Source organism: Macaca fascicularis, chromosome 5 (assembly GCF_037993035.2).
Source record: "Macaca fascicularis isolate 582-1 chromosome 5, T2T-MFA8v1.1".
NCBI lineage: Eukaryota > Metazoa > Chordata > Mammalia > Primates > Cercopithecidae > Macaca > Macaca fascicularis.
In genome coordinates, this window is record NC_088379.1 from 1,398,265 (window position 1) to 1,462,856 (window position 64,592).

Below are 64,592 nucleotides of genomic sequence, written 5' to 3' on the forward strand. Positions count from 1 at the left end.
TGTATTAATCAACTGCTTGTGTTATTGATAAGGCTTCCAGGTATTAATCAATCAACTTTTTTTTTTTTTGAGACGGAGTCTGGCTCTGTCCCCCAGGCTGGAGTGCAGTGGCCGGATCTCAGCTCACTGCAAGCTCCGCCTCCCGAGTTGACGCCATTCTCCTGCCTCAGCCTCCCGAGTAGCTGGGACTACAGGCGCCCGCCTCCTCGCCCGGCTAGTTTTTTGTATTTTTTAGTAGAGACGGGGTTTCACCGTGTAGGCCAGGATGGTCTCGATCTCCTGACCTCGTGATCCGCCCGTCTCGGCCTCCCAAAGTACTGGGATTACAGGCTTGAGCCACCGCGCCCGGCCATCAATCGTTTATGTTATCGATAAGGCTTCCAGTCAACAGTAGGCTATTTGTAGTTAGGTTCTGGGGAGTCAAGTGTCACATGTGGATTTTCCACGGTGAGGGGGTCAGCAACCCTAACTCCCAAGTTGTTCAAGGGTCAGTTGTGTGTTCTTTTGTGAAACATCTGTTCATCTTTTTTTTTTTTTTTTTTGAGATAGGGTCTCACTCTGTTGCCCAGCCTGGAGTGCAGTGGTGTAACTATGGCTCACTGCAGCCTCAACCTTCTGGGCTCAAGTGATCCTCCCGCCTCAGCCTTCCAAGTAGCTGGGATCACAGGTATGCACCTTCATTCTCAGATTTTTTTGTTTGTTTGTTTGTAGAGACAGGGTCTTGCTATATATTTACACTCATATAATTTTGTTCTGCCTTTTAATTTTTTCTTACCTTTTAATTTCCAACTTTATTATTTTTGTTTCCACAGGCTTTTCTTCTTGCTGTCGTCCCTTTAAATTTTCTGAATAGCATGTATAGGTCATTCTTTCTTTCTTCTTTTTGTAATTACTACAGCACTTAAAAACTATGAACTTTTCCGTGAGCACGGCAGTAACATTAGCCCATTAGTTCTGATATACGTAGTTTGATTATTACTGATTTCTAGAAATTCTGCAAGCTCCATTTCTTAGCATCTCTTTGACACCAGAAAGAGGGATTTTCCATTTCTGGGTGGAAAATCTCTATTTTATTATAGTGATCTAGAATTTCACCTGTAGTGTTTCCACTGTTTGCAATGTATTGACGCTTTCTTTTTTTTTTTTTTTTTTTGAGACGGAGTCTCACTGTGTCTCCCAGGCTGGAGTGCAGTGGCATGATCTCGGCTCACTGCAAGCTCCGCCTCCCGGGTTCACGCCATTCTCCCGCCTCAGCCTCCCAAGTAGCTGAGACTACAGGCGCCCGCCACCACGCCCGGCTAGTTTTTTGTATTTTTTAGTAGACACGGGGTTTCACCATGTTAGCCAGGATAGTCTCGATCTCCTGACCTCGTGATCCACCCGCCTCGGCCTCCCAAAGTGCTGGGATTACAGGCTTGAGCCACCGCGCCCGACCGTATTGACGCTTTCATTGTGACCTACTACGTGGACAATTTTAGTGACTTTTGTGGGCACCCTCTTTATTTGCTGAGGTTCATTGCTTAGAATCAGGAAAATAGTGGATTAATTCCACTAATACGACCCCCAAATAAGAAGACAACTTTTGTTTTTTGAGACAGGGTGTCCCTCTGCAGCGTCAGCTGGGGAGCCATGGCGCGATCATGGCTCACTGCAGCCTCAACCTCCTGGGCTTCAGCAAGCCTGCTGCCTTGGCTCCCGAGTAGCTGGGACGCCACCATGCCCAGCCTTGCAGAAAACCTTTTTCAATGACTCAGCGGCCTCGTGTCAGACAGTCTAGCTCTCGCAATTGTCCCTGTCTCTCCTCCCCAGGAAATCCACACTGGCGATATTGAGGGACGGGGTTCCGTATGCAAATCCCCGCACCGGAGCCGAGGTGTCCTTGCAGGTGGGCGTCACCTGACAAGAGGGTGGGAAGGGGCCTCACGCGTGCACACACTTACACATGCACACGTTCCTGATTTCTTCAGCCATGGTCACAGAAACCCACGGAGCAGGCGGGCGGCACCTCTCACTCCAGCTCCTCTTGCCCCCCGCCCCCGCCCCATCAGGCATCTACAGGAAGACAGGTCCTTCTTCTCCAAGGCACTTAACTCTGTCCCGTCCCAGGTAAAGGTTTTCAAGTGTAATTTTAGGGCTCATACCACCTTTTGGAAGGAACTTCTACAATCTTGGCCCAACAGAAGCCACCTCAAGCACTCCCCCTGGCTGGGCCCCACCCGGGAGCAGGGAGGCCACCGTCCAGCACCGGCAGTGTCCGGCCGCCTCCTCCAGGGAACCAAGAGGCCTTTACTGGAGACATTTACAAACAGATGTTGTGAAGATAACAATTGTGTGGCTTGAGTCGATCCCACCCCTACGGCTAACCATAGGAACTAATTGTAGTTTGTATTACTAAATAATTTTAAGGGAAAATCAAATGCTATTTTCTTACCAACAAAACAGTCAGCGCTCGGGCCCAGGAGTTTGAGACCAGCCTGGGCAACGTGGCGAAACCCTGTCTCTACAAAAAACTTTAAAAATTATCTAGGCATGGTGGCATATGCCTGTAGTCCCAGCTACTCGGGAGGCTGAAGTGAGAGGATTGGTTGAGCCCAAGAGGTGGAGGCTACAGTGAGCTGTGATCGTGCCACTGCACTACAGCCTGGGAGACAGGGCAAGACTCTGTCTCAAAAAAAAAACAAACAAAACAAAACGCAACACAAAAACCCAATAAAACAGTGAATTGCGTAAAATCTTCTCACCTGATGTGAGGTACACGTTTCATTCATTTAAGAATTAAGTTTTTCAGCAGGAGTTAACCACCTCCTAAGAGATGTGTGGATCAAAATAATGACAAGGGCAACTCCACCTCAGAAAACTGATCTGGCCGGGAGAGAGGAAGTGCTGTGTCGTGCAGCTTGGGGCAGAGTCACCCCCTTGACCTTGAGGGGGTTACCTTTAAGTAGCAGAGCCCTGCAGTCCATCAGTGGAGATAAGAAGGGCCCCAGGATGTGGACCCCTGCAGCATGTGGTGTGAGTTGGCTATGACAGTGTGTCCCTGAGCCAGAGGTCAGGTCCTCCCACATGGCGGCCATGCAGGAGGCGCCCAGCACCATTTCTCTCTGGGCTGCTCTTCTCTGGGCGCTCCTGGCCCACCCACACAAGGGAACCACGTGTACCCCACAGCTCACCCCTGGTATAGCTGATTAGTCCGGATGGACAGCCAACCCACACTGGGCAAGACTTTGGAGCCTAAGATTTTGGAAGTTTGAACCAAGAGACACATAACATGTTAGCTGTTGAATGCGATACTACAACAGAAAGTATATTTGGTCCTGGTCCCTGGTTCCGGTCACTGAGTGTCTACAACCCTTATGATTTCCTGAGTGTGGAAGCGTCTTTTTTCTTCATAAGGAGCCCCTTCCCACCACACCTGAGTTTATGTTAATGAGGTGACTCTGGGTGGGGCCTCCAGATATCACTAGAAAGACCCAGAGATTAGTTGGCAGGAATTCTCAGCCCCTCTCCCACTCGACCTCCACCTCTGGGGATAAGGGGGGCTGGAGACTGAGATATGAAAATGTGTGAATAATGAAATTCAGGAGAGCCTCCTGGCTGGTGGATGCCCTGAAGTGCTGAGCGGTTGACACGCAGAGAGGGCTCGGGAGCTCCTCGCCCCACCATGCCCGATGCACTCCTGTTAGCTGTTCCTGAGCTGTGTCCTTCATAATAAGGTGGGAAGCGTGAAGTGTTTCCTGAGCTCTGTGAGTCACTCTAGCAAATTACTGAACCTGAGGAAGGGTTTGTGTGAGCCCCAAATGTGTCATTTGCCTTGTGGGTGGCCTGGGTACCCCATGTGCAGCCATCACCTGGAGTGGGGACAGCCCTGTGGAACGGAGTCCTTGGCCTGTGGGGTCTGTGCTGACTCTTCGAGTGAGTGTGAAAGGGGTTGGACCGTAGCATACCCAGTTGGTGTCGGAGTCTGACAATGGGACAATTTCAAGTGATGTAAACCAAAAATAAAATTCTAAGCTCCCCCAACTGACTGAATGGAACCCCCCACCCCCACCCTCAGCCAAGGGGGTTTCAAAGAAACCTGAAAAATTAGTTCAGGCCACCATGGTGACGCAGGACTTTTCTTGGTCACTTGTTAGCCAGAGACCACCGGCCAGTGACACCCTTGCCCAGGCCTTGCTCAGGCCCAGGTTTGCCATGGGAGATGCCCCATTCCCTTGGTCTGTCAGGTCATGCCAGGCCTGTGCTCCGGCATGGGTCCTGCAGCTGCTGCGACTGCACACTCAGCCACCAGCGGCAGGGGGTGTGTGAGTGAGTGAGCGTGCGGTCCAGCCAATGGTTCCAAGTGTCAGTACAGAAGCAGGCTCCATGCAGGGCTTGTGGCTGGACCAGGCATGTTGCAAGCCACTCCCATGGTGGACTCTGGCATCCAGATGAGGGGAACACAGTGGCACCCAGGTAGGGGTGCCGTGATCCTGAAGCCCTAGAGGGGGTGTTACAGAGTGCTAATGAGCTCTTTTAGTTTGCATCCTGATGGACCACGGTGTGTCAACAGCTCTGTCAGCCCCTTGCCCTGCATTGGCCCACAGCTCCAGGGCTGGCTCAGCCCCGCTGCTGCTTCTGTCACATGGGGTGGCTGCCCTCCACTGGCGAAGGGCAAAGGGTCACAGTGTTACAGCCTTCTCTGTACTTATGTTTGGTGCATCCTGAGCTCTTGTCCCATGTCCAAGAAGGATGATGATATATTGACAATTGAAGGGTGAGGAGGATGGAGAAGAATTTTATTGAGTGACAAAGCAGCTCTCAGTGGAGCAGGGATGTGATGGTGGTCCACCACCTAAAGTTGGGTGGTTTCTCTCTCCATGTGGCTGGGTTTGGGGTTTTTATGGGCTCAGAATGGGGAGCGCACACTGACTGATTTGTGAGTATGCAAAAATGGCTAAAACAAAGACATCATTCAAAGGTGGGGACAACAATGTAAAAAACCAATTGGGGCCAGGCACGGTGGCTCACGCCTGTAATCCCAGCACTTTGGGAGGCTGAGGTGGGCGGATCACAAGTTCAGGAGATTAAGACCATCCTGGCTAACACGGTGAAACCCCGTCTCTACTAAAAATACAAAAAAAATTGGCCAGGCATGGTGGCAGGCACCTGTAGTCCCAGCTACTAGGGAGGCTGAGGCAGGAGAATGGCGTGAACCTGGGAGGCAGAGCTTGCAGTGAGCCAAGATCATACCACTGCACTTCAGCCTGGGTGACAGAGCAAGACTCCGTCTAAAAGAAACAAAAACCAAACAAACAAAAAACCCATTAGGGAAGGGTAGGTATATGTAAAATAGGTGGTGGGTGGGGACCAATCAGAGGAAAGAATGCCAAGCAGGAAGACAGGTTCCCAATCCAGTCCATGGATTTACCTGGGACTTGTAGGTAGGCTTTAAACTGTCTTCAGCTTGAAGGTTGCATTTCACTGGGTAACTGCTCTGCCTTCTGCCGCTATTAATGGGAAGGGAGGGTCGGACGTGCCTCAGTCTCCCCTCCTCCCTTTGGAGTTCAGGCACAAAACTTACCAGCATCAACATTAAAACAGAGATCTTTTTTTTTTTTTTTTTTTTTTTTTTGTGAGACAGAGTCTCGCACTTTCGCCCAGGTTGGAGTGCAGTGGTGCAATCTCGGCTCACTGCAAGCTCTGCCTCCTGGGTTCACGACATTCTCCTGCCTCAGCCTCCTGAGTAGCTGGGACTACAGGTGCCCACCACCATGCCTGGCTAACTTTTTGTATTTTTAGTAGAGACGGGGTTTCACCGTGTTAGCCAGGACAGTCTTGATCTCCTGACCTCATGATCCACCTGCCTCAGCCTCCCAAAGTGCTGGGATTACAGGTGTGAACCACAGTGCCCAGCCAAGTCTAGCAGCTTTTAAAGATCTAGACAGGAAACATTTGCCATCTATCGCCTCTAATGGTGGCCACCTATGAGACTTCATCTACGTAATAAGAACCTTGGTCTTCACAACCCCTTTCAATCCAGATGCTCCTTTCTCTTGATTCCAGATCTTTAGATAAGAACTCTTTCAACCAATGGCCAATCAGAAAATCTTTGAATCCACCTGTGACATGGAAGACCCTGCCCTGTTTTGAGTTGTCCTGCCTTTTGAGACCAAACCAACGTAAATGTCACATGTATTGATTGATGCCTATATCTCCCTAAAACATATACAATCAAGCTGTAACTCAACCGCCTTGGACATGTGTTCTGAGGACCTCTTGAGGCTGTGTCTCCGGTCATGATCCTTAACCTTGGCAAAATAAACTTCTAAACTGATTGAGATCTGTCTCAGACACGTTTTGGTTTACAAAAGGACCCACTAATTCAAATACAGTTTTATCTTCCTATATAAGAAAACCTAGAATGAATGACCCAAAGGTTGTAGAGGGTCAAACAACCTCTCCAATGTGCAAACCTCTGCCTTATCATTCCTAAGTATTTCTGATTGTAGATGGTACTAGGATGGGATTGTTTTACCATGGAAATGAAACCTGTGTCCTTTACTTTGGGTTAATCTTGAATCCCTGGTGAAGTGAACGCAAAGTCTCTAAAGAGGACGGCAGTCCATCCAACTGCTGCAGTGCTCCCGTGTGTTACTGGGACCATCCCAGAGAGTGGCAGACACCATGTGAACTGTGAAGAGATGCAAAGAGTACAGACTGCATGCTTCCATCTACAAGGTCAGGAATGCTGTTATGGGGAGCAGGGTTAGAATGATGGGGATATAGCCTGAGAAGGGGCAGGGGAGCTTTCTGTGCCATGGGAAATGTTCTAAATCTCAACCAGGACATGGTTAGATAAAAGTGCAAATAAGGGTGAAAATTCATTAAAGTTGTATAGTCAAGATTTGTGCACTTCACTGTAAAACTTACTTCAAATATCTAAAAGACTGGAGTCTGCAGCCACACACTTAAGGAATAACACTTTCCTTAGTCCCAACTCCTGTTTAAGTAAGACAGAGGAAGACTCCACAGTGCCGGTCGGATGTCTTGCATTCCGGCTGTAACACGTAGCAGCCTCCAAGTGGAGGTTCTCGCTTCATCGCTGTCACCTTAGATGTTTTTCCTTTGTTTAAACAGCAAGTATTTTAAAAATTGTTTAGAAATGAGTTACGTGAAACACAAGGTGGCTTAATTGGGACGTCATTTCCTAAGTAATAAAACCTAATTTCAGTTTTATTTTGGAAAGGAGGGAGGCGGGTGGTGTTTGAAACGCTGAGAATGTGAAATGGCTGAAATGAAGGCAGGGCACGACCCGGATGCCAGCGCTGCCCACCCTGCAAGGAGAGGGCGGAGAGACCACAAGCTTCTCATGCTTCAGGAGTTTCTGTCCATAAGTCAGTTTTAGGTATTGGGCCTTTCCTCTTCCAATGGGAAGTCGGAGGTTCCACATCAGGATTCCAGCAGCTGTAAATCGGTGAAAATAGGGCCAAAGAAATATAGTTGGCTACAGGCGTATGTGGCCAAGCGTTTTGTCGGCGTTGGCCCTGGTACCGCAGGCACGAGGGACCCACAGGGGACCACCCCGCGATAGCTCCGAGTAACTGGACGGACGCTAAGTCCCCCAGCCCGCTCAGCCGCAGCTCCACCCGCCCGGGCCGCTCTCCGTACCCCACCGGCCCGCCCCAAGCCCAGGAGCACCCCCAGCCCCGGGATCTGCGGCCTGAACCTGGCAGCGAATTCAAGGAGGAAACCGCCAGCCGGGGCTATCGTTGATTGGCTGAGCGGGAGGAAACCCGGCAGTGATTGGTTCGCGCCTTCTTCCGCCTCCGGCCGACTGTGCGGATACGATTGGTGCAGGCGCATCGGCCCGCCCCCGCCCCGCTCCGGCCGGCGCGCGCGGCGTCATTTCCCGGCGTGCAGCGCGCTCGCGCGTCCCCCGCCCGGTAATGTTTTGGCCGCTTCAAGATGGCGGTGCAGGAGTCGGCGGCTCAGTTGTCCATGACCCTGAAGGTCCAGGAGTACCCGACCCTCAAGGTGGGCGCCTGCGCCGCGCAGGCCGAGGGCAGCGATGGCGCCTCCAGCCAGTGCCCGTGGGCCGCGAGGGGCCGCCCCGGGAGGGCCAGCGGCGAGGGCGGCGGGAGCTGGGCGCGGCCTGACGGGGCCGTGTGGGCTCCTCGGGGGCGCCCGGTCCGCGCCGGGCAGGTGTGACGGGGGCGGCGGCTTTGGCCCTGCCCAGCGCCCGACTGTGGCCCCTTTGCTTGAAGAGCTGCGTGAGCCGAGCCAGCGACGATTCTGGCAGCGCGAAGGCTGGGGAATTTGGGGCTGGGGTGGAAGCCGGAGTTTGCGGGGCGTGGGATCTCTGGCGCCCAGGCAGACGGAATGCGCGGCGTGCCCGGCCGGTGCCCGGCCGCCCTCCCGGGAGCCCAGGGCTGGGAGATGCCGGGTGCGCCGGTCGCTAGGTAGGAGCTGTAGGGAGAAACCTCACGGCCTGATGGCACCCAGCGACCTTTTTGATGGGCGTCACCAAACCTGAAATACAGCTCTTGCCGTCCGGCTGCCGGTTGCGTGACCTTGGGTGGTCACCTAGCCACGTCGCACTTCTTAGAATGAAATTTGTGCTCCTAGTAGAAGGAGCCGATACTTGCTCTTTACCTAGTTAGTAGAGGATTTCATATGAAGCACCTGGGAAGGAATTCCTTAAAAGATCAAGGTCATAGCTTTCTCAGAGCTGCGGCTGAGCTTTGTGGTTCTGTGTTGCCTTCCTGGGGAGCTGCGTAGCTTTTCTCTCCTCCCAGGGCGCCCTGGTGTTCCCGTCCGTCTCAGGACAGACGGTGTGGCGACAGGTGTGGAGGATGCAATATGGCCAGGTTGCTGTGCGTTCCCCCAGCCCCAGGGCCATTCAGCAAAGGGCTGAAGAACACAGGCTGTGAGCCATCCTGCTGGGGTGTGAATCGGGCTCCTCTGTGTTCATCTTTACTGGGAGACATCAGGGCCCACTTAGTGATTGTTTATTCTTGTCAGATTTAAGCAGTGGTAGCCCCTGTGTCACCTCAGGGTGAAATGAGTGACCACTTATTGTTCCAAGCAGTGCTTGGCATTCATTAAAAGGTCCCTGCTACAGTTAACGCTGCTGAAGCCAGGCTGTACCCTGGTGTAGCTGGTCTTCATAGGAAAGCAGAGGCAAGCTTCTCCTCCTCTTCATTATCTAGCGGTTTATTTCATATTTTAAAAAAGAAACGGGGTTTCACTGTTGCCTAGGGTGGTTTTGAATTCCAGGGCTCAATCGATCCTCCTGCCTTGGGCTGACAGGTGTGAGCCACGCGCCCGACCCACTAGTGGTTTCGCAGTGTCCCACTAGTGGTTTCGGTGCTTGCGATGCGTGTCCAGCACTTCATTTGATCCAGGAGGGGAGGGCAATGTTGTTGACATTACCAAAGGTCTAGCCTCTTGCTAGATCTCTCCAAGGCGTAGGTGGTTGGTTTTTAACACTCAGCGACATTGGTGGATCTCTGTTGGTTTAGAGATGGAGACCCTGCAGCTGAGAGAGGTATATACCAGGACATTGTGCTGCTGTTAGTAGGGAGCCTTAACCACTGACCACTTTGTCTCACGCAGTGCACCTCAAGGCCCATCAATTCAGCTAACACACAAGAAGGCTTGAAGATCAGAACCGCAGTGGTTTGTCACTTTTGGTACTGGCTGGTGAATATGGGAAACACCAGATAGGAAAGGTTTCCAGAAATCCTTTCATTGTGTATTGAAGGAACTAGGAAGGGAGATGGAAGGTCTCCAGAAAGGATTCTTCTTCAGGTCTTCTGCTGTTTTGTAATCCTGAATGTAATTTGCATTCCAGAGTGATTGCATAGCTTCTGATTAAAATAGTCATGCAGATAGTCATACAGGTGAAGAAATCTAGTGTCGTAATTCCTCTGTTGACACTTGTGTCACTACTGAGTTAAAACTTTTTCTCGTAGAAGTTTTCAGGAGTGATTCCTAGTGGATAATGGAGGTGTTTTGCCGGGGAACTAGGGATCCTTGATTTAGAAGCATTTATTAGTATAGAATTAAACAGAACATGCTGAGCTCACAGCTCAAGGGCTGCACTCTTCAGTCTCCAGGAGGGGCCAGTGCGGATGTCAGAGAAGGGACTGAGGGCTGCGGGACTGGGGTTGTGGAAGGTGTGGGGTGGATGTCGTGCTTCTCCAGTTTGAGAGCGCATCCTCTTGCAGGGTGGTAGGAGCTGGCATGCTCTGGACTGGATCTTCACCTGGTAAGAATTAAACTGCTTTCCTGCCAAGTGAGCCCTCCACAGACTCACAGAGGATTCCTTCCTCTTCAGAGGGCTTGGTAGCCCTAGGTGGGTTTCAGCAGTATCACCTGGGATGTCTGCTTCCTCACAGCGTCAGGGCAGCTGGGGCTGGTGGGGCTCCTGGGTGCCTGGCAGGTACTTATTTTTCTGTTTTCCTGGTGAAGTGGGAAGAGAATGGAACAGATGTGAATTGCTGCAGTCAACACGCACTGACCTTGGGAATCTCTTTCGTCACCAGCTTCTGTTTCCACCAAAGGGGTGGACCGGCCTGTGAACATTTGGGCTGGATGAGCCTTTGTTGGGGGGGGGCTGCGGCACTGGAGACTGTGCAGTATAGAATGTTTAGCAGCATCCCTAGTGTCTGCCTGCCAGATGCCAAGAGCATGCCCCCAAAATGTCTTCAGACATTTCTAGATGTGCCCTGGGGGCATACTTACACCCACGAGAATTGCTGGGCTGGATCTTGCTTTAAGGGACTTATTTCTTCCTCTTACCAAACGGAGTTGTGGCTGAGGAGGACTCACCCTTGCATCCTGGCTGTGGCTGTGTCTTTTTTGCTGTCAAATGCTGTGGACGCCGTCTGGTGTAGGGTGGTGGGTAATGCCTTGTAGGGGAGGGGAAAGATGCATAACTCACCATCTTTTTTTTTTTTTTCTTTTTTGAGATGGAGTCTCGCTCTGTCGCCCAGGCTGGAGCGCAGTGGTGCAATCTCGGCTCACCGCAACCTCTGCCTCCCAGATTCAAGCAGTTCTCCTTCCTCAGCCTCCCGAGTAGCTGGGATTACAGGCACCTGCCACCTGTAATTTTTTTGTATTTTTTAGTAGAGACGCGGTTTCGCCATGTTGTCCAGCTGGTCTTGAACTCCTGACCTCAGGAATTCACCATCTTTCAATTCAACATGCATAGGTCACCATTTTGAATTGGAAGCCCTTGTTTTCATTCTTTTGTAAAAGATTTTTTTTTTCCCCCTGATTATAAAAGTAATTTGATGAGTTGGGTACGGTGGTGTGCGCCTGTAGTCCCAGCTAATTGGGAGGCTGAGGCGAGAGGACCGCTTGAGCCAGGAGATCCAGGCTGTGGTGACCTGAGATTGCACCTCTGCCCTCCAGCCTGGGCGACAGAGTGAGACCCTGTCTCAAATAATAAATAAAAGTAATTTGTTTTTTCTTCAAGTTACCCTGCTGCACAGAGATAACTTCATTAACATTTTGGTGTATTTACTCCTACTGTTTTCCTTCAGATAGCTGAAGAAAAATAATAATTTAGAGAATTTCACATGGGTGTCTGCACGGCCCAGGGCAGGAAGCGGCGTTCGTTACCTGGAGACACTGGTCTGGACCTGGCTTCTCTCTGCGAGCCCCACCAGGGCCCGCCGTTCCTCTCCTGGAGCCCCAGCAGGGGTTCACAGCTCCAGTGAGTCCTCTCACACCCCAGGTGGTGATGCTGTCCTCTCCCCAGAGGACAGGCTGAGAAACACCGGGCCTGTGGGTGTATTCTCAGGTGTCTGAATTCTCTACAGGAAGGTTCGCATGTTCTGTCTTTGGTTTGATGACAGTCTGGTTGCCCAGGCACTGCCCTGATGCCTCACAGTCAGGGTTTGTGCCTGTGGTAGGGAGTTTAGGTGCCAGCTGTGTGCCTGAAGTTGTAACTTCTCCTGTACCTTTTGCAGTTTTCTTAACTCCATCTTGGCTGGATTTGGAAGGATCATGTGTTCTCAAGTGTGAGAAACACAGGCAAGCACGAAGTGTTTGACTCAAGAGACATACACATTGGGTTAGACCCTGGTGATGCTGTGTCTGAGGAGTCTTAGGCCAGGTCTCCACCTCTTCTGTGGCCGGCTTTTTTATGTACTTTATCTGTAGCAAAGTCACATAACCCTCCAGAATTCTCCCAGTCTCTATAGCACAGTGGAAATTCCTTCTGCCCAGAAGAGCCGTGACCTGTCCTTTGTGGCTCCCGGCTACACTCCCCTCGCCTCTCCCACCGTTCACTGGTGGTTTGGCCCTGGGCCGGCTTCCGCGGCCTCCGCGCTGGCACAGGTCTTACCTCCCGGGCCTGGGCCTTTCCAGCTAGATGGGCAAGGCTGAGATGAGGATGTAGACTTGAATTCACTGCTAGCTGGGGGGTGGTTTTGGTTTTGTTTTTTTAAATATTATTTTTTAAACACGTTTCAAGTCAAGAAAGGGCTTTTTAATGCCTGATTCACCGTAATGGCTGGGCTAGGTTGGAGGCAGTACTGATGTGAGGCCTGGAGCAACCCTGGGACCTGAGCAAGGCACCGCCGCCGGGCTGCAGAGCAGGGCTGCCGGTGCACTAGCTTCTCGCATGCCCTCCTCCGCAGCATCGATCTGAGAGCCTCCATCGGCCAGGGACGGTCAGGCCCGGTATGGTCAGGCCCTGCACGGTCAGGCCCTGGGCTACCATGACGGGGAGACAAGTAAGTTCCCTGTCTACACTGGTGGGAGGGAGGCGTCAGCACAAGTACACACAGACATTTCAGATCCTTTCAAGACACTGATGAGATTGAGGTGAATGTTGGACAGTGGCAGGAGGTGGGGGCAGGGGTGCGAGGGTGAGCCTCCTCCGGTGAATACGATATTGTGAGCTGGTTGGCAGAGCTAAGTTTTGGGGTGAGGCTCTGTGGACCGTGTTGAAGTCCTGACTCTCACCCCAGTAAGCACACAGCACCATTGGGGTGTTGTGGCTGGGGGTGTCCCAGAGCCGTGCAGAGAGGGTCTCACAGCGAGACTGAGTGCTGGGCAGTGACTCGGTCTGTGGGTGCAGGGGTCGGCAGAATGGGAGGCAAGCCCAAGGAGACACACTGGCACCAGAATGAAGAGAGGGCCGGCCGGCGCCTGTAGCATGTGACTGCCCCGTCTGCAGAGAGGCTGTGCGGCGAGCCCCACCCTCCGGCGGCTTCAGGCAGAGTGGGGATGTCTGGGTGCTGACCTAGGCATCGCAAAGCACACTTCCTGCCGGGGTAACTGCTGATGATTTTTAGGTCTGTTATTTCAGAATCGTTATAGCTAGGGGCCATTATTTTGAAAACCTGAACAAAAGAATTATTCACTGTGTTAATACCACATGTAGTGACTGTGGAGCTGAATGTGGCTGAAGGAAGTGCCTGCTGTGCTGATGGCTGTGGACCTGGGTCCGGGACCCTGAGTGCTGCCCCACTCGAGGGAGGGTCCCAGAGCAGTCTCCTTCCCTCCTCCCAGGCCAGCCTTTCATACCCGACCCTCAGACTTGCCTCCTACTTTATGCTCACCGATGCCTGTCATGCAGACCCTGCCTGACCTGTACCTGCTTTCACACCCGTGGTGGATGAGCCCCCTCAACCGCGCCTGTACCCCCCTCACCCGTGCCTGTACCCCCCTCACCCGCGCCTGTACCCCCCTCACCCGCGCCTGTACCCCCCTCACCCGCGCCTGTACCCCCCTCACCTGCGCCTGTACCCCCCTCACCTGCGCCTGTACCCCCCTCACCTGCGCCTGTACCCCCCTCACCTGCGCCTGTACTCCCCTCACCGCTCCTGTACCCCCCCACCCGCTCCTATACCCCCTTCATCCGCACCTGTACCCCCCTCACCTGCTCCTGTACTGCCTTCACCCACGTGTGTACCCTGGTACCTGCGCCGGTACCCCCATCACCCGCACCTGTACCCCTCTCACCCGCGCGTGTACCCCTCACCCGCGCCTGTGCCCCCCCACCTGTGCCTGTACCGCCCCCACCCGCGCCTGTGTACCCCCCACCCGTGCCTGTGCCCCCTCACCCGCGCCTGTGCCCCTCTCACCCGCTTGTGTGCCCGCCTCACACACGCCTTTGCCCGATCACTTGTGTCTGCACTGCCCTCACCTGCGCTGCCTTCACCTGCACCTTTGCCCCCCTGACCTGCATCTGCACCGCCCTCACCTGCACTGCTTTCACCTGCATCCCCTCACCAGCGCCTGTGCCACCCTCACCTGCACCTGCGCTCCCCTCACTCGCGTCTGTGCCCCCCTCACCAGCACCTGTGCCCCTCTCACCTGCGCCCCCTCACCCACGTCTACACTGCCCTCACCTGTGCTGCTCTCACCTGTGCCCCTCACCCATGCCTGTGCCCCCTCACCCACTCCTCCCTCACCTGCGTCTGCACCACCCTCATCTGTGCCCCCTCACCCACGCCTGTGCCCCCCCACCCGCGTCTGTGCCGACCTCACCCGCGCCTTTGCCCTCACACCTGCGCCGTTCCTCACCTGCACCCCCGTCACCCATGCCTGTGCTCCCCTCACCTGTGCTGCGTCCCCTCCCCCCCATCTGCGCTGTGCCCTTGCCTCGAGGCTGCTCCTGCACTTGGCTCTCCCTCTCCTGTTGGTTGGTTTTCCCATTGGCTGTGCGGCTCCCTGGTGTGCAGATGGCTCTTGAGTCTTCTTCTCGTGAACCAAACCCCTTCCTTGCCCCATGTCCTTCTCCAGCTATGACTCCCTTTCTCTGCCCCTTCCTCATGTCTCTCTTCCTGTTTTACCTCAATCAGGTTTTTGCCCCCCAGCATTCCACCCAAATGCTCCTCTTGAGGACAGGATGATGCTCCTGAAAGTGGTCAGTCCACAGCGAACCCCACTGCCTTGAGACACTCCCTTCACTTGTTTCCTGTGACACCATCCTCTGGGCTCTCCCCACCCCTCACTGCATGTCCTCACATGCCTGCACTGTCTTCTCTAGTCTTGGGGGCTTTTTGTTCTTTTATGTCACCAGCCAGCCCTCCAGAGGTCGTGTGGCTTCACAGATGGTCTCCATGCTCCTGTCCCCACACTGCTGCCCCCCCAGGCCTCTCCCTGAGGCCATCTCGGGTAGTCACCTCCCGGAGCTCTCTCCGCATGTCTGGGAGGCAGTTCACAAAGATACGATTCCAGGCGCAAAACGAAATGCTGCATCTTGGCCTTGGAGCCCCAGACAAGCCCCAGACCTGCCTTACTAAGCCAGCCTTCCCAAGTCAGTTGACAGTGATGTTCCCCTGGCACTTGTTCAGTGACAGCCCAGAACTTGGAGGTTTTCTCCATTTCTGTTTCTCACGTTTATTCTTGAGTCCATGATGGCTGCTGGGGCTGCGGCCTTCGCAACCAGGAGGAGGGTCAGGGGGAACAGTGCCGCCCTGCGTGGCCAGCTCCCTGCATGGGCCCTTAGCAGAGATCTTCTCGAGTGTTTACCTTCAGCTCATTACCCAGAGCGTGGGGCTGGCCATTTCTAGCTTAGAAGGAGCCTGAAAAAATACATACGTGTGTGTGCGCACGTGTATGTGTGCGCACGTGTATGTGTGTGCGCGTGTGCGTGTATGTGTGTGTGCGCGCGTGCGTGCGTGTGTGTGTGCGTGTGTGTGCGTGTATGTGTGCGTGTGCGTGTATGTGCGCGTGTGCGTGTGCACGCATGTGCGTGTATATATGCGTGTATGTGTGCGCGTGTGTGTGTGTGTATGGAGAGAGAGTCTGCGCCTGAGTGTGGGCTCATTGCTGCCCTAAATAAAATTGGGATGTGGTTCCTTTTGCCTTTTGTCCCTTGCCTGCCTGGTTTCCTTTGCAGCACTCGTCACAGTCTGACGTGGTCGCCTGCATCTGTCTGTGCTTTGGTTGGGCGTCTCCTTTAGAGCGTCTGCTCTGTGAGGGCAGGGGCTGGCCTTTGTCGTCGTTCACTTCACACGCATGAGTGCCTGGCACAGGAGTCACAGTCAATGGCTGTTGGCCCAACCAATTTCTACCCCGTCTGTCTGGGAAATTCCTAAACTTTGCTTCTCACTTTTCGTCCACTTGCCGCGTTCCAGAGTAGTCTTGGTCTCACAGCCTGTGCCCTCATCTGGGTGTGGTCAGCCTCTTGCATTTCCTTTCTGCCTCCCCTCCACCCTTTGCAATGTAGCCCCAGCCCCTGCCCTTCTCTCCTTCCCATTGTTCTAGAACATTCCAGCATGGAAACCCCGCTGTGAAAGGCCCCTGCACTGGCCACAGAAGCCGCACCTAACTGCTGAGGAACCTGATTGCTGGCCTGGAGTGGGTGCCGAGTACTGCCTGGCAGCATGGCCATGCTTCTAGAGGCATTTTAGCACCCTGTACACCAGGTACTGTTCCATATGCCACCTGTTCTCCATGAGCCCCCTGCGCCTGCCCCCATCTTGTGCTGTGCTTGTGGCTTGGCCCTGTCTTTTCCCTGCCCACTTGCGCTCACTGTCTCCTTCCCATTACTGGGAATATGTCATCTATGCTCCACCCAAGGCCAGCCTTTGTTCATGCACCAGACCCCCTGCCCCGTCCCTGTGACCTGAAGAGGCACACACCGTCTTCTGGTTAACTGTTGGCGGAACCGATGGGTCCCCTCTCTCTGAGCCGGCCCTGCCTTGGGGTCTCTGGAATTGCTTCTCATCTGGTTTTGCCCCATCGCAGTGCTATAGCTGGGGCACCAGGTAACCTCAAGACACTGCTGAGACCCATGCTGGATTCTTGCTGCCCATCTTGACCTCTCATGGGGCTAGAAGACAGCTCACCCCCTCGGGCTCCTAGAGCACCATCCTCGCGTTTCCCCAGGCTCAGTCCTTGGCCTTGGGTGTTGCTGTGAGTGCTGCTGCCTTGGTGCTCTCACAGGGTCTAGTGGACTCTTAGGACCCTCTGTGTATACTGATGACTCCCAGGCAGGTATCTTCGCAGCCCCAGAGCCCTGTGTCCAGTAGCCCATAAAACATACCCACTTGGCAAGGCACCTTGGCATTAAAATTATTATTATTTTTAGAGATGGGGTCTCACTCTGGCACCCAGACTGGAGTGCAGTGACATCATCACAGCTCACCGCAGCCTCGACCTCCTGGGCTCAGACGATCTTCCTGCCTCAGCCTCCCGGGTAACTGGCACCACAGACGCCTACCTCCATGCCTGGCTAATTTTTTTATTTGTAGAGATAGGTTCTCGCTCCGTTATCTAGGCTGGTCTCCATCTCCTGGTCTCAAGCAGTCCTCCCTCCTGGGCCTCCCAAAGTGTTGGAATAACAGGTGTGAGCCACCACGCCCAGCTCCTTGGCATATTTAGATCTGAGCTTTTCATCTTAACACCTGTTGCCCAAACCAATTCTACCAGTCTCCCTTACCTTGGTCAGGCCAGAACCTTCAGGTTGGCCTTGACGCCTCTGTTGTCGCAGCTCATGCCCAGCCCGTTGTCCCCTCCACCTTGGCGTCAGGACATGCCCAGGCCCAGCTGCTGCTGCTCTTCCCTTCTCTGCCCCTGCGGCTCAAGTCGCATCTCTCTCCGGAATACTGAATAGCCTTCTGGCTGGTCCTGCTCTGCCCATGCCCACCCCAGCTGCCCCAGCGCCAGATCCTGTCATCCTTTTGTTCTAGGAGTTTCCTGTCTTGGGGATGAAGGCCAGGGTTGTTACAGTGGCTCTCAGGCCCTTTGCCCTGTAGGGCGCTGGGCCAGTGGCCTTTCTGCCGCCGCTCAGCCAGGCCAGCATCCTGAGCCCAGGGTTTTAGTGCCACCCTCCTCTGTCTGGAGCACTCCTCCCACAGATGTCTGTGGGCCCATGTCCTCACCTTCAATCTTTGCCGATGTCCATGGTCCCATGTCCTCACCTCCTTCAGTCTTTGCTGATGTGGGGGCCCATGTCCTCACCTCCTTCAATCTTTGCCGATGTCCATGGTCCCATGTCCTCACCTCCTTCAGTCTTTGCTGATGTCTGTGGGCCCATGTCCTCACCTCCTTCAATCTTTGCCGATGTGGGGGCCCATGTCCTCACCTCCTTCAATCTTTGCCGATGTCCGTGGTCCCATGTCCTCATCTCCTTCAGTCTTTGCCGATGTGGGGGCCCATGTCCTCACCTCCTTCAGTCTTTGCCGATGTGGGGGCCCATGTCCTCACCTCTTTCAATCTTTGCCGATGTCCGTAGTCCCATGTCCTCACCTCCTTCAATCTTTGCCAGTGTCCGTAGTCCCATGTCCTCACCTCCTTCAATCTTTGCCAGTGTCCATGGGCCCATGTCCTCACCTCCTTCAGTCTTTGCCGATGTCCGTGGGCCCATGTCCTCACCTCCTTCAATCTTTGCTGATGTCCGTAGTCCCATGTCCTCACCTCCTTCAGTCTTTGCCGATGTCCGTGGGCCCATGTCCTCACCTCTTTCAATCTTTGCTGATGTCCGTAGTCCCATGTCCTCACCTCCTTCAATCTTTGCCAGTGTCCGTGGGCCCATGTCCTCACCTCCTTCAGTCTTTGTTGAGCTGTCACCTTGTGAAGCTTCTCTGACCCCACTGTTGAAACCGCAGCCCCGGCATCTCCCACTTCCGCCCTTTTCCCTCCTGAGTCATGACTGCTGTCTCACATATGGTATTTGCCTGTTTCTGACCACTGGGATTATAAGCTCTTTTGGAGGATAGAGAAGAAATCAATTTTCCAATTAACAAATGAGCAAAATAATATTAAATATTATTTTGGCAATTCTGTCTAAAGCAGTAAGAATTGAAATAGAAGTAAATGTTATCATTGAGAAAGTCAGCACAATAACAGGGCACACAGTAAGTGCATGAAACCCAATCGCTGTTCTCTATACCACCGCCAGCCAGTTAGAACACATCCCATTCACCATAACCCAAAGTAGCAGAAACAGACAATCCAACAGTGTCCTTAGCAGGCAGCCTGACTGCCACGGTGCTATTTCAGTAAAGGCCTGAAGGAAGATTGGCACTAGCAGAGGATGCCGTGTTTCTGCATGAAACCGTAATGATATCATGTTGCTCCTTTTGTGTTTGATAAAACATTTCTTATTTATAATGAAAGGGACACCAAGAAGGGCTGGGCCCTGCCAGACACAACAGCCAGGTGTGTAACTGCCAAAGTCGTGACTTTGTGGCAGAACAGCTGGCTTCCTTTGAAATATTTTACGGAAAGGTGAGGAAGGAAGCTCTGCTAATGTCGTGTATATTAACTGACATTCCTACCCACTTGTGGTCTGTGTGTCGTTTGGTTAGAGAGTGACCCAGGAATGAGGGCACTGGACTGCGTGGGGCACGGCCCTGGCTCTTCCACGCTGCTGGCTTCCAAGTCTGGTGCTGCGTTGTGTGTGTGTGTGCCGCTGTCACAGGTCGCATACCCTTTCCAAAATGGATCAGTGGCTTAAAAAGGTTCCTGCAAGGAAGCAGCTGGCTAAGGCTGAGCCTAACTGGGAGTGCGGAGCTCAGGGCCAACAGTGGGCTTCCCACCATGAACTTTGTAGGGCGCAACGTCAATCTGGTCACATCCCCTCAGAAGTTGACTGGAAGTGTCGTTTTTTTCAAGAAGCCTCTTGGGGGATTTGAAGCATTTTTGTCCTTTGTGAGCCTCCCTCAGGGTATGTGCTGTGCTTGGGGAGATTAGCTCAGGATGGCAGGAAGCCACCGTGATTACATGCCCTGCACCAGAACATGAGACTGTGCCCTCCAGGATGGAGGGTGATGCAAACTGCCACCCAGGGCTTAATCCAGCACTTCTGGCCCTGTGATGAGCTTCGTAATCACTATTTAGAAACCTCTTATGGTTAATTGCAAAAGACAAAGAGCCTTATGCCATTGGGGAAATTCTTCCTTCCTGTGTTGGTGAAAACATGATGATGACACACTAAAATGCGTTTCTTTTTGTCAGCAAATTATGTCAGAGAAGCACGGCAAAGGCTGGAGAACGTTTGAGGAAGCACATCCTGAAGCTGATGGCACAGTGTGGGGGCAGCGGGCAAGCAGGTGCAGACGTTTCACGCATGTCTCCACTCACGCTGCTTGCCACATTCTGTTTCAGTGACGAAATCAGGGAGGATTACTTCTTTGAGTCACCGAAGGGGAAGATGTATTGGAGAAAACGTAATTTAACATTCGCTAAGTTGAGAAATCCTGTGATTATAAAAAGCTGTAATGCAACAAATTACTTAGGAAAAATTGGGGAGATGTGATAAATAAAAGTTTAATTATTTGGTATAACCAGATAAGATAGAACCAGAATTTAAAAGCAAATACCAAGCCAGGCACAGTGGCTTATGCCTGTAATCCCAGCACTTTGGGAGGCTGAGGCAGGAGGATCACTTGAGCTAGGAGCTCAAGGCTGCAGTGAGCTATGATTGTGTCACTGGGCTCCAGCCCAAACAGCGGCGTGAGACCCTGTGTGAATGAAGGAATAAGTAAGTGAATAAGTAAATAAAAACAAATAAGCATTGGACAAGGGACACAGACAAAATGTGTAGAAGGAAAAATATGTTAGGTTGAACCATATATAGTTGTTATTTTTGTAAGTTAAAAGTGATGACTGAATAGACCTATAACAGGTGGTTACTACAAAAAACCTCACAAAGAAAAGCCCAGGACCAGATGGTTTCACTGATGAATTCTGTTAAACACTAAAGAAGAATTTACACTAACTCTTGCTAAAAGCAGTTAAGGAGGGAGTACATCCCAACTCCTTCTGTGAGGCCAGTATCACCTTGATATAATCTTGAACCAGACAAATACATCACAAAGCCACAGACCATCGTTCCAGTTGAAAGAAATAGATGCCATCATCTTTAACAAAATCTTAGCAAACTGAATCTGGTAACATATAGAAAGGATTATGTGTCAGGACTAAGTAGGATTTCCCCCAGAAATGCAAGGTTGGTTCAATGCATGAAAATCAATGTCATGTCTCATATTAATAGAATGAAGGACAACCACCACCTAATCATCTCAATAGATGCAACAAAAGCACTTTACAAAATCCAACACCTTTTCATCATACAAACACTCCTATCCTGAAAAAACTGGGAATAGAAAGGAACTTCCTCAATCTGATGAAGGGCATCTGTGGAAAACCCACAGCTAACATCTTGCTTCATGCCAAACAGTAACACTTTCCTCCTAAGAACAGCAACAAGATGAAAGATGTCAGTTCCCTTTACATTTGGCATCATCCTGGGGGCTCTAGGACAGTTAGGCAAGGAAAATAAATAAAAGACATTCAGACTGGAAAAGAAAATGTAAAGTTGTAGTTGCAGATGACATGATCTTCTATATAGAATTCCTAAGGAATACGCTTGGGAACTGGTAGTATTAATAAACTAGTTCGTCAAGATTGCACAATACAAGATAAGTAAAAATATGTTATATTTCTTTACCTTGGAAATGATCAAAAAGGAAATTAAAATGTTATTTACAACAGTACCAAAATAATAAGATGCTTAGAAATAGCACTTACTGTTATTAAGACAGCAATACTCCCCTAGTTGACCTACAGATTCAATAGATTTTTGTGTCAAAATCTCAGCTGGCCTTTTTGTGGACATTGACAGCTGTTTTGAAAATTCATGTGGCAATGCGAGGAGCCATCTTTGAGAAAGCATTTGTGAGGCCTGCGCTTCCTGACCTCAGCGCTTTCCACGGAGCCGTGGTGATGAAGACTGCACGGTGCTGGCAGAGGGGTCGATGCACATCAGCGGGGTGGAATCAGTCCACATGTGAACCCGTGTATTCGTGGGAACTGATTTTTAGCGAGGCTGCCAAGATAGGAAAGAATAGTGTTTTTAACAAGTGATGCTGAGATAACTAGATCTCCACAAGCAAAAAATGAAGTTGGACTTCAACCTCACACACCGTATGAAAAAATTAAAATGGGTCAGACTTACATGTAAGACCTAAAATTATAAAGCTCTTAAAGATGTAAATTTTCCTGATGTGAATTAGGCAGTGGTTTATTAGCTACACTGCCTAAAACACACACACACATGCACATGCATAAAATAGGTAAATTGGACGATTAAAATGGGAAGGTTGTGTTTCAAAGGACACCGTTGAGGAAGTTTTGCAGACTACCGCTGTGTGCTGAGTGTCTGAGTCCCTCCAGCTCCATGTGCTTAGACCCTAACCTGCCATGGGGTGGTATTTGGAGGTATGGCCTTTGGGAGGTAATTGAGTTTGAAGGTGGTCACGAGGATAGAGACCCAGTGCTGAGATTAGTGTCCTCATAGGAAGACAGAGAGAACAGGGCGCGCTCAGCATGCACATACCTGGGAAGGACCACGTGAGGACATCACCAGGAAGAGGGTCCTCGCCAGGAACCCCACCATGCTGGCACCTTGAGGTCAGACATGCAGCCCTCACAACTGTGAGAAATCAGTGTTTGCTGTTTCGGTCGCCCAGTCTGTGATATTTGTTACAGCAGCCCGAGCTGACTAAGACAGCTGCTCAGAATGGGGAGAAAATCTTTGCCAGTCATGTATCTGTTAAGGGTTTAGTATTCAGAATAGGTTAGGAACTCTTCTAGTTCATTAATACAAAGGCAAAAGAAAACTTTTTTTTTTTTTTTTTTTTTGAGGCAGAGTCTCGCTCTGTCGCCCAGGCTGGAGTGCGGTGGTGCCATCTCGGCTCACTGCAAGCTCCGCCTCCCGGGTTCACCCCATTCTCCTGCCTCAGCCTCCCAAGTAGCTGGGACTACAGGCGCTCGCCACCGCGCCCGGCTAGTTTTTTTTGTATTTTTAGTAGAGACGGGGTTTCACGATGTTAGCCAGGATGGTCTTGATCTCCTGACCTCGTGATCCCCCCGCCCCGGCCTCCCAAAGTGCTGGGATCACAGGCGTGAGCCACTGTGCCTGGCCAAGAAAACATTTTTTAAATGAGCACACAATTTTAGCAAACTTCTGCAAAGATACACAAATGGCCACTAAGCACATCATTAATCCTTAGGGAAATACAAACTAAAACCACAGTGAGGTATTGCTTCATACCCCACCAGAAGGGCTGTAGGAAAATCAATGGCGAGTTGTTGGGTGTGAATGTGGGGAATTGAAATCCTCATATGTAGCCACCTCGGAAAACAACCTGCCCGTTCCTCAGGTGACACACGGAGTTACCATAGGACCTGGCAGTTCCTCTCCTCAGCTTATCCCCAAGAGCAGTAGAAACTCTTAAGAATGTCATCCTTGGGCCGGGTGTGGTGCCTCATGTCTGTAATCCCAGCACTTTGGGAGGCCAGGGCAGGTGGATCATGAGGTCAGGAGATGAGACCATCCTGGCCAACATGGTGAAACACCATCTCTACTAAAAATACAAAAAAAAAAAAAGAAAAAAATTAGCCGGGTTTGGTGGCGTGTGCCTGTAGTCCCAGCTACTCGGGAGGCTGAGGCAGGAGGATCGCTTAAACCTGGGAGGCGGAGGTTGTAGTGAGCTGAGATCGCGCTACTGCACTCCAGCCTGGGCAACAGTGAGACTCCGTCTCAAAAAAAAAACCAAAAAAACAAAGAATACCATCTCCTTCTCGATAGCAGCCAAAAGTCCATCACTTGTGAATTCCTAAACAAATAGGTGTATGAATACCCTGGAAGACCGCCATGAAGAGGAATGGTGTCGCTGCACGCCACATCACAGGTGAACTTGGTAAACGTGCTAAGTGAGAAAAGCCAGATACGGAAGTCCACATCCCACGAGATTCCATTTATATGGAATCGGTTGGTGGTTGATTGCCTGGGTCTGAGGGGATTTTAGTGGGTTCCTTTTTGGAGTGATGAAAATCTTCTGGAAGTAAAGAGTGATTTGTACAACCTTGTGCTTATTCTAAAAGCTACTAAATTGTACACATTAAAAGGGTGAATTATATGGCCTGTGAATTCTATCAGTAAAAATTGGTAAAATTAAAAATGACATTGGGATTTTTTGTATGATTCAGCTTAATAGACAACTGAAGAGCATGCTTGCACCATGCTGGCAGGGCAGGGGGGTCCGACGGGGCGGCCGGGGCGGGTTCTGGCAGGGCAGCAGGGTCCATGGTGTGTAGCTCTGCACACAGGAGTGGGGAGTTTTTAGTCTGGGTCCACAGAAGTAGAGTACCTGGGTCAAAGGGTGAGGCCCAGGTTCTGTCGCTCCCGTCAAACCTCACACACCCTCCTCCTCTGTTGGTAGTGTGGCTCCAGTTTCCTTAACCTCACTGGCGTGTCTTCTGGGAGCCCCATGTGGCTGTCGAGTACTTGAGATGTTGTTGGTCCAAATCGTCGTGTGCTCTCAATGTAAAACACACCCTGGCTTTCCAAGATTTAGTACCAAGAGGGTAACAAATGTGAAATGTCTAATGATTATTTATTATTGTTTTATTTTGTATATTTTTTGTAGAGACAGGGGTGTCTATGTTTCCCAGGCTGGTCTCCAACTCCTGGCCTCAAGCAGTCCTCCCACCTTGGCCTCCCAAAGCACAGGGATTCCAGATACGAGTCACCGTGCTTGGCCCTGAAATTGTTTACTTACTTACTTATTTGAGACAGAGTCTCGCACTGTGGCCCAGGCTGGAGTGCAGTGGCGTGGTCTCCGCTTGCTGCAAGCTCCGCCTCCCGGGTTCATGCCATTCTCCTGCCTCAGCCTCCCAAGTAGCTGGGACTACAGGCGCCCGCCACCACGCCCAGCTAATTTTTTGTGTGTTTTTAGTAGAGACGGGGGTTCATCATGTTGGCCAGGATGGTCTCGTTCTCCTGACCTCGTGATCCGCCTGCGTCGGCCTCCCAAAGTGCTGGGATTACAGGTGTGAGCCACCACTCCTGGCCCCTGATAATTATTTATGTTGTTTAAATGAACGTATTTGGGATGAATTGGGTTAAATAAAATATATTAAAATACATTTCATGTGTTTCTTTGTACTATGGCTACTAGAAAATATGAAACTATACAAATGTGGCTCACGTACTCTATTGAATGGTACTGCTTTGTGGCTTTATCCTTTTTTTAATCTGCTTCGGTTTCTGAGAGATGTTTTAAAAACAAAAAACTTGTACTGATGTTTCTGTCTTTCCGTAGCCGTCCAGATTTATGATGATTACTAATACTGTGGACTTCTCTTCACTGTCTGATTTTGCTTTCTGTTTCCTATACTTTTGTCTTTGGTTTTTTATTTCTTTTGGTGGATCGATAAGGTTTTCTTTGTTCCAGTTAATTTCCTCTTGTAGTTTGTCCAGTTCACAGCCATACTCCAATTGTGGCAAATCAAAAAGGTCTCCACACATTGCCAGATGTCCTCTGGGGAGCACGTTGTCCCTGTGGAGAGCCGCTGCACTAGGTGAGCCCGGCCCTGGTTAGGGTGCCTTGTGAGTGAGCTCACGTGTGCTGCTGTGCCCAGCTGCTTCCAGGCAGCACGGCCCTCCCTCTGATTGCTGGAGGACTCTTCTGTGTGGGCACACCATGGTTTGTTTACCCATCCTGGTCAATGGACATTTGGAACTGTGGTGAACAAGCATTCCTGCATCTGTATGTGGATATTCTATGTCCATTTTTTTTTGGGAGTGGAATGGCTGAGTCATCTGGTAGATGTCTTTACCTTTTAAAGAACTAAGCGCTTTTTCCAGAAGGATCATTAGAACGGCGGCCAGCAAGAGTCCAGGTATCCCGGCTCCACAGCATGTGGTGGCGCTCTCTTGACTTGGAACTGTTCTTCTGGGTGCCAGAGTTCTCCAGAGAAACAGAGCCAGTGGCGCCCGTGTGCATGGGTGTGTGCGCATGCGTGCATGGGTGTGTGCGCGCGCGTGTGGTGCGTGCGTGTGCGTGTGGTGCGTGCGTGTGCGTGTGGGTGCGTGCGCACGTGTGGGTGCGTGCGTTGTGTGGTGTGTGCGCGTGCATGGGTGCATGTGGTTGTGTGCGCACATGTGTGGGTGGGTGCGTGTGTGTGCACATGCGTGCACGTAAGGAGATGTATCACAAAGAATTGGCTGGTGCAGTTATCGAGGCTAAGTCCCAAGCTGGAGACCCCGGAGAGCTGAAATGTAGTTCCAGTCTGAGTCTCAAGGCCTGAGGACCAAGAAGGCCGACAGTAACAGTTTTAACCCGGAAGCTGTCAGGCGGGCGGAAGATTCAGGAAGAGCCAGGGTTTTAGTCCAAGTGCAAAGGCCAGAAAAGACCATGCCCCGCCCACAGGAGGAGTTCCTTCTTACCCAGCCTTGCCCTTCCCTTCAGGTCCTCAGCAGATTGGGCAGGCCCCTCCCCAATGGGAAGGCTGTGGGCTTTCCTCAGTCTACCCATTCACATATTAATCCCATCCCAGAATGCTCTCACAGACACACCCAGAATAATACTTGGCCAAATGTTTGTTGGGGAACCTGGCAGTGTCAAATGGACCCGTAAAATTCATCATCATGCCTTCCGCCGTGGTCTAATTTGCATTTCCCGGACGACTCATGATGTTGCATGTCCTTCTAGAGATTACCTGCCCTTCATAGAACTTTTTTGTGATGTTCCTGTTCAAACCTTTTCCCCATTAAAAAAATGGGATTGCTAACTGGGTGAGGTGGCGGGTGCCTGTAGTCCTAGCTACTCGGGAGGCTGAGGCAGGACAATCGCTTGAACCCGGGAGGTGGAGGTTGCAGTGAGCCGAGATTGCGTCATTGCACCCCAGCCTGGGTGATGGAGTGAGACTCTGTCTCAAAAAAAAAAAAACAAACGGGTCGGGGGGGTTTGCTTGTCCTAATACTGAGGCTGCAGGAGTTGGCTGTATTCCAGATGGAAGCCCTTTGTCAGGTGTGCTATGAAGGCCTTCTCCCAGTCTGTGGCTCATGTGCTTATTTTCTACATTGTTTTCTGAAGAGGAGAAGTTTTAGTTTTGATAAGGTTCAGAGGATGGATTTTTCTTTTACAGTTGGTGCATTTTATATCCTCCTAAGAAACCGTTGCTTGTCTCAAGGATGCGAAGATTTTCTCCCATGTTTCCTTCTAAGGAGTTTCACAGTTTGAGCTTTTATGTTTAGGGCTGTGATCTACACGGACGCACTTGTCATGGGGATGTGAGGTTTGGGTTGAGGGCCATGTCCTGGCTGTTGCAGAGACTGTCCTTCCCCTCAGCAGCCTTGGCCCCTTGGCTGGATGTAAATGGGCCCTGCCTGTGGGCCCTTTTCTGGGTTCCCCACCTTCACTGACCCCTGTATCCATTCCCAGACCCGTGCTGTACTGGCTTGATCACTCTAGCTTTATAAGAAGTCTTGCAATCAGGTGCCATTTATCAAAATTCATTAGAATATTTTTAACATTTTTAAATTTAAGACATTATTAATGTTACATATATATAAAATTTACCATCAACCATTTTATACAGCAACCACTTTATCCATTTATAGCATAGACACTGTACCATAAGCACACAGTACCGTCATACCATCTGTATCACTAGGACCCTCTCATCTTGCAAACTGGAAACTCCATAGCCATTGAACAAAACTGCCTCCTCCCCACCCCAGCCCCTGGCATCCACCATTCTGCTTTCTGTGTCTAAGAGTCGGACTGTGTGAGATACCTCACAGAAGCAGAGTCATGCAGATTTGTCTTTTCATGATTGACTTTTTTCACTTAGCAGAAGGTCCTCAAGATTCATCCATGTTACAGCGTGTGAGAGGACTGCCTTCTTTTAAAAGGCTGAATACTATTCCACTGTGTGTTGTGTTAGTTTTCCCCAGGGAGACAGAACTCATACTGGATATCGGTAGTTGAGGGGATTTGTTGGGGAATCGGCTCATGTGATTACAGAGGCTGAGTCCCCCAGCAGACTTGCACCCCGGAGACCCTGGGAAGCTGGTGCATGGCTCAGTCCAGAGCCAAAGGCCTGAGAACCCCGGGGGATGCTGGTGCAAGTCCCAATGTCCGAAGGCCAGAGACCCTGGAGTTCCGATGCCAAAGGGCAGGGTCCCAGCCCCAGGAGGGAGAGGAAATTGCTTATCCACCTTTCTTGTTCTATCTGGGCCCCAGCGGGCTGGATGGTGCCACTCACCTGGAGGGCATCTTCCCACTCATCCACCACTCTCCTCTGGAAAACCCGCACCGGCACACCCAGAAGTAATGCTTCACGGGTTCTCTAGGTATCCCTAATCCAATCAAGTTGATGCCTGAAATGAACCGTTACATGTGCAGATACAGTCATGTGTCACTTACATGGAAAAGCTCTGAGAAATGCATCGTTAGGCGACTTCACCGTGCGAACATCGTAGAACGAACTAACTCACAGGAGCCCAGACGGTGTGGCTGCTGCATGCTCGCACCGTGGTACAGCCTGTGTGTACACGTGGTACAACCCTCCTGGGCTGCAAACCTGTACAGCCTGTCACTGCTGAATACCACAGGCGGCTGTTCCATGGTGGTGGTTTGCATCGTACATGTTGAAACATAGAAAAGATGCAGTGAGAATGCAGTGTCCTAATCTTAATGCGACCACCATCACCTGTACGGTCTGTTGTTGACCAAAATGTCATTATGTGGCGTGTGACTGCCACGTTTTCTTCTTTCATTCCCCTGGTGATGGACATTTGGGTTGCTTCTGCCTCGTGGCTGCCATGAACACAGCTGTGCAGATACCTCCTGGGACCCTGCCTTCAGTTCTCGTGGCCTGCTGGGGACTCAGGAGCCTAGTGCCTAACGTTCTGAGGAATTGCCTCGCTGCTCTCCACACTGCGCCGGGCACATTCCCTGGCCCTGCATGCGGGTCCCGCTGCTCCGCTTCCTGCCATGGCGTAGCTTTTGGTGTTTAGCGATCACCGTCCTAGCAGGCACGAGGGGATGTCTCACGTTTGCACTTGGGTCTGCTGGGTGGTTGGTCGTGTGGAGCATCTTGTCATGTATGGCAAGATGGCCATTGGTTTATCTTCTCTGTAGAAGTGTCTTAAGTCCTTCACCCGTTTTAAAATTGAAGATTTCCTTTGGTTGTGGAGTTGTAGGAGTTTTTAAAAGTGCATTCGGGATAGTAGCTTCATATGCAGATCCTGGATTGCAGCTATTTTTTCCCATTTTTTACTCTATTGGTTTTTCCTGCTCTGAAATTTTTAAGTTTGATGTAGTCCCATTTGTCTCTGTTGCCTGTGCTATTAGGAATCTATTTTTAGTGCTTTGCCCCTTTTCACAGTTCTTCTTGTGATACAGTCTGTTAGGTTGCCTGTCCTCATTTGGGCGAGCTGTATTTTCTGCTGGCTCCTCTCCGCAGTGCTGTTTCTTGTGTCTTACAATCTGCTGGCCCCTCTCCGCAGTGCTGTTTCTTGTGTCTTTCTCCATGGATTTGTTGTGTTTGGTCACTAAGCAATATTTCTGAGAAGTTTTTCTCCCAGAAAGGTTTGTGTGTGTTCAGCTTTCAGCCCTTGCATATCTGAAAGTAACTTCAGTTTGTCCTCATTCTTGAGTGATAATTTGGCTCGAGTTCGAGTCTTCAGCATTTCTGAAATTCCACTCACTCGGTCACCAAATGCCCTTTAAGGAGCCTGTGAAGGGGGTGTTGCTAACCAGCCGGCTCAGGCCAGTGTAGGGGAGCTTTTAGGGCCGGGAGTCACGTGCTGGGTCCCCCGGAAAAGGAGGCGCTGCTTTCCGGGGCTGGCTTGGCGTCTCTGGGGGGCGTGGTCAGCAGCTGCCCCGCAGGAGGGAGAGGGTCTGCGGCGCTCATCCCCTGAACGCAGATTGGGCAGCCCCAGGCCAGCGCTGGAGGAGGAGCAGGAGGAGGAGCGGAGGCAGGGAGGTGGGAGGAGCGTGCGCAGAGGCGTGGGAGGCCTGAGCAGTAAGCGGCCGGACGTGGACCCTGAGAGCCACTGGCAGGGAGGTGGGGGTCTTCCCACTTGGGAAGACACCGTGGCCCCGGTGAGCCCCTCCTGCGCCTCCTTCATGCTCGCGTCCTGCGTAACCGTGGCGAGTTTTGGGCAGGGTCTCTTTGCCTTGCGCTGGGAGTTCCTGTCTGCAGCACATCAGCTGCCCGGAGCTCTGCCCTGTGCCTGAGCAGCGTAAGCACCGCGGTGAGGCGGATGGCCCTCCAGGAATTGGACTGTCTGGAAAGGCCCCGTTCCCGCGTAGAACTTGAATGCAGCTGAGGAACGTCCAGAGAGGCCTTGCTTTCCTGGTGGCGGTCTGGAATGTGCTGGTGTGTGGATGCTGTGTGGGTTCCTCCGTGTGAGCGAGGGTGGTTGTGCCTCTTTGTCTGTCCGTCTAATGGCTAAGACTTTCTGTCCTGCTCGTGTGAGACCCCGCATAGCAGAGCAAAGACTGAGTGTGCTTTGCGTCCTTTAGAAATTCCACCTCGTGGCAGGACGCGCTCAGATGGGGTTTCCAGTGGGAGAGTCGCGCAGCGCGGGCCGCTGTCCGGCTGTGGTGTCAGGGCCTCGGGGGCCTTTGGGGCCTTCCCCAGTGGGTCTCGTTGAGCTTGCTTGCACTGGTCAGGTATTTATGGAGAGCTGAAGTGCTGTCTGCTGTGACTTCCCATCCCTGGATGTGGAGCAGAGAAAAATTTCTCCCATCTTTCCTAAGCGGTGCTAAATCCTTGGGAGAAATCTTGAAGGTGGGCAGTGTGGGTGATGGGACCCCCAGGCCGCGTGGCACCAGCAAGCTTGGTTCCGAATGCCACACATGGTGCCTGGCTTCGAGTCCATCTCGTGTTGTCACTGCTTTGTGAGTTGGTTAAACGTGTGGTAGCTTGACAGCTTCCCTGCCTTCCTTCTCAACATCCTAAGACTCATTTGCTCACCAGTAAGTGTGAGTCCTGCTTGGTAGCAGACGGTGATGCTGGCTGCCATTTACATGCCCTCCTGTGTGGCTGTCTGGTGTGAATGAGAGTGTGTGCACACTGTCACCTGTGGTGGATCCACGTCGGCCCTGGGGGATGTCTGAGTGGAGGGCAGCGGGGGCCAGGCTGAGTGGGGAGTGGCAGCCGGGGGAAATGGCTCAGAGCTGGCCTTGCCACCCACCTCCTGCCCCTGCTTTCAGGGGGAAAGTCTGGGGAAGAGCCTTGCTGTGTGACTCCTTCCTTGGCTGAGGCCAGTCCAGTCTCTGTTGCCCTGACTGTCCCAGTCCTGGGAAGCCCACGTGCTGAGCTGCGTCCAGGTCTCCCTCACTGCAGCCCTGCCTTCCTCACGTGACCTCACGGCTAAGCACAGTGGCTGACACGAGGTCAAGGCCCGCCCAGGGCCGGGGGAGCAGGCAGTGCCTGAGAGTCTGTCCCCCATGGTTGGGCACGGCTGGAGATGAGGCAGAGGTGGAGCGCTTGTTCCAGCACAGCTGCGATGGCAGAGTTGGGCCCACTGCTCCCAGGCAGCAGCATGGCCATGTTGCTGACGTGCTGTGCGGTGAGCTGCTGGCTGCTAGCACAGCTAGGACCACGACCACGGGCAGTGTTTCCTGCCAGAGCCCGGCCACGGCGGCTGGGGAGCGCTGGGGCGTGATTCTGTCATTCATGCTGCTTTCAAACCATAAAGCACAGGGAACGGGCAGAGAAGAACTCGGCAGCGCTTCTCTCCAGAGGGACAGAAGACTAATGGTGACGTTAAGATTATTTTCCATAGGGAATGGATGATTTTTATGAGTGGGGAAGGCAAATGCTCTCGTGCAGGAGGGTGTGAGTTGTGCGCTGTGGCTTCACCTGCGTGTTTGAGGCTTGCTGTGCCCAACCCTAACCCGTGTAGAGCTCACGCCCCATGCACCCTTGTCCTTGCCCGGCCCGGCCTCGTGTGGTGGCGCCTGCAGCTGCACCAGCCTGGCTGATCACCGGCCAATCCTGTGTTTTACCGTCTGATGGCCTCACGCCCCGGTCACTGCTTTCCTGTTTGGAAATTTCTTTGAGTGTTCATTATTCTAGATGAACTTTGGGATTGATTTGTCTACATACACTTACAATGTTTTTGGCAAAAATTGGGGTTGCTTCTCATCCAGGGATGTGGAGTGGCTCTCTGCTCACCAGGGCTTTTGTGGGTCTTGGTTGAGGTTTAGAGTAGATCCTTTGAGACCAAGAACCTCCTGAGACTTCTGCCTCTATAAGTGCCATGAGGAGACGTGGTGTGTCCTGGGTGTGGGGCTGGTGGGGCTCACACCAGGGGAGCGGTTCCTCACCATCCTCCTTCCTCTCTAGGTGCCCTACGAGACACTGAACAAACGCTTTCGCGCCGCTCAGAAAAACATTGACCGGGAGACGAGCCACGTCACCATGGTGGTGGCCGAGCTGGAGAAGACACTAAGCGGCTGCCCCGCCGTGGACTCCGTGGTCAGCCTGCTGGACGGCGTGGTGGAGAAGCTCAGCGTCCTCAAGAGGAAGGTTGGTCCCGCCCGGCAGTCCCTCTTTGGCCGGGGGCACGGACACCCATTTTGTCTTGAAACTGAGGCCTAAGACAGGCAAGCTGCTGTGGTGGGAACGCGGGAGGTGTGGTTGGGGGCCCTCTTCCCTGCTGCTTGCCTTCTGGGGCCACTGTCGGCTGAGCAGGCCAGCTTCCTGTTCCTGTAGGGACCGTGTTGTCTCGTTCTAGGAGTGTCCAGAGCCCAGGCCACAGGGAGGCCAGGATGTACAGCAGGTTGATTGATTTTTTTTTTTTTTTTTTGAGATAGAGTCTCACTGTGTCACTCAGGCTGGAGTTCAGTGGTATGATCTCAGCTCACTACAGCCTCCACGTCGTGGGTTCATGCGATTCTCCTGCCTCAGCCTCACGGGTAGCTGGGATTACAGGTGCGTGCCACCATGCCTGGCTAATTTTTGTATTTTTAGTAGACATGGGGTTTCACCATGTTAGCCAGGCTGGTCTTGAACTCCTGGTCTCAGGTGATTCACCTGCCTTGGCCTCCCAAAGCTGGGATTACAGTCATGAGCCACTGCACCCAACCTGATTGATTATTTTTAGATGGAATTTCACCTCCAAGGAGAGTGTGGAGTTCCGTGTCACTGGGATTGGTGGACAGGGGCATTGGGACTAATCTGGCCCATTGAAGACACCCAGAAAGTGGGATAAGATATCTTGAAACATCGCACTAAAAATACCCAATAGAATATGAAATAGAAAGGCCAGAACCGGAGGGCAGGGAGTCAGAGGTGAGCGGCAAGAGACTGCTGTTGCCCCCATAGTGTTGGCCAGGCCAGATGGAGGTAAGGACCGATGACTCAGGCCAAGGAAAGTGGGGCCCAGTGGAGAGAAGCTGGGACCCCACAGTATTACACTCAGGGTGGGGTGTACCGGAAGTGGACTGGCATTGACACAGTGTTGCAGCCTAGGTTCAGAGGACTGGGGTGATCGGAGACCCTTAGCCTTTACTCCAGTGAGGTGGTCCCGGCTGGAGTCTGGTGGTGCCTTCCAGCTCTGGGTAGAGTCAATTCAGAGTCTTTCATGGGGAGAATACCTTCAATATGGGCATAAGATGATTCTTAGGTTCTTAGTTTTCAAGTCCAACGTGCAGCACAGAGACAGCCTGGGCGGCAGTGAGACCCTGTCTCGACACCACGGTGGGTTGGAGACCCAGCAGACAGTAGACAGAGGGCTGTACGGACTGCAGGAGTGGGGGCTGCCAGGTGCCACACCTCACTGTGCTTAAAGAACAGAAATAGGCTGGGCGTGGTAGCTCACACCTGGAAAGCACTGGAAAGCTGAGGCAGCAGAATCACTTGAGCCCAGGAGTTTGAGACCAGCCTGGGCAACATAGGAAGACCCCGTCTCCACAAAACATGAGAAAACGGCCAAGGGTACTGGTGTCCTCCTGTAGCCCCAGCAGTTACTCAGGAGGCTGAGGCTGAAGGATTGCTTGAGCCCAGGAGGTCAAGGCTGCAGTGAGCCATGATTGTGCCACTGCACTCTCTAGCTGGGCGACAGTGAGACCCTATCTCAAAAGAGTTCGAAAATCTCTGCAGGGAACAGAAAGTATAAAAAGTGATTTAAGGCTGGACACCGTGGCTCACTTTGGAAGGGCGAGGCAGGTAGATTGCTTGAGCCCAGGAGTTTGACACCAGCCCGGGCAACATGGCGAAACCCCATCTGTACAAAAAATATTAGCCAGGCGTGGTGGCACACACCTGTAGTCTCAGCTACTTGGGAGGCTGAGGCAGGAGAATCACTTGAGCCCAGGAGGTTGAGGCTGCAGCGAGCAGAGATTGTGTCACTGTACTCCAGCCTGGGCAGCAGAGCGAGACACTGTCTTAAAAAAAAAAAAAAAAGTGATTGGTCAGGTACAGTGGCTGGTACCTGTAATCCCAGCACTTTGGGAGGCCGAGGCAGGTGGATCTCCTGAGGTCAGGAGTTCAAGACCAGCCTGGCCAGCATGGCGAAACCCCGTCTCTATTAAAATACAGAAAAATTAGCTAGGCATGGTGTGCGTCTGTGGTCCCAGCTACTCGGGAGGCTGAGGCAGGAGAATCGCTTGAACCCAGGAGCTGGAGGTTGCAGTGAGCTGAGATCGCACCACTACACTTCAGCCTGCACAGAGACTCTGTCTCTAAAAAAAAAAAGACAGAGATTTAGAGTTTAAAATGAATTAAAACTTCAATAAATGGGAAATATAATAACAAAAGTGAAAAACTCAACGTTTGCCTATAACAGTTGAACAGTTAACAGTTAGACAAAGCTAAAGACGGAATTAGTGAACTGGAGGGTGGGTCTGAAGTAATGATCTAGAATGGAACACAGAGATCGAAAAATCAAAGTGGCTGCGAGAGTAAAGCACAGAATAGAACAGAAACCTGTGGTGTGTTTCACCAGAGCCCACGAGTGGGTGGGGACAGAGATGGTGCCGGGAGAGTGACCAAGGTTTCAGAACTGATGAGTACCACCAGGTCAGAATCCTACACAGGGTAAGTGAAAATAAACCGACATGGTGGAATCGAAGAAAACAGACAAAGAAATATTTGAAAATCAACTAAGGGCAAAAGATCACTTCCAAAGGGGCAACAGACAGCAGGACAGCTGATTTCTGCACAGCAGTTGGAAGCCAAGATTCGTAGAATGTGCTGAAGGAAGCCAGCCTGAGTCCTGGATCTGTCCAGTAGTCAGTCGCCGTGCGTGCTGTTAAATTGTAATGAAGAGTTCAGTTCCTCAGTTGCACCACTGCCCTTCAGTGTGTGGCAGCCACGTGGGCCAGTGGCAACTGTGTTGGGCAGCGCAGGCCTGGAACGTTTCTGTCTGGCTCGATTCATTTTTAACAAAATTGACTTTAAGAAAAAAGTATTGCGAAAGATTTGTTAAAGTTACCTTATAACCATAAACAGTTTAACCAGAAAGGCACAGCAAATTTAAAGGTGCATGCATCTGGCGACATGGCTTCAGGATACATCAATATAAAGGCGGAACTTAACAGAGAAGCTGCAGATCCAGATGGTGGGTTTTTCACTGCCTCCGTCTGCAGCTCTTGGGCCAGGCACAGCTGCCTGGCGGACTCGGTAGAGCATGGTTTTCCCTGTCCTGCGATCCCCGCTTTTCTCCGTGTGAGTGTTGTGGGTTGGGGCAGCCTGGCCTCCCTTGGCGCAGGGCTGCAGGGCGTCCCTGTCCTGACCCGGTCTCTGTTGTATGTGGCTCAGGCGGTGGAGTCCATCCAGGCCGAGGACGAGAGCGCCAAGCTGTGCAAGCGCCGGATCGAGCACCTCAAAGAGCACAGCAGCGACCAGCCCGCGGCAGCCAGCGTGTGGAAGAGGAAGCGCATGGACCGCATGATGGTGGAGCACCTGCTGCGCTGCGGCTACTACAACACGGCCGTCAAGCTGGCACGCCAGAGCGGCATCGAGGTGGGTGCCCATGTGCGTGTGTTCCCCTCCCCGTGTGTGTCCCCCTTCCCCCCATGTGCATGTCCCCACCCCCGTGTGTGTGTATTCCCCTCCCTCCAGTGTGTGCGTCCCCCTCCACCCACCCCTGTGGGCGTATGTCCCCCCTCCCTCCAGTGTGTGTGTCCCCCTTCTCCCGTGTACGTGTGTTCTCCTCCCCTCGTGTGTGTGTCCCCCTCCCCCCGTGTGCATGTCCCCCCCCTCCAGTGTGCGTGTCCCCCTCCCCCATGTGCATGTGTTCCCCTCCCGCCGTGTGCGTGTCCCAACCCCCGTGTGTGTGTATTCCCCTCCCTCCAGTGTGTGCGTCCCCCTCCACCCACCCCCGTGGGCGTATGTCCCCCCTCCCTCCAGTGTGTGTGTCCCCCTTCTCCCGTGTACGTGTGTTCTCCTCCCCTCGTGTGTGTGTCCCCCTCCCCCCGTGTGCATGTCCCCCCCTCCAGTGTGCGTGTCCCCCTCCCCCATGTGCATGTGTTCCCCTCCCGCCGTGTGCGTGTCCCAACCCCCGTGTGCGTGTCCCCTTCCCCCCTCCCCCCATGTGCGTGTCCCCCCTCCATGTGCATGTGTCTCCCCAGCCCTGTGTGTGTCTGCGCTGTGGTGAGGGCCTCCTCCCTAGCTGAGAGGCCCTGACCCTTTGTGGAAACGCAGCTGGGGCTTCGCCTTCTGGGGGCAGAAAGTCAGTGTCTAAGCGGCTCTCCGGGTTCTTCTCATTTCCCTGTGGCGTCTCCACACATCCTGCTTAGGATTTTCCCGCCGGATACCTGCACCCTGGGTTTCACGCTGGCACGTGCTCCCTTGCTGCCTCGTGAGAGCTTTGCCTTTATCTCAGGCGGAGTACGTTTTCTGTATTTTCTGCGGCACCCTGTTTGGCTGTAGAAACATGTGGGACCCTTGCCCTCCACGGGTACAGCTGAGCAGATACCGGGCGGTGCTGCCCTCTGCCCTCGGCTGCCTTGATAGACTCTTCTGCACCTTTGGGCCAGGTTAACTGGGGCAGCCCCTCCGCCATCGGGCTTTGTCCACCGCCGTGGGGGCCCATGGCAGTTGGAACCTCCTAGACCAGCACTTGGGCCCATTGCACTTGCCCCTGTCCAGATCCCGCTGTGGGTGCACGGCCTCACCTGACTCAGGTTAAGGTGGCATCCGTGTTCCATTTGACTAAGATGACAACGCTTGAGAACCTCTCAGGCAGCATTTGTGCAAGAGGAGCGTGCCCCATGGCTTGCCCCGAGCCCATGCCCGGCCATGCACCTGGCCCCACAGGCCTCCCTCCCATGCCACTCCCTGCCATGGCTCCTTAGCCCACATCCTCCCTGCTTCCGCCTAACCAGGGGTCTTCTCTTTCCATGGCTTAAATCCCACCCACATGTGTGTGGCTCCCACCTGGGGCGTGATGGACATCAGCCCTGGCCACATTCAACCCCAGCACAAGGCTCCCTTCCCGAACTTGGAGGCGGCCTCACATTTTGCAGTCCAAGGCCTCAGGTGCCCGTGGGGCCACACTCACGCCCCCATGCAGCCATCTGCAGACCCTGCTGGCTCACAGCCTCCCCCACACTCCCATCCCACTCCTGCCCAGCTCCCCTGCCCTGTGGCACTCCAGACTCACCTGCACGTCCACCCGGCCCCACACTCCAGACTCACCTGCACGTCCACCCGGCCCCACACTCCAGACTCACCTACAGACCCACCCCGGCCCCCACACTCCAGACTCACCTGCAGACCCACCCCGGCCTCACACTCCAGAATCACCTGCACGTCCACCCGGCCCCACACTCCAGACTCACCTGCAGACCCACCCGGCCCCACACTCCAGACTCACCTGCACGTCCACCCCGGCCCCCACACTCCAGACTCACCTGCAGACCCACCCGACCCCACACTCCAGACTCACCTGCAGACCCACCCCGGCCCCCACACTCCAGACTCACCTGCACGTCCACCCGGCCCCACACTCCAGACTCACCTGCAGACCCACCCGGCCCCACACTCCAGACTCACCTGCACGTCCACCCGGCCCCACACTCCAGACTCACCTGCAGACCCACCCCGGCCTCACACTCCAGAATCACCTGCACATCCACCCGGCCCCACACTCCAGACTCACCTGCACGTCCACCCGGCCCCACACTCCAGACTCACCTGCACGTCCACCCCGGCCCCACACTCCAGACTCACCTGCACGTCCACCCGGCCCCATACTCCAGACTCACCTGCAGACCCACCCCGGCCTCACACTCCAGAATCACCTGCACATCCACCCGGCCCCACACTCCAGACTCACCTGCAGACCGACCCGGCCCCCACACTCCAGACTCACCTGCAGACCCACCCCGGCCCCACACTCCAGACTCACCTGCACGTCCACCCTGGCCTCACACTCCAGACTCACCTGCACGTCCACCCGGCCCCACACTCCAGACTCACCTGCAGACCCACCCGGCCCCACACTCCAGACTCACCTGCACGTCCACCCCGGCCCCACACTCCAGACTCACCTGCACGTCCACCCCGGCCCCACACTCCAGACTCACCTGCACGTCCACCCCGGCCCCACACTCCAGACTCACCTGCACGTCCACCCCGGCCCCACACTCCAGACTCACCTGCACGTCCACCCCGGCCCCACACTCCAGACTCACCTGCACGTCCACCCCGGCCCCACACTCCAGACTCACCTGCACGTCCACCCGGCCCCACACTCCAGACTCACCTGCAGACCCACCGGGCCCCACACTCCAGACTCACCTGCACGTCCACCCCGGCCCCACACTCCAGACTCACCTGCACATCCACCCCGGCCCCCACACTCCAGACTCACCTGCACGTCCACCCCGGCCCCACACTCCAGACTCACCTGCACGTCCACCCGGCCCCACACTCCAGACTCACCTGCACGTCCACCCCGGCCCCACACTCCAGACTCACCTGCACGTCCACCCGGCCCCACACTCCAGACTCACCTGCACGTCCACCCCGGCCCCACACTCCAGACTCACCTGCACGTCCACCCCGGCCCCACACTCCAGACTCACCTGCAGACCCACCCAGCCCCACACTCTGGACTCACCCGCAGGCCCCACATTCCGGACTCACCCAGAGACCCACCTGGCCCCCCGCCACTGGCTCCTGTCCTCGGCATTTGTCCCGAGCCTGGTTCAGCTTCTCTCAGATGCTGCCCTGGGTGGAGCGGCACCCTCCCACCCGTGCCTTCTCCCCGCTGCTGCACGGCCTCCCTGCTCGTGTGTGTGCAGTGTCCATCCTGTTCTTCAGGAGGGGAGTGGCGAGCAGCTGCCCAGTGGGCAGGGTGAGCGAGTGAGTCCTCGTGTCCTAGAGGTGCTCACCTGCCCACACCCGCGCAACACTGTTGCTCTTGGCACCCCTGGGGTGTGGCGTCTCGGTTCACAGATGTGAATGTGACGTGTCACAGCCGTTCCGTGAGTGGATCTGCCAGATGGCAAAGTGCACTCGTCTTCTGCGGTGGCCAGGGCTGGTGCCCCCGGCGGCCCTGCGGTCTTGTCAAGTGTCTGAGGTCTCCAGATCATGACTCGCAGCTGCTCCAGTGTGCACCCAGCATTCTTGTCGCTGGACGAGCTCATCTGTGTTGCCTCTGCCACGCTGCCTGCTAGGCTCCTGTGGCCCCCATCTGGTGCTGTGTTTCCTCCACCTGGGTGTCAGGGAAGGGCATTCTCACCTGCACCTGCCAAGGCTCACGTGACTGACAGTGGGGCCAGCACATGTCACTCCTGTGCCCCTGTCCGTCATGCCTGTCCCACCCACCTGCCTCCCTGGCCCTGTGTGCCCGGCTTCCCCCAGTGCACAGGCCCTCTCTCTGTGCTGCCCACATGTCCTGGCTGCCTGGGGCAGCCCCTTGGCGTGTTCACAGATAACCTGGCTCTCCTCTACTAAACGTCCAGCACACTGTCCTTGGAACCTGCGGGGGTGTGGCCAAGCACATCTGGCGGTGCCTGCTGAAGCATAAGCTGTGGGTGCCCCTGGCCCCAGGGAACGTGTGCTGTGTTGGGGGAGAGAGGCGTGAGGTGAAAGAAGGGGGTCCTGTGGTGGGCACGGGCCACATGTTCCACAGGGGTGCGTAGAGCAGGGTGGATATGGAAGGGCTGATGATTCTAAGGCCGGCTGGAGTAGGTCTCAGCAGGATGAGACAGGCTAGACTCGAGGTGTTGGGGCGCCCTGAGCGTGTCTGTCCCAAAGAGGGCCTGGAGCTGCTGTATGGAAGAAGGCGGGCATGTGTGGAGCCCACGAGGACTGGGTTGCGGGGGAGGAGTTATTCCTGCTGAGATGCTCCCGAGGGCGTTGAGGAATCGCTTTTGACCACAGGCGACCACAGCACCAGGAGGCCCTGGGGAAGGTGCTGCTGTGGCCGAGGGAGAACTGCCAGGCTGTGGAAATGTAAACCCCTGCTGCACTGGCCAGACCTGGACTTCCTGTAGGGGGCGCCATGGAATTCCCACACGGGACCTCTGGTTTCATACCTGTGCACCAAAATTCCTGTGCACCAAAATTCCTGTGCACCAAAATTGGAGACATAACAAACTTAGGAAAATACCCACATGCTCTGGATTGGAGGAAGGTCCCAGATGAGACAGGACAGGAAACTGCCGCCGAGGGAGGGCCGCCCAGGAACAGGACGGGACGCCTGCCGCCCAGGGAAGGCCACCCAGGAAGAGGACGGGATGCCTGCCGCCCAGGGAAGGCCACCCAGGAACAGGACAGGAAGGCTGCTGCCCAGGGAAGGCCGCCCAAGAGAGCACCAGGCTGCCTTGAGCCCAGGAGTTTGAGACCAGCCAGGGCAACAAAGTGAGAAGCCTTCTCTACAAAATTTTTTTCAAATCAGCTGGGAGTGGTGGCGGGCACCTGGGGTCCCAGCTACTCTGGAGGCTGCAGTGCGAGGATCACTTGAGCCCAGGAGGTGGAGGCTGCAGTGAGCCAAGATCTCACCACTGCACTCCAGCCTGGGCAACAGGACGACACCCTGTTTCAAAACAAACAAAAGTTAGCATGAGCATTTTGTGTGAGACAGAAAACCGGTTCACTTAGACGGTTTCCAGTTTCAGTTGACGTACAAGCCTGCTGCCAGCTGGCCTCACATCTTTCCTGTGACTCTCACAACCAGAGACCCAGACATTGGAGAAACCCTCAGTGAGAGAGATCCAGCTGCATTCAGACCCCGAGGCTGTGCGGATGGGACATGAGGCAGGAGACAGACCAGGAGCCACCTCCTGAAATTTAGAGCAAAACTACAAAACAAGGCCTTTGGGAGACCAGGGTGGGAGGATCACTTGAGCCCAGGAGTTCAAGACCAGCCTGGGCAATGTGGCAAGACCCCATTTCTATAAAAATAAAAAATTAACTGGGCGTGATAGTGTGTGCCTATAGTCGCAGCTACGCAGGAGGCTGAGGTGGCATGGTCACTTGAGCCCAGGAACTGGAGGCAACAGTGGGCCATGATCTCACTGCCATTCCATCCAGTCTGGACAAGAGAGCGAGACCCCGTCACCAAAAAAAAAAAAAAAATTTTAAGTTGCAAAACAAAGCAAGACTTTGTGGGAGACCCAACATCCGCCTGCCGTGAAGGGGCTGCAGCAAAGAGAAATCATCAAAGCAAACGTGCAAGAAAACACTATGAAGGGGTTCCAGAAAAATCATCAAAGAAAAGATGCAAGAAAACAATGCCATGAGGGGTTTCAGAAAAGGGAAATCATCAAAGAAAACTGCGCGTCTGTGAGGCCGGTGTCCAGACATGGGGCTGTGGGACCCAAGGGGTGATCTGTGGCCTCGCGCTAGGCCACTGGGTCTTGGGCCATGTGCGGGCAGAGGTGCTGCCCTTGGTCCCACTGGGGAAGGTCGGGAGCCATCGCTGCTGAGGACCACGTGCGCCCTCACCCCCAGCCTCGCAGTGCCTGGTGGAGTCCCGGGCTGGCTGCTGTCCTGCCTCAGCCGGTGACCATGGGTTCCACTGCTGGGCACTGAGCACCCACCCCCTGTGCCCGGCCACTCGCAGAGCCTCGATGCTAAGCCTGGGTTACTTTGGGTTTCTTTTTTTATATATATAAATCATCAGTTCTAACTACCGTGATACTAGCCATAGTGTGTTTAATGTATTATTTACCATGTTATTATTCACTTACTGTTGATTTTGAAATGAGGGGGCTGCCCAGGGAGGGGCTGTAGATGTGCTGGGGGGCTGTGGGGAGTGGAGATGAGGCCGCCTGGCACATGTCCTGGCCCCACCTGGTACGTGGCCTGGCCCCGCCTGCGTGTGTGTCTCTGCAACTCCTCTCCATGGGACAGGCGAGGCCAGCCTGGCTCCCTTGCTTGGCCATGGCTGCTGTCCACGTGAGCGTCTGACCTTTTGGTCCTTGGGGGCTATTCTGTTCCTCAGATCTCAGAGCAGCCCTGGGGAGTCCATGAGTGCAGACTCACCGTGTGGACTGGAGATGCATCTCGAGTGGTGGCTGGTGCTGGGCCCTGCCTCATGGAGGCCGGAGTGCGGGAGGGTGGCGTGGGGGCCTTGAGCCAGCACATTCTGACCAGGAGCTGCTTCCTTCCTCTAAGGACCTAGTGAATATTGAGATGTTCCTGACGGCCAAAGAGGTGGAGGAGTCCCTGGAGAGGCGTGAGACGGCCACCTGCCTGGCCTGGTGCCATGACAACAAGTCCCGGCTGCGGAAGATGAAGGTGCACAGACTCCCGGGTTGGGGTGGGGTGGGTCGGGGCCGAGGCCGCGCCACCCGCCCTGCAGCCAGCACCCCCTCGCCTGGTGGTTCACAGTAGTTTGGTTTTGGTTTGTAAGGTGGGGGTTGGGTTTGGGAGTTTTTTTGGTGGTTGTGTTACACTTTTAGGCTAAAATCTGGAAAAGTGCACCTCATTTGGCATTGCAGTTTGCATACACCTGGCATGAGGCTCAGAGGGATCGGTTACGGGAGGCTGACCACGTGTACATAGCATGTTTGGGGCTCTGGGCTCGGAGCCCAGAGACACATCAGTCCTGCTCCATGGGGGCTGCTCCGTGGCTCCCTGCAGTCAGTTACAGACACAGAAAAGCTGGTCGGAAAGCCATTCTCCATCTGCGACGCTGCAGAGCTCTGGGCTGTGATATTGTTCACGAATACCCACTTTTCTTTTTCTTTTTTTTTTTTTTTTGAGACAGAATCTTGCTTTGTCGCCAGGCTGGAGTGCAGTGGCGCAATCTTGGCTCACTGCAATGTCTGCCTCCGTCTTTAAACGATTCTCTTGCCTCGGCCTCCTGAGTAGCTGGGATTACAGGCACGTGCCGCCATGCCCAGCTAATTCTTGTATTTTTAGTAGACATGGGATTTCCCCACATTGGCCAGGATGGTCTCAATCTCCTGACCTTGTGATCTGCCTGCCTCAACCTCCCAAAGTACTGGGATTACAGGCGTGAGCCACTGTGCCCGGCCAAGTACCCACTTTTCTAGAGACCAAAAGAGGCTTAAAAAATGGACTGTTAAATGACAGAATTTAAACCTGCTTATTAAAAGGCATTGTCACCCTAGGGGCTTGCAGAAATGTTTTATATTAACACCTCTGCCTCCATCAGCAAAACTCTTCTGTTTTCTAAACTGAGCACTGCTTTAACCCCACCCTGGCTGAGTTTGGCAGGGTGCACACAGTTACCAGCCAGGAGTGACACACTGCCACTCAGGGCCACCAAAACAAGCACGAAGCAAAGACGGGGTGAAAAAGCGGAGCGGCCAGTGGCTCCCCTTAAGAGAGTAAGGATGTTGGTGTGGAAACCCTGAAAGGAAAGCCAGAATTGGTATGTAACCCACGGCCCCACCACACAGTGCCAGCTCCACACTCCCTCCCAGAGAGCCGGCACACGCCTCACGGTGGGAACTCTGCCGGGGCTGTTTCATGTGGACCTCAGAGGGATGATAGGTTCTTGGTGCTGCCAGGATATTTCTGCAAGCCCTGGTTACCTACCAGACAGTGTTGCTGGAGGGTGTTGGGGGCTTGCTGCAGGCACACGACTTGTCTGAAGCTGCTGTGGCGACAGGCAGGGCCAGGAGTTGGGGCCCTGAATGCGTGCCTGGGGGACGAGTGTGCGTGGTATTGGATAAATTTGAGATATGTGTTGAATGATTTGAGATTGGATGCCTGGCGGATGAGTGTGTCTGGTGTTGGATGAAATTGAGATTGGATGCCTGGCGGATGAGCATGCCTGGTGTTGGATGAGTTGAGATTGGATGAGCGTGCCTGGTGTTGGATGAAGTTGAGACTGGATGGGGCCTGAATCCATGTTTGGATGCTGTCCAGAAATGAACCCTGAAGACTCCAAATGACACGAAAACATGCCCGGTATGAGATGCAACTGAGCCAGGCGGGGTACATGGCTGTCTGTGCAGTCTGCTCACATGTGCACACACGCCAGGGAGCATGTGGGGAGACAGGGAGGAGCCAGACGGTGCCCTCATGGGTCCCTCGGACCAGCCACGAGAGCCTCGATGGGCAAAGAAACTTGAGGCCCAAGTTTGACCTGGCTGGGAAATGGATTCCGCAGGCCTGGGTGGGCAAGTGGCCCTGAAGACCCAGTGATTTGTGTGCCTCACGTCTGTGCGAAAGCCACATAGAGCCATGAGTGTGGGCGCCTGTCTCAGGGTGGGCACAGCCTTGGCGCTCCATGCTGTGTGGGACAGCGTAGACTCGGTGTTTTCGATTTGGGTCTGAATACCTAAGTTTCACGACATAGACACACTTATGTGTTAGTGGACCAATTGAAAGTAACCTACTAGAGCAAAAGGTGTCATTGAAAAGCAGGTTTGAGGTGTCCACTGTGTGAAGCGGTAACCTAGAGTGGGCGCAGAGTCCTGGTCTTCTAGAGCACCCCCTCGGCAGCTGCTTCCTGCCTTTAGACGGAGCCCCAGCACTCGCCTGCTCTGGACACGGCAGCCATCAGGCGGCCCGTGGGAGGCAGGTGGGGCCCTGGTGGGGAGCCTCTGTCTTTTCCCACTGGCCCTTCCCTTGCTCTCCGGCCGGGCTGGCTCTGAAGGGAGTGGAGTGCTGACCGAAGTCTGTCTACTGATTAGTGGGGTGGGGACTGGGGACCCTGCAGTGACCTCGTGCCTCTGGGCTGGTTTGTACCAAGCCTGGCACCCCCCGCCCAGAGCCTATGCCACTGCTGGGGTCAGAGACAGTCCTCCTGCCCCAGTTTGGAGCAAGCCTGTGAGTTCTGCGTACAGCCTGTTGACCTGTCTGTCTAGGGACACAGGGCGGTGAGGGGCTGAGGGCACAGGACAGGGGCAGCAGGGCAGGGACCTGAGCCCCTCTGAACCCCACCCTGGAAGGCAGGTGGCTCTCGGCGCCTTGGCTGGCCCCCGGGTCTGGGCAACCCCTCCCCACGCCCACACGGAGCCACTGCTGTGGGTGCTCTGTGTGTCGGGGCAGCAAGGCAGGCAGGCAGGGTGGGCTGGAGCACAGGTGGCCCCTCAGAAAGCTCAGTGGGAAAAGCTCTGGGAAATGGAAGTGATGAGCTTCGACTTAAATACAGTGATCCGGGGTGGATTCATTTGCCACGTAGAGTTTCTGTTCGTGCCATCCTGAGATCCAGACCACGTGAACTCAGAGTGACAAATGTGGCCCCAGCCCAAGACTTGCTCCGTGGTGCCCCCGCCTATATCCTGTTTGCGGGGTGAAGCCCCGAGAATGTCCTGAAATCACACAGAAGATCTTACGGTTTAGACGGACATGGCCCTTCTGTAGCATCCGCGTCTCGTCTTGGATGACTTTGGTCGATGTTGCCGCTGCTCCCACCCCAGCCACAAGTCTCGGCCCACACTGGACTGAGGTTGCTGAGATTTCAGAGTGAGGGTTGGGCTTCCGTGGGTTTCCCTTAGCTGCACGTGAGCGACTCAGAGGCAGACGCATGTGGGACTTGGTCCTGCAGGAGCTTCCGTCCCAGCCCCCGCCTCAGGCATGCTGCTGTCAGCCAGCAGCCCCGACCCGGCCTCTTTCCGTCTCCCACACATCCTGGAAGCACCCTCCCTTCACGGGAGCCGCCCCTTGGCCTCGCAGCCACCCAGGACCTCAGTGTCCCCTGGGCCAGGCCTCCGTTCCATGTGCCACCTGCCTGGGGCCTCAGCGCTGGCCCTGGCTTCTGCCGGCCGTGTTCTCACCCGGTGTCTGTGTGGTCCCCCGTCCATAACCTCGGCACAGGCGCTCCCTGCCCTGCTGCCCTGGGTCCTGCCTGCTCCAAGCTTGCTTCTCTGCCTCATGCTCCTGTGAGGCACCACCCAGCACCCCCATGTGTGGTCACTGTCTCCTCCCCGCCCTGGGCCTCAGTGCCTCAGGACAGGACTTGCCCACGTTCTCCCAGAACAGCCCCAGGCTCAAGCCAGCACCCAGTCTACACTCGGGACAGATGGGTCCAGAGGCCCGGTGGGGGTGTAAAGGAGGAAGCAGGGGCCTCAGGGCAGGAGCCAGGAAGCTGCTTTGTCCTTGCAGAGGGGTTGGTGCCTTTGGTCCAGCGGCCGCACCTGCTGCTCTGCCCTCCCAGCGTCTCCCAGGCCTGCGCTCCCGGGAGCACCCTGAGTGCCCCGGCCTTCGAGTTGAAATGCTGGGCGGCTGCACGCCCCACCGCAGCTGCAGGAGCAGGGGCGGGACTCACGTTCAGGACCCGTGCCCCCCGGAAAGTCAGCCGCAGCTGCAGGAGCAGGGGCGGGACTCACGTTCAGGTCCTGTGGTCCCCGGAAAGTCAGCGCAGCTGCAGGAGCAGGGGCGGGACTCACGTTCAGGACCTGTGCCCCCCGGAAAGTCAGCGCAGCTGCAGGAGCAGGGGCGGGACTCACGTTCAGGACCTGTGCCCCCCGGAAAGTCAGCCGCAGGTGCAGGAGCAGGGGCGGGACTCACGTTCAGGACCCGTGCCCCCCGGAAAGTCAGCGCAGCTGCAGGAGCAGGGGCGGGACTCACGTTCAGGACCCGTGGTCCCCGGAAAGTCAGCCGCAGCTGCAGGAGCAGGGGCGGGACTCACGTTCAGGACCCGTGGTCCCCGGAAAGTCAGCCGCAGCTGCAGGAGCAGGGGCGGGACTCACGTTCAGGTCCTGTGGTCCCCGGAAAGTCAGCCGCAGGTGCAGGAGCAGGGGCGGGACTCACGTTCAGGTCCTGTGGTCCCCGGAAAGTCAGCCGCAGGTGCAGGAGCAGGGGCGGGACTCACGTTCAGGACCCGTGGTCCCCGGAAAGTCAGCGCAGCTGCAGGAGCAGGGGCGGGACTCACGTTCAGGACCCGTGGTCCCCGGAAAGTCAGCCACAGCTGCAGGAGCAGGGGCGGGACTCACGTTCAGGACCCGTGGTCCCCGGAAAGTCAGCGCAGCTGCAGGAGCAGGGGCGGGACTCACGTTCAGGACCTGTGGTCCCCGGAAAGTCAGCGCAGCTGCAGGAGCAGGGGCGGGACTCACGTTCAGGACCCGTGCCCCCCGGAAAGTCAGCGCAGCTGCAGGAGCAGGGGCGGGACTCACGTTCAGGACCCGTGGTCCCCGGAAAGTCAGCCGCAGGTTGTAGTGGCAGCTTCAGCCTCAGCCCTGCCTTCCTGGTGCCTGTGAGAGAGGGTTTCAGAGCTTTGGTTGTGGGGTCTGCTGGTGGACGTGTGGGTGCGGCACCCGGGCACCCGGGCTCTGTGGGATGTGCTGTCTAAGCCTCGTCTTGTCTTTGCCTTCAGAGCTGCCTGGAGTTCAGCCTCAGAATCCAGGAGTTCATTGAACTCATCCGGCAGAATAAGAGACTGGACGCCGTGAGGTAGGCATCGCGGTCGTGCGGCAAATCGAGGGAGGGCAGGATGTTCGGCTGCGGCCCCCGCCAGCCCTTCCTGTCGTGTTCTGGGTCCTGGGATGTCCCCTGGGTCTTGAGTCTGACCCCTGCCCACTCAGGTGGCTGCTTCTCCCACTGTTCCTGAATGGGACTTGGGGAGTGAGGCCTGGAGCCTGACAGGGCCCCCACCAAAGTGTGGCCCCAGGTGGGCACCCAGACCCCCATGGCTGCCAGGGGAACCAGTTTGACGTCCCGACCATCCGCGTAAAACATGACTCCCGGTAGCCCCTTTCCACGCAGGAAAGTGCCGCCAGCCTCTGTAGTTTGGGCGTGTCTCTGACGTGTGGTCCTCAGGTGGCTCCAAGTGCCCTGAGCTTGGGAATGTCCCTCAGGGTCATTGGGGAGTGTTGACAGCGTGTGGCGAGGGCACTCTGGGGTCCCTGGCCTGTCTCCAACACAAGGGTGCTGTGCAGTGTGCTGAGGCCAGCGGCGCCCTGGCAGTCAGGCCTGAGGAGGGGATGCTGGCTGTCACTGTGGCTCAGCCCAGTTAGGGTGCACGGCATCTGCAAAGCAAGAGAGGCTGTCCGCTGGCTTCCCACTGGCTCTCCAGAGTGGGCATCGTCAGGCAGCAGTGGGTGCCTGGCCTGGGCAGTGTCGGCCAGTCGTGCTCACCCTGTCTCAGGGCAGGGCTGCTCCTTCAGTGCTGGGTCATCTCACTCACTTCTGTGGAGGTTCCTGAGCAGCCAAGCCTCGCGGTGACGCTTGAGTTGCTGTTTGGGGCGGGCCCAAAGCTCCTGGGCGAGTGCCCAGCAGGTGTGTTTGCCAGGAGGGGCTGCCTGTCCGTGCCCACAGAAACCCGGCCCGACTCCATATCCACCTGCAGCGGGCTGGGTGGCCGAGTGTTCCACAGAGGGCTGATTCGGAGAAGTGGGCGTCCCGTGATGAGGTGCTGAGGGTGGTCCCCACAACGCACAGCAGAACTGCGGCGAGACCCTGTCCTTGCGTGGGCCCTGGAGGCCCAGGGTCCTGCTCTGGCTCCTGATGCCAACCTGGATGCATGGTGGCAGATCAGGCCTCGTTTTCACGCACAAGTGAGCCAGGCCCTGCGGCAGGGGAGCTCACTGCCCTTCTGTGCCTGAGAGGGCTAAAGCGGGGGTCTCAGGACCCAGCCCAATGGAGAGCGGCGTGTGAGCGTTCCGGGGACACGGCCGGGGCGCCTTGTCAGGAGGAGGGGCTCCTGCTCTGCTCTGGCCTCCTCTGTGCAGCCTCGGTGCCTGTGTCTCTGGCCTCTGTCCGGCCGCAGCCTGCTTCCATCCCGAGTCAGCCTCCGTCTCCTTGAGGGCCCCGGCCAGTGTCAGCCCAGGAGTCTGAGAACAAAACATGTCCATCCTGGAGTCCTCCCTGCAGCCCCTCCTGTCACAGGTGTCTTCATCTGGCTGGCAGCTGGCTCCGCGAAGGGTCTGTTTGCTGGTGTTCTCCCCACTCTGGGTGGGGTCTGTTTGCCTGTTTCCCCCCCGCTCTGGGTGGGGTTTGTTTCCCTGTGTTTGCCCCACTCTGGGTGGGGTCTGTTTGCCTGTGTCCCCCCTGCTCTGGGTGGGGTCTGTTTGCCTGTGTTTACCCCACTCTGGGTAGAATCTGCCCTGGAGACTCGCAGGGCCTACGCCTCATCATGTCTGGAGCCGAGCTCAGAGCTGTGCCCTCTACGGCCTTGTCTGTTACGGAGGAGCAGGCAGGTCCCAGGAAGTGCGTGTCCTTCCTCCCCCACGCAGACGTGTGCTGCGCTGAAGCCTCCGCACCCAGTGGGGCAGGCGTGGCAAACAACACCCCGGTGCTCGGGGGCAGGCGCGGAGTGAGCTACGTCCTCTGCTGGGGCCGTCTTGGGAGTGGGTCTCCAGGTGCCAGGGCCTGGTCAGGGAAGTCTGGCCTCACCCGTCTGGGGTTTGATTGATAGTGAGATAAGATGCGTAAACCAGGTCACGCAAATGAGATCTCATAGATACAACCACAGAGATTAAATTCCCTCTTCAGCAGCTCTGGGAGGAGGTGAGATGCCCGTTGAATGAAACAGCCCTGGTGGGCCGTGTTCTGGGCACGTCTTGGCGTAGGACGAAGGGTGACTTGTCTCCAGAGATGGAATGAGGGGGTTGGGTGGGGCTCTTCGTGGACTCAGACACACCCCCCCACACACTCCAGGAGGGAGATGCACAGGCACTGGAATCTCGGATGGCCATCCCCAGCCCCTGTACATGCACCCTGCGGGGTCGACCGTGTGGACTCACCCCCGACTCCCAGTCCCTGCATATGTCCTGCGGGGTTGGCCGTGTGGACTCTCCAGGCTGGGTCCCAAGCCTGGGCACCCCCCGCTCCCTGCTGCCCCAGGCTCCCCTCGTGGTGCCTCCACCACATGGTCACCGTGCCATCCATCAAGGGGCTGCGGGGGCACCTCCTGCGCTAACTCCAGTCTCTGCCAGTCACTGCCTCTTCTCCGAGGCCACCGTGAGCACCCAGCACCTCCTCAGCCCCGTGTTCCTGGGTACATGCCTTGTTCTGGACAGCACAGGGCTGACTCATACGTGGGACTTGAGGTTCTGTGCATTGGGGTCGCTTTGGGGGAGGGGCCTTGAGGGCTGAGGACGTGGGGTGCACAGGGGCCCATGTGAGGGTCGGGACATGGGGGTGCAGGTCCTCAGGACAGCCAGAGGGACGGTGACCCTGTGTGTGTGGGGGGGCATGGAATGGGGGCCCTTGGGGTGAGCAGGTGCCCTCTTGATCAGCTCGAAAGGGGCCTGTCGTGTTCTGCTTTGGTTTCTTAGTTGTCTAGCCACAGACTGGAGTGGGGTTCTGTCCTGGAGCGGGCCTGTGTGCATCTTGCAGAGTTGGCTCAGGAAACATTGTGGCTGCATGTGGTGTGTGGCAGGCTCAGGGCTGAGAGGGCTGGGCCGGATCTGCAGGGAGTCCAGCCTGTGGGCTGAGGGAGGCTGTTCTTTGGAAGGTTGTGCTGGGTGTCACTGCCGAACAGCAAGGACTGCAGTCGAGCAGACTACACATTCTTGGTCCGCTGGGTCCACTGGGGCCATAGGGGCCACGGAGGCAAGCATCCAGGGTCAGTGGGAGTCCTTAAGGTTTGGGTTCCTTGTAAACCAGAATCGCTTTGGAGAGGCCTGAGGGGCAGGTGCCATTTGCAGTTCTGGTGTTTTCCGTGGGTTGTGTGTGTGGCTTGGGTGCCCTGTCCCTGGGGGAAGGAGTGTCTGGTAGCTGCTTCTCCAGCCTCAGGTGAGCTGCACCTCCTGCCATCCCAGCCCCACTCAGCAGGTCGGCTTGGAGTGAGGCGATTACTTTGTACCTAGACTCTGACATAAACGCTGTTAGCTCAGATTTTTCAACTTAAGAATGCAGGCCGGGTACAGTGGGTCATGCCTATAATCCCAGCACTTTGGGAGGCTGGGGCACGAAGATGGCTTGAGCCCAGGAGCTGGAGACCAGCCTGGGCAACACAGCGAGACTCTGTCTCTAATAAGACGTTTTTTACATTAGCTGGGCGTGGTGCCGCACATCTGCGGTCTCAGCTTCCTGGGAGGATCGCCTGAGCCCGGGAGTTCGAGACTACAGTGAGCTGTGACTGTGCCACTGCACTCCAGCCTGGGTGACAGAGTAAGACCCTGTCTCTAAAAATTAAAATAAAAACGCAAACTTACATGTGCCAAAATGTTGTTTTTTAGACACGCGAGAAAGCACTTCAGCCAAGCAGAAGGGAGCCAGCTGGACGAGGTGCGCCAGGCCATGGGCATGCTGGCCTTCCCGCCCGACACGCACATCTCCCCGTACAAGGTAGGACCTGCGTCCGCGGGTCGGTGTCGTGATGGGGTGGGGATGCAAGGTGTGTCTCTGGTCTGTAACTGCTGCCATACACGGGGCAGGACGTGAGGGCCCTGTCCCAGCCACACGGCCTGTCCAGCCTGCCAAGACAGGCTTTTCTTGTTCAATTCCCATTTTGCTCGTAAGAATTTTGAATCAGGGCTGTGTGTGGCGGCTCACCCCTGGAATCCCAGCACTTTGGGAGGCTGAGGTGGGAGGATCACTTGAGCCCAGGAGTTTGGGACCAGCCTGGGCAACATAGTGACACCCCGTCTCTACAAAAAAAATTTTTTTGTAAATTAGCTGGGCATGGTAGCACCTGCCTGTAGTCCAGCTACCCAGGAGGCTGAGGTGGGAGGATAACTTGAGCCCAGAAGGTTGAGGCTGCAGTGAGCCGAGATTGTGCCACTGCACTCCAGCCTGGGTGACAGAGCGGGACCCTGTCTCCAAAAAAAAAGTTGAATGAGAAAGATTCAGGAAGCTTTTAAGCCTGGCGTGTTCAGCCGGGGCCCAGCTTCCTTGCCCTGTTCCCTGGTTCTCCTTTGTCTGCAGCCCGAGTCAGGTGTTAGGCTGCACCATCTTCTGTGGTTTCCATGGTCCTCGTGCGACGTTTTGTATTTTACCTGTACATATTGGAGCCTCCAAGTCTCCGTGGTCACTGGGGTAGGGGTGGGGGTTCTGCCATCACTAACCAGCACCCTGTGCTCAGACCTGGACCCAACCCAGCAGCCAGCTGCTCCCGGGTGAGTGGCTCCGCTCTGCACCCATGCCCACCCCTGCACCCACCCTGCCCCCACCGTGTGCCCACCCCTGCACCCACCCCGTGCTGTGTGCCCACCCCTGCACCCACCTCTGTGCCCACTGTGTACCCACCCCTGCACCCCCTCACATGCCCGTGTGCCCACCCCTGCACCCACCTCTGTGCCCACTGTGTACCCACCCCTGCACCCACTCACATGCCCGTGTGCTCACCCCTGCACCCACTCCCATGCCCACTGTGTACCCACCCCTGCACCCACCCCCATGCCCGTGTGCCCACCCCTGCACCCACCGCCGTGCCCACTGTGTACCCACCCCTGCACCCACCCGCATGCCCACCGTGTGCCCACCCCTGCACCCACCCCTGTGCCCACTGTGTACCCACCCTTGCAACCACCCCATGCCCACCGTGTGCTCACCCCCATGCCCACCCCTGTGCTCATCAACGCTGGGAACAGTTTCAGTTCCTGGAAAAGGGGGAAGCGGATGAAACCTCCTGGAGTTGACAGTTTGTTCTTTGAGCCTGGCGCCGGTCTCTGTCAGAGGCAGGGGTGTTTCCCAGCAGCCCCCACCCACCACCCTGTAGGGACTGCAAAGCCCTGGGCAGACCTAGACCTGCTGCCTTCTGAAAGCTGCTGGAAGCTTTCTCAGCCTGAATTCTCCTGGATCTCAGGCGTTTGGGACATCTCGTAATAAACCATCATTAGGTCAAGAGGATCTTCGGGGGTGGAGTCTAAGCTTCCCAGATTGTCAGTTGGCACCTTGTTTCTGTCGCTTGCTCTGGAGAGGATTTTGTTAGAAATGCAAGAAAGGCTGACACATACGGGGGGCTGAGACTTTGGGCCTAGGCCAGGTGGAGCGTGCACCTCTCGCCGGACGCAGCCCTGCAGTGCGGTAAAGAGGGAGGCAGGCAGTACTAGCCCCAAGGCTCATCAGTTGCCAGATTCAGGGGGCAAAACCATGTCTCGTGGCAAGAACATGGGCCCCGTTGCCATGGGTCAGGCAAGAAACAGGAGGAAGCGTTTTGTTCAGAGAATGGCGGAAGCTGCCAGAGCCCCAGAGGCAACTGGTCCTGGGGAGTGAGGGTGCCAGGAGCTGTTCCTTCTCAGTGAGGACCTTCTGGACTGTGGGCTTCCTCTGTTGTAGACTTTGATTTTTATATAAAAATGAGATTAAAAGCAGCCTTTCAAAATGTTGGATTTAAGTGTGGCATTTACCCTAAACTGAGACTGAGAAGCTTATGGAGACTGACGGGTGACGTCCCCTGATGACCACCTGCCCTCCCTCCAGGTGTGGCCGTCTCCCCCCGCGCTAGAGGCTGAGCGGCCTTTCTGGGTTGATTTAAAGGTTTTTCTCTCCTGTGCTCACACATGCTCTCTCTCCAAGTCTAAACCTGAGGTTATTTAGGGACAGACATTAATGAGGTTTAATTTTCTGTTCTGTGATGCTTTAACCTAACATGGACTGGCTATTTTCCGTTTTATACATGATTTCTCTAAAGTAAGTTTTTACACCTAATGCTCTGAGGTGCTCTCTGCACTGAGCTGTGCTTCCAACTCTGTGAGTCCATTTTTGTCACAGTGTGCAGCAGAGTTAAGTCAGCACCGGCCCCGCAGCTTGTTGAAATCACAGAGTTAAGTCAGCACTGGCCCTACAGTGTGCTGAAACCACAGAGTTAGCACTGGCCCCACGGTGTGTTGAAATCGCAGCGTTAAGTCAGCACTGGCCCTGCAGCGTGTTGAAATCAGAGTTAAGTCAGCATTCATCCCGCAGCATGTTGAAGTCAGAGTTAAGTCATCACTCATCCCACAGCGTGTTGACATCAGAGCTAAGTCAGCACTCATCCCTCAGCGTGTTGAAATCAGAGTTAGATCAGCACTGGCCTTGCAGCATGTCAAAATCAGAGAGTTAAGTCATCACTCATCCCGCAGTGTGTTGAAATCAGAGTTAAGTCAGCCCTTGTCCCGCATCGTGTTGAAATCAGAGAGTTAAGTCAGCACTGGCCACACAGCGTGTTGAAATCAGAGTTAAGTCAGCACTCATCCTGCAGTGTGTTGATATCAGTTAAGTCAGCACTCATTCGTCAGTGTGGTAAAATCAGAGTTAAGTCAGTACTCATCCTGCAGCATGTCGAAATCAGAGTTAAGTCAGCACTGGCCCTGTAGCATGTTGAAATCAGAGAAGTCAGCAGTCACCCCGCAGTGTGTTGAAATCAAAGTTAAGTCAGCACTCATCCGTCAGCATGTTGAAATCAGAGTTAAGTCAGCACCGGCCTTGCAGTGTGTTGCAATCAGAGAGTTAAGTCAGCACTGGCCCTATAGCGTGTTGAAATCAGTTAAGTCAGCACTCATCCTGCAGCGTGATGGAATCAGAGAGTTAAGTCAGCACTGGCCCTACAGCATGTTTAAACCAGAGTTAAGTCAGCACTCATCCTGCAGTGTGTTGAAATCAGAGTTAAGTCCACTCACCCCACTGTGTGTTTCAGTCAACACTTGAGGGAGTTATGCTTTGTGCTGACCCTTAGCACAGAGTGTGTGGGTCATTGGGGGATGGCTGTGGGCCGATGGCACCTGCCCCACCATGGCCCACATTTTTAAGCTGTCCCAGGAGCTTCCCTGGGAGCATCCCCAGCACCCTCTGCCCTCTGTCTTCCAGGACCTCCTGGACCCTGCACGGTGGCGGATGCTGATCCAGCAGTTCCGGTACGACAACTACCGACTACACCAGCTGGGAAACAACTCTGTGTTCACCCTCACCCTGCAGGCTGGCCTCTCAGCCATCAAGACACCGTATCCTGCCTCCTGTGCACAGTGCGGCTTAGCCTGGGGTTCCCGTCTTCGGTCACGTTTTGACACACTGACCCTGCACCTTGCCACCCTTGTCCTCCCACCACAGACAGACCCAGGCTTCTGCGTGCTGCACCTGCACAGTGTCTAGATGGTCGAGGTGGGGCCGTGTTGAGGGGCCTTGGATGCGTCGCACAGCCTTCACTCTGGGAAGTGGCGCCCTTCCTCTCTCTCTCTCGTCATCTCAGATGCTGCCATGGGCACCGAGCATTGATCTAAAAGCCTGACTCTGATGTGTTCTGGCGGCTGGGAGATTACCATTCAGAATAGTTTCCCCATGTGATTACCAAGAACCTTGCCTGTGACTGACTTGGCCCCCGCCTGTGACTGATTCTGTCCCACCTGTGACTGACTGTCCCGCCTGTGACCGACTCTGTCTGCCTGTGACTCTGCCCCTGCCTGCGACTGACTCTGCGCCTGCCTGTGACTGACTCCGCCCTGCCTGTGACTCTGTCCCACCTGTGACTCACTCAGTTCCTGCCTGTGACTCACTGCTCCTGCCTGCGGCTGACTCTGTCCCCACCTGTGACTGACTCTGTCCTGCCTGTGACTCATTCCTTCCTGTGACTGACTGTGTCCCACCTGCAACTGACTTCTTCCCACCTGCGACTGACTCTGTCCCCACCTGCGACTCACTGTGGCCCTGCCTGTGACTGACTCTGTCCCCCTTTGACTGATTCCTTCCTGTAACTGACTGTCCCACCTGCAACTGACTTCTTCCTGCCTGTGACAGACTCTGCCCCTGCCTGCGACTGAGTCTGTCCCTGCCTGCAACTGACTCCATGCTGCCTGTGACTCTGTCCTCGCCTGTGACTGACTCTGTCCCGCCTGTGACTGACTGTGCCTCGGCCTGTGACTGACTCTCCCAGCCTGTGACTGACTCCATCCTGCCTGTGACTGACTCTGCCCACGCCTGCAACTGAGTCTGTCCCTACCTGTGACTGACTCCGCTCCTGCCTGTGACTGACTCTGCCCACGCCTGCGACTGAGTCTGTCCCCGCCTGTGACTGACTCTGCTCCTGCCTGTGACTGACTCTGTCCCTGCCTCTGTCTCATCTGTGACTGACTCTGTCCCTGCCTGTGACTGACGCTGCCCCTGCCTGTGACTGACTGTCCTGCCTGTGAGTCTGCCCCTGCCTGTGCCTGACTGTCCCTGCCTGTGCCTGACTCCCAGCCAGCGACTGACTCTTCCCTGCCTGTGATGGACTCTGTCCTGCCTGTGACTCTGCCCCTACCTGTGACTGACTCTCCTAGCCAGCGACTGACTCTGTCCCTGCCTGTGACTCACTCTGTCCCTGCCTGTGATTCACTCCATCCCACCCGTGACTGACTCTGCCCCTGTGTGTGACTGACTCTGTCCTGCCTGTGACTGACTGTCCCTGCCTGTGACTGACTCTGTCCTGCCTGTGACTCTGTCCCTGCCTGTGACTGACTCTGTCCCTGCCTGTGACTGACTCTGTCCTGCCTGTGACTGAATCGGCCCCTGCCTGTGACTGTCAGCCTGTGACTGACTCTGCCCTGACTGTTCTCTTGCACCTGACTCTGCTCTCACCTGTGACTGACTTTATCCCCACCTGTGGCTGACTCTGCCCCCACCTGTGAGTGACTGTCCTCCTACAACTGACTCTGCCCTCACCTGCGATTGACTCTGTCCCCGCCTGTGAATGTCTCTCGTGTGACCTGACTCAGGCCCAGAAGGCAGTGAGTGTTTCGGGATTGCGCTGATTCCTGGCTGTGCTGGGATATGAATGAGACTCAGGCCCCCTCCCTTGTCCCCTTTGTGGAACTCTGAGGGGGAGGGCTGGTGTGCTTGCCCACTGCCTGTTCCTAGGTGCCAGCAGAACATCCCTGCTGGGTGGCTCTTGTCCTGCCTGGAGAGGTTGCGTGGCGGGGGAGAGGGTGGTGGGCGACGGAGCCGCTGTGTGCATGTGGTCCTGGCGCAGGAGGCCGGGGCGGGAAGGTGCGGGCTTCTTGTCTCCCCCAGGCCTCAGGGGGCTGTTTAGCTGTCAAGTGCAGCACTTCCTTTGCCTTGAAGGATACCCCATGTGGTCTGCACGGTGCTCACATAGCCAGAATGGCATGCAGCCCGGGGTAGAGTGGCCACAGGGGGCTCGGCTCACCCTGGGTGGTCCCCAACCCTTCCTTGACCCGACGCACAGACAGTGCTACAAAGAGGACGGCAGCTCCAAGAGCCCCGACTGCCCCGTGTGCAGCCGCTCCCTGAACAAGCTGGCGCAGCCCCTGCCCATGGCCCACTGTGCCAACTCCCGCCTGGTCTGCAAGATCTCCGGGGACGTGATGAACGAGAACAACCCGCCCATGATGCTGCCCAACGGCTACGTCTACGGCTACAATGTGAGGGGGGCAGGGCAGGGGGGCCAGGCTGGCACGTGCTGCCATCGGAATAGGGTTGTGTGGGGCAGGCAGGGCAGGGGGTCCAGGCTGGCACACGTTGCCATCGGAACAGGGCTGTCCTCTTGCCCACCCTGTCTTAGCTTCATTCGAAATCAGGGGCAGGAAGGACAGGCGGGGTGGCCCCGGGATTTCTTCGGCAGGTGTGCCTTTGGGAAGCAGCTTTGCCTGAGAGGATGAGTGATTCCCTGGTGGTTCGTTGTGGGGATTTTCCATGGAAATCTGTTTACGTTGTATTCGCTTGCCTTAACGCATTCCCGGTTTTATTTTTCAGTCTCTGCTTTCTATCCGTCAAGATGATAAAGTCGTTTGCCCAAGAACCAAAGAAGTCTTCCACTTCTCACAAGCCGAGAAGGTATACATCATGTAGGCCCCACGTCGCCAAGCGCACGCCTCGGGGACGGGCTGCAGCGGGTGGGGAGGCCGCGCCTTCCTCCTGCCTCGCGCTCCAGCCTGCCGCGGCGTTTCTGTTTCTTGCGACCAAAGATGAGTGAGCAACGATAAATACTCTTAGGAAGAGAGAAAATAAGGTTTCATAAGTTTGTACTTGAAAACAGCATTTTGATTGGTAGGATTTTGTAACACGTCAACCATTTGATGCTTCTGAAAAGTACTTTCAACTTTCGAAGGAAACTTTTCTTTAAAGACTGACCTAAACACTGAGGGAAACTTTAGAACGTTTAAAATATAGGAGTCCATGATTTCCCTGTGTTTTCAGTTTCTTTCCTTCTGTGAACGATGAGACTTGGAGAACGGGCTGGTCCTTCACCACCTCCCGTTGGCCCTGGCCCGGCCGGGGAAGGTGGCAGTGGCACTGGACTGACCTGCAGTGACCCGCGATGCCGCGCCACAAGGGACACTCACGGCTTCATTCGAGAGCTGCTGCCAAAATGCCTGGCGCCGCCACCGTCAGGGGCTGGCTTCGAGGACGCCCGCCTGCCTCGCGGGCCGTGTCCGCGGGACTGTGTTCGTACGTGCGTAGTTTCGATACCACATCGCGGGGCTGTGTTCCTACGTGCGTAGTTCGATATCACACCCTCCGTGTGCCGCCTTACTTCCTGCTTTGAGAATGTATAACGTGGAAATCCACGGGACCAAGTTTCTGCAGAGGCCTTGCCGGATGGTTCCATAACTGTAGAGTCTAAATACTATCCATTACAGAAATTAATCGTTCAGTTGAGAGAAGTACTGATGACTTTTCAAAACAAATGAACCATCGTAGTTGACAGAGAACCATATTGTAGAGGTTTGTAGTTAGTGCTTATTTTTGCATGTTGATGTTGACTAGCTAATAAACTGTAAATGTAAACCATGCGAATAAAATGGTTTTCTATTTCTCATTTCTGTGTGAGCCAAGGCTGCCGTGCGTCTCTAACACCAAGGGTTGTGTCCTGCTCCTCCCTGGGGCCCGGGCAGCACGGCGGGCATGTGCATCGCTTCTGGCACCACGGCCACGGGGAGTTGAGAAGCCGGCTGGAGGCCACTCCTGCCCGGACCGCACCAGGAGCGCAGTCCTCTCAGGTGCTGCCCTGAGGCGTGATGGCCCCAGTGTCTGGAGGCCCCAGCTTGCAGCTGGGTATGACTCAGACACTGGTTCCTGGAACCCACAGGCCGTTGTCTGTGGTGGGTGGGGGCTCAGGCTGCAGCCACCAGCAAGCCTGGGCCTGCGGCTTGGGCTGAGTCTAGGCTTGGGCTGAGGAGGCTGCAGGCTATAGCCACTGGCCCTTCCCCCCACCGCCCACACCTGTTCTCTCTAGCAGCCCATCCCAACTCTTGTGGCCAGCCTGGTGCCCCTTAGCCCGTCTCTTACCCCATGGTGGCTGCCCTGGCCCCTCTACAGCACCCGGCTGGAACCCACCGCATTCCCACGTGCTCCACTTTGGAGGGCCCATCCCCGGGTCAGCCCTTGGCTGAAGCAGACCCTGTGGCCCCACTGCCGCACACCCCGCTCCCTGGGCTCCTGAGCCGCCCAGGCTCCACCGTCCTCACTTGCAGGGGCTTTTCTTGCCTTGTGTCCTGTTCTTTCCTTTTTAACTTGAGTAGAACATACTGAAGCACACACATTCTAAGTTCACATAATGAATTTCTGTGTAACACGCATGTAACCACCAAACAGACTGTTCCCAGCCCCTGGCCTTGCCCAGTCAATATCCTGGTCAGTCATCATCAGAGTGGCTCACTCCGGCCACATGGCGTGGGTCCGTGGCTCAGTGTTACTCGGCAGCCCTGCACGGCAACGTCTTGCCTGGTTAAGGCCTGTGCTCTCCAGTGGAATAAGCACAGTGGCCCAGCCCCTCACGCTGGTGGACGTCGGGCAGTGTCCAGGTAAAGCTGCTATGAGCACTCTGGGAGGTGACCCTTGCTGGACACATCATCCTTTTGTGGGAAGATGCCGAGGAGTGGCATTGCTGGGTCACGAGTCCACTCAGCAGACACGGTTTGCTAAAGCGGCTGCACCCGCTTCCACCCACCTGCTCCACATCCGCACCAGCGAGAGGCACTGGGAGTCTTGAATGTAAGATGTTTTGTTGGTTGTGTTATCTCGCTGGACTCTTTCTCAACTGAGGTACAAATTACATGCACCAAAATGCACATATAAGTAAAAGCTACTCAGTGAGTCTTAATAAATGTACCTCCATGTGACCACCACTGAAGCCCAGGTATGGAACGTCCCCATGGCCCCAGAAAGGGACCCCTTGTGCCTTCTGAGTTACCCACAACCCCAGGGCACAATCATTGCTCTGATTTTTGTCACCGTGGGGGGGGGGGTGTTGCCTCCATAGGCGTCAGATGGTGGAGTGTGGACACTGGTGGGTCTGGCTTGTTTCACTCTGCAGACGCTTGTGAAGTTCATGCCTGTTGCACATGTCAGCAGTTGCATCCTTTGTGTTGCTGAGTAGGAGAGATAGTAATCCATGTGTGCACAGACCACAATGTACACCAGGCTGGAGTGCAGTGGTGCAATCTTGGCTCACTGCAATCTCCACCTCTGGGGTTCAAGCAATTCTCCTGCCTCAGCCTCCTGAGTAGCTGGGATTACAAGTGCACACCACCACGCCCAGCCCAGCTAATTTGTGTATTTTTAGTAGAGACAGGATTTCACCATGTTGGCCAGCATGGTCTCAATCTCCTGATCTCATGATCCGCCCGCCTTGGCCTCTCAAAGTGCTGGGATTACAGGCGTGAGCCACCACACCTAGCCCGTGTCCATTCTCTTGATGGACATTTGGGTTGTTCCCTATTTGGGGCTATGATGAGTAAACCTCTTACAAACATTTGTGTGCCAGTCTTCTTGCAGACATTATTTTCATTTCTTTGGGAAGTAATTATCTGGAAGCAGAATGAACTGAGTCATGGTGTGTTTATATGTTTAACTGTACCACAAATGCCAAAGATTTATCCAAAGTTGGTGGTAGCATTTTACACTCCAGCAGCAGTGTGAGGATTCCAGTGGCCCCATGTTGTTGTCAACACTTGGTGTTGTCAGGTTAGCCATTCAGGTGGGTGTGCACTGCAGCCTCAGTGTGATTTTCCTTTCCTTTTCTCTGATGTCTGATTTTGACCTCCTGATGTGCTGATTGTAATTTATATATTTGTCTGTTGCTCATTTTAGATTGCATTATCTTACTGATTTGTAGGAATTCCTCACATACGAATCCTTTGTGGGATATGTGTATTTATGCTTTATTGACTGTCATTTGATCAGCAGATTTTTAAAATTTTAGTGCAGTTCAATTTATTCTTTCCTTTGTGGCTAATGCTTTTCTTTGTTCTAAAAAAAAGAAAAACTCTGCCTATTCCAGGGTTGCGATAATATTCTTTTATCTATTCCAGAAGATTCCGTTCCAGCTTTTCAGTTTAAGTCTGTGACACATCTCTAACTCATGTGTGTTGCGTGAGGAAGAGCTTGAGGATGATTCCCCACCCCATCCCGTATGTTTATTGTTCTAACACCAGTTGTTAAAAAGACCTTTCTCATCCCATTGAATAATGCTGGCTCCATTAAAAAAAAAAAAAAAAATTCCTGGCTGTGTAAGTTGGGGTTTATTTCTGGACACTGTCTTCTGTTAAATTGGCCTTTAGGTCTGTCCTTGTACTAACACCACCACAGTCTCTTTTTTTTTTTTTTTTTTGAGACGGAGTCTCGCTCTGTCCCCCAGGCTGGAGTGCAGTGGCCAGATCTCGGCTCACTGCAAGCTCCGCCTCCCAGGTTCCCACCATTCTCCTGCCTCAGCCTCCCTAGTAGCTGGGACCACAGGCGCCCGCAACCGCACCCAGCTAATTTTTTTATTTTTAGTAGAGACGGGGTTTCACCGTGTTAGCCAGGATGGCCTGGATCTCCTGACCTCGTGATCCGCCTGTCTCAGCCTCCCAAAGTGCTGGGATGACAGGCATGAGCCGCCGCGCCCGGCCCACATTATCTTAATTATTGCAGTTTTAAGGCAAGTCTTGAAACCAGGGAGCATGAGTCCTCCAGTTCTGCTTTTTCAGATGGTCTCGGTGGTTCTAGGTCCTTTGCATTTCCACGTACATTTTAGAGTCGACTAATCAGTGTCTGCTACACACTGTAAAAAGTGTGCTGGGATTTTCACTGAAACTGCAGTGAACCTATCGTCCCCAAAGGGACGGTATTCGTTTGCTTGGCTACCATAACAGAAGACCACAGACTAGGGGGTTTAAACAATGGACATTTATTTCTTCATGGTTCTAGAGGAGATGCTGGCAGGGTTGGCTCCCGGTGAGGCCTCTCCTCCGGGCTTGCAGACGGCCCCCTTCTCACTGTGTCCTCCAGTGGTGGACTTCCTCCTATGCACACACATCTCAGGAGTCTCTTCATGTTACGAGGACATCAGTTCTATCAAATGCGGGCTCTATCCCTAGAATCCCATTTAATGTTCACCTCTTTAAAGGCCTCATCTCCAAATAAAGTCACATTGGAGGTTAGGGCTTCAACATAGGAATTTGGTAGGCAGGGGCCACAATTCAGTCCATAACAAGGACTTAAAAATCGTAACAATATTGAGTCCTCAACCCATGAATATGGCATATCTTCCTGTAGATTTCGATCCTTCTCTCATCTACGGTATTGCCACCTCCAGGAGGCAGATCATGAGGTCAGGAGTTCGAGACCAGCCTGACCAACATGGTGAAACCCCATCTCTACTAAAAATACACAAATTAGCCGGGCGTGGCGGCACGTGCCTGTAGTCCCAGCTACTCAGGAGGCTGAGGCAGGAGAATCGCTTGAACCCAGGGGGCAGAGGTTGTGGTGAGCCAAGATCTCACCATTTGCACTCCAACCTGGGTGACGAGTGAAACTCCGTCTCAAAAAAAAAAAAAGTATTTATAGAATTTTTCATTCCTTTTATAGTTTGGCTCTGGTATCATTTTCCTTTCATCTGAAGAGCATCCTATAACAGTTTCTGGACTGCAAATCTGCTGGTCATAATTCATGGAGCTTTTGTCTGAAAATGCTTTTGTATCACCTCAGTTTTAAAAGGCTATATTGCTGCATATATAGTTCTAGATTGACAGTATTTTTTCTTTTACCATCTTAAAGATGTTCCATTTTCTTCTGGCTTGCTTTTGTTGTTGTTGTTGGGGGTGGAAGGGACAAGAAATCTTTGGCTTCTTTGTGCCTATATGTCATATGCCTTTTTTACTCTGACTGCTTCTAAGATTTATCACTAGTTTTCTGCAATTTAAGATGTGCCTTGGGTGGTTTTGTTTATACTGCTTGGGTTTTATCATCTCAAAGTTTCTGTTGGTTCTTTTAAAATGTCTTTTAGAAGTATCTTCTAATTCTTGGCTGGGTGCAGTGACTCACCCCTATAATCCCAACACTTTGGGAGACTGAGGTGGGCAGATCACTTGAGGCCAGGAGTTCGAGACCAGCCTGGCCAATATGGTGAAACCCTGTCTCTACTAAAAATACAAAAATTGGCTGGGCATGGTGGTGGATGCCTGTAATTCCAGCTGTTTGGGAGGCTGAGACACAAGAATCATTTGAACCTGGGAGGCAGAGGTTGCAGTGAGCCGAGATCGCGTCACTGCACTCCAGCCTGGGCGACAGAGCAAGACTCCGCCTCAAATGAAAACAAAAAAATAAAATATCGTCTAATTCTTATCATGATTTATCTTGGCTTTCTAATCTTATCCAGCATTCAACAAATATTGAGCACTACTTTGTGTCTGGCTTCATGAAACAAAACAAAGATCTCTATTTTTATGGACTGTATGTTTTAGGGGTGAAGAGAAAAAAGCGAATCAGCTAGTAAGATAGTAAGTCTGTGTGATACAAAGCCAGAAGTGCCCTGGGAACAAGCGCAGCAGGTTAAGAAAACGGCCGGGGGGGGGGGGGTCCTGAGCCGGGGAGGCGGGAAGGTGCAGAAGTGTTTGCTCAGGGGTGAGACATGAGCAGTGGCTGGACGGAGATGGGGAAGGAGCTCTGGATGCTGGCAGAAGCTTCCCGGCAGAAGGATCTGCTCCCCAGAGGCCCAGTGTGATAGCAAGAGCAGGTTGGAGAAGTCGACCGGTGGGACGTAGTGGGCAGCAAACGCAGGCCATGACAGGTTTTGCTTTGCCCTGGGATGGGAGTTGTAGGAGGATTCTGTGTGGAGCAATCCTGTGATCCGACCTTAGACTTTCAAAGGTCCCTCTGGTTGCTGCATGATGGTCTAGGGGTACCAGGGCACAAGTGAAAGACGAGGTGACAGCAGTGACCCACTGCAGGGGTGGCCGGGAATTGGCAGTGGCAATGAGGCAGTGGGACCTGCTCAGATCTGGATGTGTTCTGAGGGTAGGGCTATCAGGATTTGCAAACCAAATGGGCATGGAGTGAGGAAGTGAGAAGCCCAAGTGAGTCAGGTAATTGGTCCAAGCGAACAGAAGGATGAGGGCAGGCCAGGCGCGGTGGCTCTCGCCTGTAATCCCAGCACTCTGGAAGGCCGAGCCGGGCGGATCACCGGAAGTCAGGAGTTCGAGACCAGCCTGACCAACATGGTGAAACCCCGTCTCTACTAAAAATTCAAAAATGAGCTGGGCGTGGTGGTGGGCACCTGTAATCCCAGCTACTCGGGAGGCTGAGGCAGGAGAATTGCTTGAACCCTTGAACCTAGGAGGCGGAGGTTGCAGTAAGCCGAGATCGCGCCACTGCACTCCAGCCTGGGTGAC

The 64,592-nt window shown here is 54.4% G+C and overlaps 1 protein-coding gene and 1 long non-coding RNA gene across 21 annotated transcripts; one reads left to right on the forward strand and one right to left on the reverse strand.

Annotated features, from left to right (window-relative positions):
• Positions 1 to 7,210: 7,210 nt before the first annotated feature.
• On the reverse strand, positions 7,211 to 7,738 carry LOC135970863 (uncharacterized). Its single transcript, XR_010586705.2, has 2 exons — positions 7,706 to 7,738; positions 7,211 to 7,443 (listed from the first exon to the last, which is right to left on the reverse strand). It is a non-coding gene; the product is annotated as an uncharacterized lncRNA (long non-coding RNA).
• Positions 7,739 to 7,921: 183 nt separating this feature from the next.
• MAEA (macrophage erythroblast attacher, E3 ubiquitin ligase) lies at positions 7,922 to 58,759 on the forward strand. Of its 20 annotated transcripts, none has more exons than XM_074039206.1 (10): positions 7,922 to 8,013; positions 16,213 to 16,373; positions 32,110 to 32,369; positions 35,527 to 35,730; positions 42,340 to 42,462; positions 47,459 to 47,535; positions 51,267 to 51,375; positions 54,817 to 54,950; positions 57,167 to 57,362; positions 57,694 to 58,759. In XM_074039206.1, exons 4-10 carry the CDS (start codon positions 35,647 to 35,649, stop codon positions 57,787 to 57,789), a joined length of 819 nt encoding a protein of 272 aa, XP_073895307.1. In that variant the 5' UTR covers positions 7,922 to 8,013; positions 16,213 to 16,373; positions 32,110 to 32,369; positions 35,527 to 35,646; the 3' UTR covers positions 57,790 to 58,759. The 20 variants fall into 20 exon arrangements, with proteins under 20 accessions (XP_073895307.1, XP_073895300.1, XP_073895313.1 ...); XM_074039199.1 differs by having other exon boundaries at positions 32,110 to 32,292; XM_074039212.1 differs by lacking the exon at positions 42,340 to 42,462.
• Positions 58,760 to 64,592: the final 5,833 nt, after the last annotated feature.

Coding starts and splice junctions, on each gene's coding strand:
- MAEA (XM_005554266.4), top strand. CDS start 7,945: ATGGCGGTGCAGGAGTCGGCGGCTCAGTTGTCCATGACCCTGAAGGTC. Junction 42,463..47,458: donor CCCGGCTGCGGAAGATGAAG/GTGCACAGACTC, acceptor CTTTGCCTTCAG/AGCTGCCTGGAGTTCAGCCT. Junction 54,951..57,166: donor CTCTCAGCCATCAAGACACC/GTATCCTGCCTC, acceptor CCCGACGCACAG/ACAGTGCTACAAAGAGGACG.